We start from the raw sequence: 72,089 nt of genomic DNA, 5'->3' as shown, positions 1-72,089 counted from the left end.
ATTTGCACTCTCAACTATCTTTCTTAGTCTCTTATTATAATACCTGTAGGCCAAAATAGAGAGGCTCGATGCCTCCAAACAATAATGGATTATATCTAAAAATCATGAACTGAGAATAACATCTCCTTAATGCATAGTTCAATCCTATTGAAGCACAAAACAACTTTCTTCTTCACACTTCTTCTCTGCCTTCCAAAGATGTATACATTCAGTGCACATACACACTCTTATCCTCTACACCTCAACCATACTTGAATACAAAGATATTACAATTATTTATACATGACATCAACCTTGGAGAAATCATCAAGGTTGGCTCAACACTCATCACCTAATTACAAAAATATAATCACACTTAACACAAAATTACATGCAAACCAAACAATGTTGGTCAAGACATAGCATAGACCTAAATCTTTCACCTCGAACAAGTTACATCACCAAGAATTATGCCTCAAACATCCACAACACATTACAAGCATCCAGTTAGCCAAGAACATAAAGAACATCAATATACCAAAAAAAAAAAAACATCAATTACGAGCACAACGATTAATGTGGGCCATCAACACAAAGGAACACGATCCAGAAACATCCACAAGCATCATGAATTACCATACAAATATCCACACCAACATAAATTACTAGAATCATCAGCATCTTCATACTGAACCTCAGGAAAACTAACTACAATGACTATCAACCTGGAAAAATCACTTGCTAACCTCCAAACCATGAACCACTTGAATTGGGGACACACACCAACTAACCAAACATTCCTCCAAATTCATAGATCAAGATATTATAATGCAAAGAAATTGCAGATCAAAATATTGTCACTATGTCAACACTGAACAACTAAAAAAACAACCTCAACACAAATACCAATAACTCATTGAAATATTCATGTAGACCTTACGAAATTAAACTGAGGCAACTACAGACAACCCTCTAAAAACCCTTTAATCCGCAAACTCTAATCTTCACCATACAAATCAAACTCTCACTGAACTTCACTGCATCACTATCACAGATAGAAAACTATGTTGACATCAACGACAACACATCTCTCAAATATCACTCAAGAACATATTTGAAACATTCTTCCAAGAAGTGTGAGTTGGTCAATATGATTTTGCAGTGCCATTTGCCATTATTGTCAAAGGGGGAGAGAGTTATTGTGAGATTGTGGAGAGAGTTTTTATGAGATTGTGAAGTTGTTGTGAGATTATTATGATCAAGTGATGTGTTGGTGTTGTCAATAGTTGTGTTGGTGTTTTCATCAATCACAAAGAGGGATATTTTTGGAAGCATGATCTTGTATAGTTGTTGTTGATGTAAAACCTAGTTATTCAGATGGATGTTGTTCTAGATATGCTCTTGGTTATTGCAGAATTATGTTTTGTGTTATAGTTAATGTTTTGGTTTTAATTGTGTCATCTTTTATTTAGGATGGTCTGGAAAGCTTTTGGTGCCCTCTAGATATGTTGTTGGTTGTGATATAGTTTAGTGGATCATAATATTTGGGTCTAGATATGTGTTGAGATGTTTTTTAGGTCTCACCATGGCATGTGGATATCTATTGGTATTTGATTGAATATTGCATTGATGAACTAGTGTGTTGTCATTGATGTCAATTGTAATTGGTAATAATGTTATTTTGCAACTGGTAGGTGAGCTAGTGAAGGAAATCAGTATTACTTTAGAAGCAATGAGATCAACCAGTAACCCTACTTGTTGATGTGCCAAACCCTAACTGATGGAGCTTGGTGAATTGGTTGTATTAGTTTATGATCAAATGATGAATAGTAATGATTATGTCACGTATGCACGTTGTATGTGAAGAGTTTCAAATGGTTTTTGGCATGTAGAGATAACAGTTTTATCTTGGGAATGAGTGAGTACATTGCATGAAGAGGAAATCGTGTGATGAGTTACTGGAATCGATGAAGCAGTGATCAAGGAGTGGTCAAAGTTGTCTTGAACAATGTGCAATGATTTCTATGCAATCCAACAGTCATACTTGAACCGATTTGTTTGTAATCTCTATGAGATCTTAGGTTTGTGATGTGTTACCGACTTAGTTTTTCTTATAAGGTCGATGAGTTTTTTTGTTATAGTGATGGAAATTTTGGTTAAGTGTTAGTGTGATTGATTGTCGAACTAGAAGAAGTATCTACAGTATGTGTGAAGGCAGATAGGAGCATGAAAAGGATCTGATCAAGCAGAGTAGTGCTATTTCCCAAATCAGAAAACCCATGTTGTTCTCTAACAATTATAACAGTCAAATCCCTTAACCCGGTAAGCTTTAACAGGCTTAGTTCTATCTAAATCCTCTAACCAGGTGATCCATTAGCTTGGATTTCAAATCCTCTATCGAGGTTACTCCTAACTGGGAACATGTTATTACACAATATATTGCACCTAGTGGGACTATGTTTGATGATCAAAAGAAAGAGCAACAAGAAAATAATCAAGTATTGGAGGCCATTATTAGTTCTTTGTCTGATTCAGAGTATGTTGATGTCCATGGTCTGGAGACTGCTTATGATGTGTGGAAGAAACTTGAGGAAATCTATAGTGGTGATGAGCATGTGAAGATTGCCAAAGAAGAGAGTCTGAGAGGTAAATTTGATGACATACGGATGGCTGAAGGTGAGAATATTCAACAGTATGGTCAGAGGATCAAGGAGATAGTTGGTGAGATCAAGAGTGTTGGTGGTAAAGTGGAGGATGCCACAGTGGTCAATAAGGTGTTGAGAACCCTTCTACCGGCTACGCTATCTAAGTTGCAGCCATTCAAGAGCTAAAGTCTATTGATAAAACTAAGGTAACTCTTGACTCCATCATTGGTAAACTTAATGCATTTGAATTAAATGGCTATGATGGTAGTGCTCAGAAATTTGAATCTGCATTTAGAGTTTTAGTTTCTAACCCACCTATGAGGAAAAATAGAGATGTTAGTCATAGTTATGAGTCTAGATCCAGCCAATCTGATCGAGCTTGAAGCATTATTGGCCAAGCAGTTACCTAGAGGTACCGGTAAGTACAGAGGTAAATTACCTTTGAAGTGTTTTGCATGTAACAAGATTGGACATACTGTAGCTAACTGTCCTAATGGTGACAATGAGCATAAGCATGAGAAGTATAAGAAGTACAAAGGAAAAGCAAAAGAGATTGCCTCATTGCAGTTGATGGTGGTATCACTGATCAGGAATTTGAGGGAGATGTTAATGAAGACATTGCCTTTGTTGCCATTAAAAAGGAGACATCTAATTATAAGGCATTAGTTTCTTGCATGGATAGTTCTGATAATTGGATCATAGATAGTGGTTGTTCACACCACATGACCAGAGTAAATTTCTTACTTTGAAGGAATTTGATGGAGGAGTTGTGAGATTTGGAAATGACTCACCCTGCATGGTGAAAGGAAAGGGAAACATTTCTCTTAATGGAAAGAGCAGTGCAAATGATGTCTACTGGGTTGAAGGATTAAAGCACAATATTTTGAGTGTAGCTCAACTCAATGACAGAGGTTATCCATTGGAATTTAGGAATGGAATGTGCAAAATCTATGGGAGCAAAGGTGAGCTAATTGTAACCGGCAAGCAGACAAAAGGTAATCTATTTCACCTGAATCCTAAAGTCAACAACTATTTAATTGCTAAAGTAGATGATAGTTGGCTTTGGAATCAGAGATTTTATCATATAAATTTTGATAACATTGTCAAAGTCAGTAAGTCCAAGTCAGTAAGAGGTTTTCCTTGGTTGTAAAAACTGGTGAATGCTCTATGTAAGGAATGTCAGCTAGGGAAGATGACATCCTCAACTTTTAAGAGCAAATCTTTCTTAGTAGAACATTTATTAGATTTGGTTCATACAGATCTATGTGGACCAATAAGGACTAAAAGTATTCAAGGTGATAGATATTTTATGATCTTCATTGATGATTTCTCAAGAATGATGTGGGTCGCATTCTTGAAGGACAAAACAAAAGCCTTTAGTAAGTTCAAGGCATTTGGGGCCTTAGCTAAAAAGGAAAGTGGTAAGAAGATAAAGTGTCTGAGGACTGATCAAGGAGGTGAATTTACTTCAAAGGAATTCACTAGATATTGTGAAGACAATAGAATTAAGAGGCAACTTACTGCACCTAGGACACCATAGTAAAATGGTATTGCAGAGAGGAACAACTGGTTAGTTGTTGAAGCTGCTAGAACGATGCTAATACAAGGAGGAGTAGCAAAAACTTTATGGAGAGAAGCCGTCAACATAGCTATCTACACTATGAACCAGATGTTGGTAAAGAGAGGTAAGGATAAAACTCCTTATGAATACTGGTATGGTAGATCTCCTAATGTTAGTTATTTTAATATTTTTGGCAGTAAATATTTATCAAGAGAGGTGACTATGTTAGTGATTTTGATGCTAAAAGTGATGAAGGCATATTTCTTGGTTACTCCAGCAAGAGTAAGGTCTACAAATGTTACAACAACCAGACAATGATAATCATTGAAAGTGTTGATGTCCGAGTGGGTGAGTGTCCTGAAGTTTCAGGAGAAACCAGTGAGGAGAAAAAGGAAGATGAACCTTACACTCTGATTTTGGAACCAGAACCGGTGAAGCCAGAAGCTGGTGAAGTGAATGTTGTAATACCAGTTCAACCGGAACAAGTAGATTCTAAAGTAGAAGATGATGATAGTGAGGAAGAAGAACCTGAAGATAATGATCATGTTATTCCAAGGTATGTGAGACTCAATCATAATCCTAACCAGATTATTGGAGATAAAGATGCTGGAGTGTTAACCAAAAGAAGAATTAGAGATAATTCTTGCATGATCTCCACTATTGAGCCTAGAATTGCTAACGAAGCCTTTGGAGATGATCACTGGATCAAAGCTATGGAAGAGGAGCTTGACTAGATTGAGAAGAACAATACATAGACCCTAGTACCTAGACCGGTGAATAAAATGTGATAGGTACTAAATGGGTATTCAGGAATAAACTAAATGAAGATGGAGTAGTAGTCAGAAATAAAGCTGGATTGGTATGCAAAGGTTATGCACAGGAAGAAGGAGAAGACTATGGAAATACATTTGCACCAGTTGCTAGATTGGAAGTTGTTAGGACTCTACTTGCATTTGCAAAATATAGGGGATTCAAATTATATCAGATGGATGCGAAGTCAACATTTCTAAATGGAATACTGGAAGAGGAAGTATACATTGAACAGCGAGATGGTTATGCTTTGACTGATGCAAAGGATGTGGTGTGTAAACTACACAAGGCACTATATGGTTTGAAGTAAGCACCGAGACCATGGTATGAAAGACTAAATTCACACCTGATGAAGATAGGTTTTCAAGAACCAGTGAAGACAACAATATATATCTCAAGACTGAAGGAGATAAGATATTGGTTAGTGAAGTGTTTATGGATGATATCATATTTGGAGGCAATGATGACATGAGTGATGACTTTGCAAATGAGATGAAAATTGAATTGGAAATGTCTCTCATAGGAGAGATAAAATTCTTCATAGGTTTGCAAATTCAGAAGATGAAGAGTGGTATCTTTATCACACAGCCCAAATATGTGAAAGAGGTATTGAAGACATTTAGAATGAGTGAATGTAAACCAGTTGGGACACCAATGGTTACAAGTTGTAAACTGTCTAAGGAGGATGATGCCGCATCTGTTGATGAAAAGGAGTACAAATCAATGATAGGGAAACTACATTATATTGTTCACAGCAAATCGGATATTGCTCATGCAGTTGGTTTAGTTGTCAGATTTTAGAAGAACCCAAAGGAGACACACATGATTGCAACTAAAAGGATATTCAGATATTTGAAAGGTATTATTGATTATGGATTATGGTATCCATATGCAGGTAACTTTGATTTGAAGGTTTATATAGTTGCAGACTAGGCAAAAAATGTTGATGATAGGAAGATCACAACCTATGGTGCATTCTTTCTTCGAGGAAGACTTGTATCTTGGAGTAGCAAGAAGCAGAGTTGTATATCACAGTCCACTGATGAAGCTGAATATGTCGCATCATATATGAATTGTACCCAGGCAATCTGGATGAAACACATTCTGGAAGGATTCAAGTTGAAGATCACAGAACTGGTAAAGATTTTATGTGATAACACCAGTGCAATTAATATTTCAAAGAACCTGGTGTTGTATGCTAGAACCAAGCATATTGAGCTGAAATATCATTTCTTGAGGGAGAAAGTGCAGAGTAAAGATGTATTTTGGAGCATGTATCTACTAAGGAGCAGTTAGTAGATATCTTTACTAAACCTCTGCCTAAGACTACTTTTGAGTATCTTAGAGGTCAGCTAGGGGTTGTGCCCCTATATGAGGTCAGTTGAGAAAGATGTGGAATACATCAGTTCTGGAGAAAATTGAAGAATCTTAAGGCAGGATTGGTGTAGAGTGGAGTTACTCCATAGGGGGAGCATCAAGGTGTAGATTGTTGATGTAGAATAGTGAAGTATGACACTGCATGTTTTACTTTCACTTTGGCATTGTTGTCAAAGGGGGAGAAGAACTATATAATAATGGAGAAGAATTGTATGATTGATAGAGAGGTTGACAGTACCCAGTTAGCCAGTTACCAGCTGAAGACATGGATACTCAGTTGAAGGAGAGTACATGGTAAAATATAAACCATGATTCCTATACCTGTGTATGTGCATTACTCTCAATCATCACAATCAAGGGTATTGATATTTGTATTTCCATCAATGCCAAAGAGGGAGATTATTGATATTTCATTGAAGATTACATTGATAAAGTATTGTATTATCATTGATATCAATTGTAACCAGTAATAATGTTGTTATGATGTTGTTTTGCAACCGGTATTACTTTAGAAGCAGTGAGATCAACCAGTAACCTTGCCTGTTGATGTGTCTAACCCTAACTGATGGAGCTTAGTGAATCGGTTGTATTGGTTTATGATCAAAAGATGAAATTTAATGATTATACCATGTATGCATGTTTTATGTGAAGAGTTTCAAATGGTTTTATCTTGGGAATGAGCGAGTACATTGCATGAAGAGGAAACCACATGATGAGTTACTGGAATCGATGAAGCAGTGATCAAGGAGTGGTCGAGGTTGTCTTGAACAATGTGCAATGATTATTATGCAATCCAACAGTCATACTTGAACTGATTTGTTTGTAATCTCTATGAGATCTTAGGTTTGTGATGTGTTACTGCCCTATTGTTTTTCTTATAAGGTTGATGAGTTGTTGATTTTTAGTGTTGGCAATTTTGGTTAAGTGTTCGTGTGATTGATTGTCAAACCAGATGGAGTATCTACAGTATGTGTGAAGGCAGATAGGAGCATGAAAAGGATCTGATCAAGAAGAGTAGTGCTATTTACCAGATCAGCAAACCCATGTAGTTCTCTAACAATTACAACAGTCAAATCCCTTAACCGGGTAAGCTTTAACAAACTTAGTGCTATCTAAATCCTCTAACCAGGTGATCCATTAGCTTGGATTTCAAATCCTCTATCGAGGTTACTCCTAACAAGGCATTATAGTCAATCCCTTAACCAAGTGGTCCCTAACAGGATCTGTTCCTAACATGACTTTTTGTAAAGCTTTAACAAGCTTGGCTCCTAACACGGTGAACTTCAAAAGAGTTCAAAATACTTATGGGTATTCATCCACACCGTGGTTTTTTCCATTTGGTTTTCCACGTCAAAAATCATTGTGTCAAGTGGTGAATGGTTTTTGTGGCTATGTTGGCTATGGTTAATTTGCTTAACTATTAAATCCACTTAGATATGATAAGATGACCGATAGTAATCTGAAATGTGCTTGTACTATTGTTAGTAAAGTATTTTGATGTTTTGGATAAATGGTTTGGGATTTTGAGAGTTGTTATACTATTATTTTGATATGTCAGTCAAACTAGTAAACTGTCAATGCTATTGAGTTTGTAGTTCAGTGTTTGAACCAGTTAGTTAGGAGATTGGCTTGTGAGATTGTTTTAGAGGTTGGTGAAAGTTTAGTCAGTTTTCTATCTACTAATTCACCCCCCCCCCCCTCTCAATATTTGTTCGAATCCTTATTGATTCATCATACCATCAAGATCCACATTGAGTACTTTCAATCGAAAGAGGTTATGTGGTCGACTAATTGTTATTTCTACATATTATGTTTGGTAACCTCTTTGGAGAATACATTAGCATGTGTGGGTCATTGGCTCAATCATGGAAGGATGTATTGAAATATATTTTGGTTCCTTCTTTCTCCTTGAGTGAATTGATTTGAGTATTTTAGGTCTGGGTGGCTTATTTTGTATAATATTGCTTATTATGTTTTGGTTGATGCTTAATTAGGATTTCAATGTTGTATCTCATATATAAGATGTATGGATGGAGGAATTGTGTGTGATGAAAAGTGGATTTTGTGAGAAGTGTATGCGAATGATTTGAAAGAAGATTTTACTTTGTAGTTTTATGGAAGTCAATTTGAGAAGAGCTTTGAAAGTGATATATTCTGCAAGATAGTGTGTTGTGAGTGTGAATATTATCAAAGATGTTTTCCATGATGTTCTCCTTGATCTAATTTTTCAAGGACAATTTCATGTTTAGGAGAATCCTTCTCAATTTCAATTTAGCTATTTCATTGTTGTTGACTAGTAGTGATTCCTTAGAAAATAGTTTATGGGTGATCCCATGATACTAGGTTACACTTTTAGGCCAAACTTAACACTAAAATCAGCATTTTGCATTAGATCTTTACTTTCTAAAACCTATAGCAGCTAAACCATTAAGAATTTAAAAATGAGGTAAACTACTAATTTGTGAGATTTTTCATATAGATTCTAAATACATTTTTCATATAGATTTTAAATACATTTTTCAAAAAATAATTAGAAGTTAATTGTTCATATTGTTATGTAACTTTTAATAACTCAATATTTACAGTAATGAACATTTTTCAAAAGTAACATTTATTTGGTAATGCATAACATTTTTTATAGCAAGAAGGAAATTCTAATTTTTGAAATATAGAGTTGTCACGCCAATATCTAGTGAATGGATACTTTTTCATAATTTTTTGTTACATATATTTTTTTTAGTTAAATTTTGAAGATAAAGTAATTGTAATTTGGATAGAGGTGTATTCTACAATGTATAACTTTTTTTCTATTCATTTAAATTAACTTCTTCTTTTTCTGTTGAAATGGGGATATCAATACCTTGGGAAAAGATATTTTTTACATTTTTTTTTATTTTTTAAAATTTCCACATGTGTGAAACACAATCTTTAATGTTTGATGAAAAAACTACATTCATAAGAAATGAAACATAAATATATTAATGAAATTAAATATATTAAAAATTATGCTATTTGGAAAGCTTATAATAAGGACTAAATACTAAAAAAAAAACTTCTAAATGAATTCATTTGACCCCCCAAAAGCTAAGGTAAAAGTGTTCTTTTATCAACATTTTAATAGGTGTGAAGGAGACTCTATTGTAGGTGTGATTTAGAAGTAGAGAGGTTTTATCCAAGCAATTTGATCTAAGAGCCTTTGATCTAACTCTCCTCAATTAATTACTTCAATGGAACCTCTTAAAGCTTAAATCATTATATATTCTAAAAAATGTATGATTTCAACAAAAATCAGGATGCACCAAAAAGTGTAATGCAATATTGTGGGATCACCATTGTATCTTGTCCTAAAGAAGTGATCTTTAGTTTAGAAAGTCCTCTTTGTATCTTTCCTAAGGTTGTGTGCCTTAGCTCTGCAAGTTGTTTCAAGTGTTGGTGCTCCTTGGTAGTAAGCCTAAAACATTGTAAACATTGTTATTCATATTGTGAGTCAAATTCTCACTGTGGTTTTTCCCTGTTTGGGTTTTCCATGTAAATTTGGTGCTCATATGTTAATGGCTGATGCTTATGTGTTGGTGATTAATGTGTTATTTCTAAGTAGGTTAATGTTGTTTACTAATAAATTATTTTGAATTTCTAAACCGATTCCCCCCCCCCTCTCAATCCTATTGAGTGTTCAACAAATGGTGTCATTAACTTAAAGTACATATAAACTATAAAAACTCTATACAAGAATCAAAGCCCTTGGAAATATATTAATAGCATATTAACATCTTGATTTCATCAAGCCAACCTAAACAAGCCAATGAAAATGCTAATGCACCTCATTAGGTGAACCTTTTATTTTCATATTACAAAAACTTTTCCAAGAAAACTAGTCTAAGAGTGGCCAATTTTAGGGGCCATTTAATGATGACACGATGTAATAGAGCATGAACAATAATATTTTAGTAAGATTTTTATCTCGTGTTATATTTTATGCATGGGAAACCCTACATAATTTTTCCCTGAGTACTATTGGTAAGGGTTAGCATGCTCAAAATTTAATGTGGATGCCAAATAATTATTATCTCCCCATTGGCAAGAATTTAACTCTATTTATTAAAGCCAAATCCTTGCGCATTTTTATTGGCTATTTTTAGACAGTTAGTGATAAAAAGGGTTAAGTCTCTAGTTTTTGTGCTCTTTGTGACTTTGTTAATTGTGATTGTTCAGACCATGGGTGGGGATAGGGTGAGAAGTGAAACTAGAAATGATGTTGAATTCAAAAGGAATGTGATAGTGTGGCATATTTGTACTGAGGGAGGGATCGCACAATTTATTGAATGAATCAATGGGTATGATGAGAACTTGTTTGTTCGATTCATTAGGTTGTGGGATAATAGAAGAGTTAGGGTGAGGGGGTCTCATTTGAAATTAATGGAAAGGTCATAGTGAAAGCGAAGGGCCTCTCTGCCAAAGGGAAAAAATAGAAAAAATAGAGCAGGGTGGTAGATAAAAAAAAATTGTCCCAATTCTTCTAGGAAATTGAAGAGACTATGAAGCTTCATGGAAAACTCACTAGAACAAACCTGTTGGACCCATGGGATGAATTTTTCTTCATGATCATGAAATTATTCACATTAGAGGGTGGGTTTAAGGTTTATAGCTATTATCACCTACCCATACTTAACCATTTTCATAATCATGATTTTCTTTCCTTTCCATTTATTTGTTAAATTATCTTGAAAATTCAGTTAAAGATGTTGTTGAGATGGAAAAAAAATAAGGTCAAAAGTCCATCCCTCTCCATCAAGGACTTATCTTTCTCCTTTACAATTTCCATCTCGCCCTATACCCTCCTAATAAATTGGTGATCATGAAATCTCCTTGCTTTGATTCTCCCCCGACTGCTTCTATCATTCATTCCCCTAACTCTAGAAAGAAGAAGCACTCGCATATCCCAATTGCAACTAAAACCCCATCTTACCTTGGTTCCTTTGCTACCCCAACCCATGGCATGGTAGTTCAAGGCCTTTGTGTATTGAAACAATCTCCTACCACCTTCGTTGTGAACAAAAAAAGGAAACTAATGAAACCTTCAACATTGGTCCAAAAAAACAAGATAACAATATAGGAGGTTTTTAGTGTTGTAGAGGTGTATGTGTGTGAAGATGATAACAAAAGTGGGGGTTTTAAACATAAATGCTCTAGCGGGTTGGTTGTGCGCACGGTTGATAAAGAAGAAGGAGAGAAATTGGTGGATTATGATGAGGAATCAAAGGAAGAGAATATTGATGAAGATGGTGATGTTGTTGACGATGAGGATGATGTTGTGGGAGATATGGGGAAGAAAAAGAGTTTGACTAAGTCCACTAGTGATAGATCAACACATAGTGACAATAAAAATGGAACTAATGGACATGAATCAAGAGGCCATGCAGAGGAAGAAAACACTCACCAAGGGGGGAGTATGATCACTTGTGCTAATTGCAGGACTACCACAATAGATTTGGAGGCCCTAAAGAAGAAAGTGTTGGAGATAGAGAAGATGGTTAGTGTTTCTAGGTTCAACCTACGTGTGATGCACAACCCGACCACTTCTTTGTGCCTGATGCAAAAGAAAGTGATGGGAAAGGATGTTGAAAATGAAGGGAGCTATAAGGAGTTTTTAAAGTTACTTATTAGAGATTGGAGCAATGCGCTCAAGTATCCATTGCATGGATGGTTTTATTTTTTTAGGTTTTATGTTGCATTTTGCTAAGACTTTTTATTGTCATACTTATTTTGTAAAGACTTTTAAGCTATTTTTTGATATGTTGTAAGTGTGTTGTTAGTTGTTAATTCTCCCTTTGGGATATTAGTGTAACAGGCAAAAACCCTTGTTATGTTGCTTTTAATATCAAAAACATTTCCACTCACCAAACCATTTGAAGATACCAATCTTAAACCTACATTGTTTGAAGACAACAAATACTATAATTATCACCAAAAATAATGTTCATACATCAAATAAATATATGAAACTCAAAGACTACTTTAAGGACCTCATTAATCAAGGTGATGTTGAAATAAAAGGAAACACATTAGCTTGGCCTACCACACAAATGAGAATACTTAAAAATTCATTTCCAAAGCATGATCTATAATTCCATTCTACATCCAAAGTAGGTGTGAACCAAGACCATCACACCCCTAATATCCATTCTAACAAAATCCCCCATTCTCATGACTCAACTATTGATAATATTGACCATGTTAACATGCACATCATTTAGTAAGTTTCCCTTTGAAAGCATTGCAAGCAAGTATACTTTAAAACGAGTTAGTGGAGATTTCATTTTATATGTAAGTATTCAGCACTACGTGAATTTGTGGCACATATGATAGGTGCAAGGCACATTGATATATACTTAGTACATGACTCTTGATTTAGATTAATTTTCTAGCATTATTGTACTACAATTTCTTATAAAATGGTATTGCATTAACATGATTAATGATCAAGGATAATAATTGAAGATCTCCTAATTAAGACCATTAAGAATGCTTCTTAACCATTGAGTTCTTAATATGTTGCCACACATATCAAATATGTTGTATGATATTTGTTACACAAACCAAGGTTTGTAACAATTAATATTTTAATGTACATTATGCTTAGAATGTTTAAAAAATAAGAGCCATCTAGTCACACCTTGACCAATGTGATGTTGGTTCTCCCTAAATTTTATCTTTCACGCTTTGACCTCATATAATTTGATAGCCTTATAAACTAGGTTTGAATCCTACTAGGAATTGTTTGTCCTGTAGATGGTCTTGAAATTATAATGAGTATTTTTATAATTGTTATCTTGAAGCTTAAAACACCACCATTTTATAACATATATCAGATTGCCATAGTTTGTTGGATTGAAAGGTACAAAGATTGCATAAAAGATAATATGTAGAATTTGTCTACATAAATGTTTTTAACTAGACTATCTAATTTATCATTACATGACAAAAAAAAAGATCAAAAAACATTGATCTAATAAATTATACACAAAATTTTCAAAATATTTTCCTTTCAATACCATTCTATGTTTAACATTACCCCTCTTACTAATAATAACTAAATTACATTTTAAAATAATAAAAAATAAAGTTGTAAAATGCAAATTAACTCATGAAAATAAACAACTTAAAATAATAAATCAAACAATACAACATCTAATAATATTGAAAACTAACTCGTCCCAACTATGTAGATAAACTCATAAAATAGATTAATTATGAAGATAGGGGAAGGGGTAAAATTGTTGTCCTTGTTCCCATAATCATTTAGTGGAACATGCTAATTAAAAGCCCATTAAAAAATCATCCATTGGGCTAATAGTTGTGCACTTGTATACTAGTAGTTGAGAAAAAAGTTACTAATTAGAGGAATTGTGCAACTTTATTGGTACCCGTAACATATGATTACTAGACCATTTGTGCATAATAGCCTAGTGAAAGTGAATAATTAACAAGGCTATAAATAATATGTATTGGAAGTCACCTCAAAATGAACATTTAACAAGGTAATAGAGAATATGTATGGGGCGTCACCTAGTGAAAGTGAACAAATGAAATGTATTGGATTAGTTGTGCAATTTTTGTGGTTGCCAAAGTGGACAATCAACAAGGTAATAGAGAATATGTATTGGACATTGTAATGCCCCACCAGGAACCCCAAAGGAAAACCAACAACTAAGGGTGAAATAATTTTATTTTTATTTAAAGTATAAATCGCATTAAGTGCATTAATTACTACATTGCACAATAATAACACAAGCGAAAGACTAACACCAGAATTCCTAAAAGGTTACCAATGAAGAATTAAACTAAAAGTTAACTTCCACAATTACGATTAATCCAATTAACCATCATTACTCATAGAACATAATAAGCCATTTACAATGACAGATTACACCATTGAAAGATTGAAAGGATACAATATAATTTTCTCTGCAATAAAGCATTTACACAAATCATAAAGAAAGCTAATAAAAACATCCAAAACTTAGGATTACATTGATCTTCCAATACATGGCTCTCAATAAAACATATAAAGTTTACATCTTGATTAAATACAAGGTTACATAAATTCATTGATACAGTTGACCACATAGGTCTCCAAAGAACAATAATCTCCAACATGAGATAGACCATGAGTCACGAACCACGGGAACAACTAGGAAGCCAATCCTCGCAATAAAGTACAAACAATAACATTCGATGGGAAGTGGCACTACCACCCAACCATGTGATCCCAAACTGGAATCACCCCACCATGATAGGAGATAGCAAAGGACCCTGAAGCAAGCAAAAGCATGACATGATCGATAGAACAATACGACTCCATGACAGTAGAATATGACTCCATGATATTCTAGGTGACTCAACATCACAACACTCGAGTGAATCGACATCACAAACACTAGTGACCCTAAAGAGAGAGTGTCATTGCATAGCTTATGATGGTTACCCTAGGTAGGCCTCCATAGGTCCCGACCCCCATCTTGGGTTATCCTGGTAACCTTTTCTGAACCTCTGGCTCCATCTAAGTCTCATGCGGACCCTACCAACCCTTCATGAAGACAAGGTAATCGATTTTCCATTCCAGGACTTCCCACTACATCTTGAGCCTATACGAGCACTCAACCATGCACAGGGTACAATATCTTATATAATGTTATAAACTACCCACCCCCTAATCAATTATTAGGTTATCACATATTATCTGCCTTTCAAGGGGTTATCCTGCCATCCACTTCGGGCATGGCCCCCACTCGAAAGCCACTCTCTCAAAGGATACTAAACAAATATGGTCACTCCACGAGGACCCTATGGTGAAGCAGACAAGCATAACATCACTATCCAAATACAAGTGGCCAAATCAAAGACATACTAACTCTAGGTTAACCATAAGGAAAAACACTACATGGTTAAGACAATGAGGTCATCATACTTCTCTTGGTCAAAAGATACCAAATACGCCACAACAGGACAACTGAATCAAAGACGAGAAATAACCACAAATAATACTCTTTGCAAGGAAAGCTAATTTCACTAAGTCCGTACTCAAACAATCTTTGATAAAATCAGCATCATAACCACTTGCAATTTCATGGATTGAAAATTAAATGAAAACACCCTACATTTAATGCATCATTCAAAAACGTCATTCATTTCTATATAATTTTCAATTCAATATCCAACAAGTAATAAAGTCCATATTAATTATTTACCCAAATAAAAGTATGAATTATATTAAACATGTTATCTATTTCCAAAATTAAATCCAAATTTATCAATTTGAATTAATAATCCAAAGCCTTGATTTACAATAAAATAAATCTATATATATAAATATATATTTATATACATAAATATATATAGATATATATAAATAATTATTTACAAGGAAATTTAATAAATTTATAACAAAACTAACATATTAAAATTAACTTATAAACTAACATTAAAACTAACCTTTAAATTTCATTGCATTATAAAAAGTAGCGGCACATTTAAATGCACCACGAAGGGGATATAATCCCGGTGGTGGGCAAAGTCGTACCCGCAGGTAGTGCTGCTGCTGGTAGGCCGCAGTCACTACCTATCGGTAGTGTTGTTACCGACCAATAGCAAGGACTACCGCAGGTAGAAGTCACTATCGACCGGTAGTGCTGCTACCGAGTAGTAGCAGTCCTACCGATCGGTAGTGCTGCTACACGCATAGCAGTCACTACCGACCGGTAGTGCTACTACCCGTGGTAGCAAGCCACTACCATCCCACATGGTGGGATTATCCCACCATGTGGGCTAGGTTAAAATATTATTTTATTATTATTATTATTATTATTATTATTATTTCTTTCTGTTAACATTCAATTTAAAAACAAACCAACATTCACTGGTAAAAACCTAGTGCCCAGAAATTCAATTTTGCAATGATAAATTCTTTTATAAGGGAATTTTGCAAATTAATAAAACACAAAGGCCCAAATATAAGAAAATCTTGGGGAAAACAAAAGAGTTTAACAGAGATAAGAGGGATTTGATAAATTTCTTCACTTCTTCTCACACAGGAAGAATCCTTGCATTAAGAAAGAGGCAATTTTAAAAATTTTGCCAACATAAACCCAAAATCTTGGGCAAAACAAACTAGTAATCACACAGAAAATTAAATCTATTTCTTTATATACCAAAATAGAGGATATAAACCAAGAACTAGATTTTGCAAGGAACAAATAACAAACAACAAATTGAAAATTGAACCATTTCCTTCCAATATGCACACATTTGTTTTGAATTCAACAAAATACTCAATAATAGCTACTCTTTCTTTCAATCCAACATTCAACAAGAATCTTCAAAGAAATTTTCCAACTTTTTTAAACACACAGGAAGAAAACTCAAACATTCAAAAATTTATTGCAAAAACATGAAGAAGACTATCCAACCTTCAAAGCAATCCAGGAAGCAACTTGTGGAAGAGTTCCAATCTTGTCAACCAAATCCAAATCCAAGTCCCTCCTTCCAAATGAGTTTTCCAAATTTTGCATTCAAAAATCCATCTCCCTTCTTCCCGTGAACTTTCCAGGAATATATGGGAAAAATATAATTTCAACCTAAACTTTATAGGTTAAAAGTTTTCTCCACCAATCAGAATAAACTATTTTAAAAGTAAAAGCAATCAGATTTTTCTTTTCCATAAGCAATTCTTTTCAACAAAATAAAATCTAAAAGTCATAAAAATGTAAAAAGGAAAAAGCCTTTATATATTTAATTTTCTATTTTCCATGATACTTTATTTCAACACAAGAATTTAAAATTTAAATGGCAAGGCATTTACTAATTTCTTTTCCAATATAATAATATAACTTTAACACAATAAAATAAGCCAATTTAACCATTTAATTATAGCAACTTATTTATTTAATTAAATCAATAATCTCAAGACCATAATAATTAACTAATTATGCCAACACAAAGATAGCATCATTCACTCAATTAAACAACTATTCAAATAATCGGAAGCAGGCAAAATGAGGAATGATCAAACGACTACTCACAAACTACGAAAACCAAAGCACTATGACTTGCATACCGGTCAAACGGAAAAGATGACCAATTGACAACACTCACATGAGTGTAACTGTGGGTCAAGTTAGGGTCCAACCACTATCTCCTCGACTCCCATCGGACAAATAAGGTACGCTCAGATCTATGAAACCAGGTGGAGTCGATACCTTGTACCTACCTGGTACTTGTACCTGCAATGTCCTGCATCAACAAACCACACATGCATATAGACAAATATATAAATAGACACGGCACGCACACCGATGAAAGAGAATCATGACGTTCCCTGTCTCACCAAAGTGAGTGAAGGAAAATCATCCCCTCGCATCCCATACACTTGAAAACATGAAACATAAATAACACATCACACTTATGAAGTAAATGTGTTAGTCCATGTCAATATTCCATAAAAATATCATTAAACATAGTAATGAAGTATTGCATGAAAGCATACACTGCATATCTAGCAAAGCATGAAATAACATCGCATAAATTATGAATCAATATACAATAGTGTATCCATAGTCAATTGAAGTTAAACATAAGTCCAAAAGAGTCTGATCGAGGAGGGGTTACATCCTCCCCCGCAAAACTAGGCTTACTCTTGGAAGCCTAAAACAGATAAGAATAAATCTCTCTCATCTTCGTTGCATCCTCCCATGTAGTTGAGGTCTCATCATTTGGCTCTCATAGGACCCTTGCCTGGTCGATGGTACGACCCCTAAGGGTCAAATCCTGATGCTAAAGAATGTGCACAGGCTCCATGGAAAGTTGCCCATCCTCAACCTACAAACCATTCCAATCAAGAACATGAGTCACATCAGGATGATAAGGTCAAAGAACAGAAACATGAAAGACATCGTGGATGAATGATAAACTCGGTGGCAAGGCAAGACGCTAGGCAACAGGTCCTATCTTCTCAAGAATCTCAAAAGGACCAACAAAATGATGTGCCAACTTAGAACCCTTTCCATAATGGATCAGACTCTTTCGTAGATGCACTCTCAAGAACACACAGTCGCCAACTGAAAACTGACAATCTACTCTATGAGCATTGGCATACTTCTTCTTCCTATCCTGAGCAGCAATCAAATGCCCAAGAATCTACTCAACCTGCTGCTCCATCTCTTGAAGCAAATCCGGTCCTAAACTCACCCTATCCTCTAATCGATCCCAACTCAAAGGAGTATGAAAAGGTCGGCCATACAATTCTTGGAAGGGAGACATGCCTATAGAGCTATGATATCCATTGTTATAAGAAAACTCCACAAGGCAAAGATATTCCTCCCAATGCGACTGTCGATCCATAACATACATGCGAAGCATGTCCTCCAAGACCTGATTCACATGCTAAGTCTGATCATTGATCTCTGGGTGATAAGTTGAACTGAAGTTCAATTGGGTCCCCAAAGCATGCTGAAGTGAGGTCCACAATGCTGAAGTAAAGATAGGATCTCTATTAGAAATGATCCGCCTTGGAATCCCATGCAACCTCACCACATCTTCCAAGAAGACTCGTGCCACCATTGTTGTTGTATAAGAAGATCGAATAGGACCAAAATAAGTGACTTTGGTCAATCTATCAACAATGACCATGATGCCATCATGACGACGCGAAGAAATAGGCAACCCCACTATGAAATCCATGGAAATGATATCCCATTTCCAATCCGGTACCAAATTAGGTTGTTAATGCCCTGTAGGGTGATGATGCTCCACCTTCACCCACTAACATTCCAAACACTTCGACACAAAATCAGCAATGTCACATTTTATACCAGCCCAATGATATATTTGTCTAAGATCTGTGTACATCTTCTTGACAGCAGGGTGTGCCAAATAAGGTGCACGATGGGCCTCAGTCATGATCAAAATGTGAAGACCCTCCAAAGGAGGTACATAGATCCATCCAAGATGTTGAAGAAGGAAATCTGCCTCAAGATTATATCCAGAATGTCTATCCTCTAATGGCCTTCCAAAATCTATCACGGTTCTAACATCCTGATACCAGGTGTCCTGAGGAAGAATTCCAAGAATTCTCTCTCTCAAGTCCACTCCAAGGCACAATGTTGCAACCTCATACCACCTACGACTCAAAGAATTTGCCACTACATTCTCTTTCCCCGGAATATACCGAACCTCAAAATCATACTCGCAGAGGAATTCCATCCATCTTCGCTGTCGAGCATTCAATTTTGGTTGCGTGAAAATATACTGCAAACTGCGGTGATCACTATGCAGCTCAAACCGACGCCCCAATAGAAAATGTCACTATCTAACCAACGCATGCACTACAAATACCAACTCCAAGTCATGAACTGGATAGTTCAACTCGTGGTCCTTGAGTTTGCGAGACTCATCAGCAACCACACATCCATCTTGCATTAGCACTGCACCTATACCTTCTACAGAGGCATCTGTGCATACCATAAAATCTTTGGATGGATCGGGAACTGCCAAAATCAGAGCACTAACAAGGAGTTACTTCAAGGTATGAAATGCTAACTCACACTTCTCTGACCAAACAAACTTCTTCCCTTTCCTTTGAAGAGAAGTGATCAGGTGACCTATCCGAGAAAAACTCTGAACAAAGCGATGGTAATATCTGGCCAAACCCATAAAACTTTGAACCTCAGAAACATTGGTTGGAGCTGGCCAATCAACAATGGCTTGGATCTTAGAAGGATCCACGGATACACCTTCTCCTGAAACTATATGACCAAGATAGTTCACCTCTAACTGGAAGAAATCACACTTCACCAAGTTGGCATAAAGATTATTCTCCCTCAAGCACTGCAATACCTATCGCGAGTGGCCCTCATGCTCTTCCATAGATCTAGAATAAATCAATATGTCATCCAAGAACACAATGACAAAATGATAAAGGTAGATGCGAAAAACCCCATTCATGAGGCTCATGAAAACTGAAGGCACGTTCGTCAACCGAAATGGCACTACTGTGAACTCATAGTGACCATAATTGTTGGGAAAAATGGTGTCTCAACCTTGCATTTATGTGAGGTTACTATTTATAGTAAGTTTTCATTTGAGCACGAAATGGTGCGAAACTCTCCCTGAAGCTTCTGGTTGGCTAGATAAGCATTCCGATAAAGTTGCGTCACAAGGTCACAGCTAGTTTTGAAGATATTAAAGTTTTCATCTTGGAGGGGTGCAATAAAATATTTAAACTTAATTTTGGGGACTTTAGAGGCTCTAAAACTCCCTGAAAAGTGGCCGTAATTGGCGAAGCTGGTTATGAGGTGATAGAGAACTTCGCGAGCTTTCCGGCGCTTCAAACGGTTCGTCAATCGGACACCCGGTTCTCAAGTTATGGCCTCCGGAAGTTTGTACTCCTGAAATAGGAAAAATAATTTGTATCGGATACATAAATGAGCTGTAAAAGGGAGCGACACGTGTTGATGTGTGCTTTAACATGTCATAGAAGGGAGATAAGGTCGGCTACACCTTATTGGGTGGTTTTAGCCCATGTTTTTGTAATACCGTTTGACGGTTTCTTGTATTGTATCTCCTATGTATGAGGTGTGTGAGATAGAGGTTGTGTGTAAGAGTCTTATGGCTATTGAGTTGCCTCTGAATCTCTGATTAATGGTACTCCTACGAAGAGCTTGCTCTGCAACTATGTTGTAATCTGTTTTTGATTGCTGAATAAAATATTGAGCTGCTTTTGGAGGGTGGGGTTTTTCTCCCGAAAGGGTTTTCCCCACGTAAATCATTGTGTTGTGGTATGATTGCTATTATATCTATTTCTATTTTCTGTAACTGTTGTAATGATCTGAAAAAGTTTTGCATTACCCTCCTCTCAAGGTTAGTGTAGGAATTTGTTTCCGCTACTTAACTTCCTTACAATAATGAGTACGAAACATCATTCTATGAATGTCTGCATCATCAATGTGCAACTGATGGTACCCAAATTTCAGATCAATCTTAGAGAACACATTGGCTCCCTTTACCTGATAAAAAAGATCATCTATACGAGGAAATGGATATCGATTCCTGATGGTTACCTTATTCAGCTGTCAGTAATCAATGCATAACTGAAGAGAACCATCTTTCTTCTTAACGAAGATAAAAGGAGCACCCCAAGGAGAAACACTAGGACGAATGAACCCCTTGGCCAACAATTCCTCCATTTGCAACTTCAACTCACTCAACTCCTAAGTAGTCATCACATATGGTGCTCTCGAAATAGGTTATGCACCAGGAACCAAGTCAATGCATAAATCTATGTCTCGCTTTGAAGGCATACCGGAAATATCCAAAGGAAACACATCAACATACTCTCGAAGAATAGGGTGACCATAAAGAGTGATCTCTCGACTCTCTTCCTCATCTACATCATCAAGAGCAACTCCAAAAAGATGACACCCTCACATACACCGCTTAAGTTGCATAGCATAAATCATACATAAGGATATCGATCTCTGAATTCCAACGATCCCCACTTTCCTGCCATGGTCATCTAAACACTCTACTGTTTTCTAACAACAGTCTACACGAGAGCTGTGAGATGATAGCCAATCTATCCCCAACAAAACTCCATAAGACCCCAAAAGAATGACTTGAAGGTCAACTGAAGTAACAAAGGGTCCTAGGTCCAACTGACAACTGGGAATGAAGGCATCAACAGAGACACACACCGGTAGCCAACTCTACTTGCCACCTATCTGCTTGCTTAGCAAATGCGAGCCCGCACCACTCCACAAAGGATGAAGAAATGAAAGAATATGAAGCACCAGAGTCAAAAAGTATAGAGATAGGGATACCACACAACACACCTGCAGCCTCAATCACTGTACCCTGATGCTCAGCCTGGTGGTCATCAACCACTACAAATACTCTATGGGATCTACCTGCATGCCCCACTGTCATCTTTGATGCTGCTAGCCTCTGACTACCTGTCTGGTCAGAATCTTGAGGGTAGTAAGCAGCTATGTGGCCAAACTAGCCACAAGAGAAGAAAGCTCCCCTACCAGCTCCTCTACTCCTAAATGGCCAACTAGACTGCTGAAAGCTTCCCCTACTAGGGGCCTAAGATGCACCCTGAGAGGACTGCCCTGGGAAACTCTGCCTGCTCCTCTGCCAGTTCCTCCTCTTTCTATGTTGAGAGTTGCCACCCTGCTAGCCATGAAACCGTTTCAGTGTCAACGGCTGCTACTGCCCACCCTTAGCGGGTGCCTAAGAACCCCTAAAAGGTGCAGCAGTTTGGGACTGATTCCCTCGAACTCTAGGCCCACTAAAAGGTACACTCCCGATCTGCACTCCAAACTGACCGCCATGCGCACAGCCAAGATTCTACTCCACCAGCCTAACTTTTGCCATGGCTACCTCTACTAAAGCAGGCTCAAACACTCTCACTCCTCCATTGATGTAGTCATTTAGACCCCTCAAGAAGTGTTGAACTAGCATCACATCATCGTTTCCAATACCACCATACTATTTGAGCTCATAGAAATTGTTCTCAAACTAATCTACTGACATACCAAACTAGCGCAAAGCATAGAACTCATCTACCCAAGAGTACCTCCACTGGGGTGAGAGAATTCATGCCCTGAATCTCTCCAGAAAGATCTCCCATGATATGGTGTTGATGCTCACACTGATCCTCTCCTCCTCTAACCGCCACCAGATAGATGCAAAACTCTCGAGATGCATGATAGCGCATCTCACCTTGGTATTGCTACCATATGGATACATGGCGAAACAACGATCTAAACTGATAAGCTAGGTCTTTGCCTCTAGACCGGTACCCTTACCATCAAAGAAAGGAGGATGAGACCTCATCAAGTCCCTCATGTGTCCCAAGGTAGCTGAGTCCTAGTCTACTAGGACCTCTCTCCTTCAAGGAGATCTCTCTCTCTCTCTCCTCTAGAATTTGCTGATGCGACTCCTCTACCTGAGCATGGAGGAGCTGATTAACCTTAGGTCTGGGGCCTAGTCTAGCTAGAACCTCCTGAAACATCTGTCAAAACTCTTCCCTTTCGGGAACCTGCTCTCTTGCATGTTGTTCATCCTGATGATTAGACTGATCCTGATCCACACTCGCATGAGTGGGTGGTGGCAAAGGACTATGGAGGTCAGAACCTCGACCCCGTCCCCCACCTCTGCCTCTATTGTAGCCACCAACATGGCCACTACCCTTGGCTCTCCTAGCCATGACCTAACACTGCATAAGAGAAAAAGGTTCAGATCAATGGCAAGGATAAAACAAGGAAATCACAACCACTAAGACCTAATCAAAAGGTCTAGTTGAATGGGCTCACTACAAACCCAGAGTACCTAGTGTTGAAACATGGGCTCTGATATCAAATGTAATGCCCCGCTAGGAACCCCAAAGGAAAACCAACAACTAAGGATGAAATAATTTTTCTTTTTTTAAAAGTATAAATCATATTAAGTGCATTAATTACTACATTGCACAATAATAACACAAGCGGAAGACTAACACCATAATTCCTAAAGGGTTACCAATGAAGAATTAAACTAAAGGTTAAATTCCACAATTACGATTAATCCAATTAACCATCATTACTCATTGAACATAATAAGCCATTTACAATAACAAATTACACCATTGAAAGATTGAAAGGATACAATATAATTTTCTCTGCAATAAAGCATTTACACAAATCATAAAGAAAGTTGATAAGAACATCCAAAACCTAAGATTACATTGATCCTCTAATACATGGCTCTCAATAAAACATATAAAGTTTACATCTTGATTAAATACAAGGTTACATAAATTCATTGATAAAATTGACCACATAGGTCTCCAAAGAACAATAATCTCCAACATGAGATAGAGCATGAGTCACAAACCATGGGAACAAATGTGAAGACAATCCTCACAAAAAAGTATGAACAAGAACATTCGAAGGGAAGTGGCACTACCACCCGACCATGTGATCCCAAACTGGAATCACCCCACCGTGCTAGGAGATAGAAGAGGACCCTCAAGCAATCAAAAGCATGACATGGTCGACAGAACAATACGACTCCATGACAGTACAATATGACTCCATAATATTCTAGGTGACTCAACATCACAATACTCGAGTGACTCAACATCACAAACACTAGTGACCCTAAAGAGAGAGTGGCATCGCATAGCTTATGATGGTTACCCTAGGTAGGCCTCCGTAGGTCCTGGCCCCCATCATGGTTATCCTGGTAACCTTTCTCGAACCTCTGGCTCCATCTAAGTCTCATGCGGACCCTACCAACCCTTCGTGAAGACAAGGTGATCGGTTTTCCATTCCAAGCCTTTCCACTACATCTTGAGCCTATACGAGCACTCAACCATGCACGGGGTACAATATCTTATATAATGTTATAAACTACCTACCCCCTAATCAATTATTAGGTTATCACTTATTATCTGACTTTTGAGGGGTTATCTTGCCATCCACTTTGGGTGCGGCCCCCACTTGAAAGCCACTCTCTCAAACGACACTAAACAAACATGGTCACTCCACGAGGACCCTATGGCAAACCAGACAGCCATAACACCACTATCAAAATACAAGTGGCCAAATCAAATACATACTAACTCTAGGTTAACCATAAGAAAAAATACTGCATGGTTAAGACAACGAGGTCATCATACATCTCTTGGTCAAAAGATACCAAATATGCCACAAAAGGATGACTGAATCAAAGATGAGAAATAAACACAAATAATACTCTTTGCAAGGAAAGCTAATTTCACTAAGTCCGCACTCAGACAATCTTTGATAAAATCAGCATCATAACCACTTGCAATTTCATTGATTGAAAATTAAATGAAAACACCCTACATTTAATGCATCATTCAAAAACATCATTCATTTCTATATAATTTTCAATTCAATATTCCGACAAGTAATAAAGGCCATATTAATTATTTACCCAAATAAAAGTATGAATTATATTAAACATGTTATCTATAAAAAATGAAAACCTAAGGATTTTTTGAAGAGAGCGCTCTGCAACTAGGGCATGAAAACCAAGAGTGCCACTAGTTGCAGTACGCTAGCACGTGCGGGGGCTCCCTGGCCTTGCTGGGAAGCCCTCAACTCATTTATTGTCGCTCCTACATTAAATGGAGCCAAATAAAGATGGTTTCACCAACCCTAAATAGCCCATTCGTCCTACTACGAACGCTCAGGAACCAAAGAAGACCTTCAGCCAAGCGATGGAGGGCAAGAGGGTTTCATTTCCAGAAGATGCAAGGTTCAAAGCCGCTCTCCACCATGAAGATGAGGCCAATTTCGCACCAACACAAGGTGAGGTCCACTCCTCCAAACACATCACCATTAAACCTAATGACTCCATGCTTTCTACCATTTCTACGGAGATATCTAGACTTAGGGATTCAGCAATTTTTTTCGCTGCCTTTGATGTAAATAACTTACCATCTCGTCAATATATGAACAAATGGCTGCAAGATGTGTGGGTCAATAAGTTAGGGTTTCATTTTTCATTTTGTAGAATGATTCAGAAGGGCTTGTTTTTAATCTTCTTTGACAATAAAGAAAGCCAAAGCAAAATTGTAAATAAACAGTTTTGGTCAGTAGGAAATTCATCTTTTAGGGCGGTTCGTTGGGACCCCGAAGCTTGTAATGATGAGATTCTTGCCCTTTCCTACCCGAAATGGGTAAATGTTAAGAATATCCCTCCTTTAATGTGGTCCTGTGTGGATAAAATTGTGGAACCCTTGGGGAAAATTGTTAAAATCGATTCTTCTCCCTCGGTCCTCCCCTATCTCGATGCTAATATTCTCATTGCATTAAAACCAGGTTTGAGTTACCCTGCAGAAATTGTTATTTGGCTGTACAATAAAACCTACTACTATCCAATTGAATATATGGGTGGAATAGATGTCTGTCACTATTGTAAAGTTAGTGGCCATTTTAGGAATAAATGTCCCTTATTATCAGGAAATGCTTCGAGATCTAAAACTAGGGCATCTGGTCCCCCTCGTGGTTAATGAAGTCGCACCCTCCGAACCTGGCCCCTCACCTTCCCCTCCCACCTCTACCTCATCCCCCCCTCCTCCTCCCACCTCTCCTCCCTCCCCCTCGCCTCTTCCCAACACCCCTCACCCTGCCTCTTCTTCCCCCTCGATGACAAACTCCATCTTAGACTACAGCAATACCATTAAAGAAGCCCTAGCCGCTGCTTAGCCTCCCTCCTTCACCCCCCCAGATTCACTTGATTCTCCTGCACATCCCTCAAATCCAAGGACTCTTAATGCGCAACAACTAGTGTTGGAAAAATTGAAAAAATTAGCGGAAGCAAGGAAAGTACTTGAACTAAACCTCCTCAAGCAGAAATTGGAAATTGAAGCCTCCCGATGTCATCTACTTGACCTTGAGGACATTGTTAGGGGTACTCTAGATATGGAAGACACCATTAGTAAGGTCTTGACCCTAGGTCCTGAGTAACCCACTTGCAAAGAACCTAATGGTTTCAATAATAAGGAACCCCATACCTTGAAAGGGAATAGGGAAGGACCTTCTCTGGAGAAGGTACCATCAACCCCTCTAGAAGAATTTGGTAATTTAGAGGACTCTAGGGGAGACCCTGCTAGTGGTGTCCCCCTCACTATTAGCTCCCCTATCAATGCCCTAAAGGCAGAATTTGATACCCCTCAGGTAATGCATCCTAGTGCAGAGCCCTTCACTCCAGTGGAAACCAATTTTGAAGAAGGACTTTCAGTTCCCCAAGATGGATTTACCATGGTGAAACATAGGAAAGCGAGAAGAAAGAGGTCTCCTAAGAACAGCAAAGATAGTGCTAACAGGAAGGAATCTCTAGGTCCTGAACAAATTTCCGAAGAAAGGAAAAAGAGAGGTAGGCCTTCCTCTTCTATTGCATTTGATGCTAGCAATATAGCAAACAAAGAGGACTAGCCCAAGTGTTTTGAGGGTTTCAAAGCCCAAACTGACCCCCCCCCCAACCAAGTGACTCATGTTTAAAACCATTTCTTGGAATATCAAAGGCCTGGAGGCCCCTGACCAAAAATACATCATAAAGAGATTTCTTAGTGCTCATAAGAACATGGATTGCCTCCTTCTATAGGAACTAAAAGCAGTGGGCTTCACACTGCAAATTGGGCTCAAATGTATTTGGAAGGAGGCCACTCCCTTCTACACTAACCATACCAAAGGAAAAGGTGGCTCAGCCATACTCCTTAGCCCTAAATGGGCCAATAAAGTAGTTAATTGGGGTCAATCCCCCTATGCCAAAGCTATTTGGGTCTCAATTCAAATGGAGAACCAGAAGATTGGAATCTGCTCTATTTATGCCCTGAATGACTATAGAGAAAGAGGTGAATTATGGAACTGGCTAACAATGCTAGAGGATATCCCCTGGATTATTGGGGGAGACTTCAATATGGTATAATCTCCCAGTGATAAAAAGGGGGGCAATAAATTTGAATGGAAGGGAATGGAAAGGTTACAATGGGATAGAATGATCAATAAGCTACACCTCTTTGACCCTATTGCTGGGAGGAAAGACAATTTGAACACTATTTGGTACACCTGGTGCAATTATCAACAGTTGAATAAAAGGATATACTGTAGACTGGACAGGCTATACTTCAATAAATCCCACTTTATGATACACAAGGATCCTAATGGTGACTACTATTCTGTATCCCCATATACCCTCTCAGATCATCACCCGAAAATAATGGGAATAGACCTCTCCCCAAGGGCCCCTCCCCCCTCCTCAAGAGCCTCTTCTTTCATCCTAAACACTAGACTCCTAGACGATGAGGAGCTTTGCTCTGCCCTGGCCTTCATCAGACTGTTTAACAAGAGGGATAGGAGCCAACTCTATAACATAGATGCTTGGAATGCAAACATCAAAACTTGGACCACCCTTTGTCAAACAGTGGGTAAAAAAATAGCCAAGGATGCTAAGAGGGTTGAAAGACTACTACAGGAGGAATTATGTGATGCAGAAATGAAGCTTCAGAATTCCCTGAACGATGAAAATCTCACTTGCTCTCTGATGACAATAAAAGACCACCTCAGGGCTATTCAAAATCAAAAAATTAAAGGCCTTAAAACCAGATCCAAGCTTAACTAGCTGGACTCGGGGGACAAGGGCTCCAAATTATTTTTCCACATGCTCAAAGTTAAGGAAGCTAAGGAGAGTATCACTACCATATGGGACAACAACACTCACATCATAGACTCCCAGGGGATTCTACAATGCTTCTCCCTCTTTTATCAGAATCTTTTTTCCTTAGAAGAGGTAAATGGTGAGCATAGACATGCTAGAGAGCTGGTATATCAATTAACTCCTCCCAAGCTTGATGAGAAGGACTATAAGGTGCTGGAATGTCCCATCTCAAGGGAGGAAATAGCTATGGCCATCTCCTCTATGGGTAATGATAGATCCCCTGGACCTGATGGATTCCCAATGGAATTCTATAAGAAAAACTCTAAGTGGATTGTTGACGACCTCCATGCCCTATATTTGGAGGCCATTTCCAAAGGAACCCTTGGCAAAGAGATCAACCAAGGGCTTATCAAACTCATCCCCAAGGAAGGAGACAAGACCTTGGTCAAGAAATAGAGGCCCATCACTCTACTTAATGTTTCTTATAAAATCTTAGCTAAAGTAATAGCAAACAGGTTAATCAGTATATTGCCAAAGATTATCAGTCCTACTCAAACAGGATTTGTTAAAGGTAGGTTCATTCTGGAGAATCTGGTGACCTGTTGGGAGTCTCTAGAATGGGCCAAGCTCTCAGGGCAGAACGGAGCTATGTTACTAATAGATTTTGAGAAGGCATATGATTGGATAGAATGGGGATTCATTTTACAGATGCTACATAGTCTGGGCTTCCCAAATTCCTTCTGCAAGATTGTCTAGACCCTATTCAATGAAACTAATGTAGTAGTGGAAGTGAACGGACTAAAATCTGACAACATCTCACTTTCCAAATCAATTAGACAGGGGTGTCCTCTTGCCCCAGCCCTGTTTGTCCTGGCAGCGGATGCTATGCACTACATATTAAAGGACTATAGCTTATCCCCTATGGTAAAAGGAATTGCACTCCCTAATAAAGATGAGATCGAGAATATACAGTTTGCAAATGATATAGCTATTCTATTCTCCCTAGATGAGGATAACTTAACACATCTTCTTCACAATATTGAGATTTTCTGCAAAGCATCGGGTAGTAGAATTGCCCTCCACAAATCTACCCTGCTAGGTTGGACTGATGACTCTCCTAACTAGTTATCTAAGTTTGACCTAAGGTGGGGAGGCCCAAATACCATCATTAGATATCTAGGAATCCCCTTCTCTGTCTCTCCAAATTTGAAAGAAATGTGGCAATGGTTCAAAAACAAGGTAGACAAGAAACTCTCTAAATGGAACTGGAACTTCCTATCCTTAGCAGGTAGGTTCCAAGTTTGCCAGAAGCTTCTCTCTTGATATAACATATACTGCTCCTCAACCTAGTTATTCACCAACTATCAGTTCAATTACATTCAAAAGCAAATCAGGAATTTCCTCTGGTCAGATGGAAAAGGAAAAAAGAAGCAACATGTTGTTAAATGGGACTGGTGTACTAGATCTAAGTTTCAGGGAGGCATGGGCCTCAAGGACCTTAAACTTCAAGGAATTGCTTTGGCTACCAAATGGATTTGTAAATCCATTGAAGGCAATGAACACAATCTAGAAAATGGCACTCTGTCCTCCTAGGAAGCACTCAGCTCTAAACTCAACCTCCCCCTCTGCTAGGCTAGAACCTATTCCATCCTTAACTCTGCACTCGCTCCCATCCTTCCTGCTCCCCCCCCCTCCTCCCCACCTCCCTTAGCCTCCCTCTGTTGGATAGATGGATCCCCCCTATTGCTAACCAAAGCCAAAATGATATACTCTGCCCTTACTAATTCTCAAGACATCCTTGATCATCTTAACTACACCTGGAACCTATCATGGGACTCTAAACGATGACATTTTACCCTATCAAGATTCTGGTCCTTCCCGACTGAACCTAAAAATGAATTCTTTGCCTAGAGACTCTTTCTTCATAAACTGCCACTTAAAGAAAGCAACGGAGCCCCCCTTCTGTGTAAACTTTGTCATATCCCTGAATCTATTTATCACATTTTTTTTTATTGTCACTTTGCTAGAGAAGTATGGAATCTGTTTGGTATCTCACTTAATAGCAATTGTTTTACTATTGATGAGATGGTATTTGGTTATATTAGAGGTGGAAAAAAACATGCTAATCTATTCTAGTCTGCTCTCTCTTTGGAAATTTTGTGGATCATCTAGAAATTTAGGAATGATGATGTGTTTAATGGTAAGAGTAGGAACCTCACTGAGTCTCTTAGGAGACTCATCCGATATCTTGTTGCTATGCGAGTCATAGTTGTACTAAGATTGGAGGAAGATAAATTTGACAAGTGGTTAAAGAATGGATCTATCCTAGTTTTCATAAGAGAACTCTCACATGGATTCACTTGGGACTGCAGGGGAAGTAATAAGACTCACTTTGAGCAAGGGCTGATGAGGTTTATGCAAGAGATGGAGGCACGGCAACAGAGAGAAGACTTCATTGAGCTGGAGCTGGAAGGAATGCCCTCCCACCCCTACTGATTTCAGTTCACTGATGGGAATGTACTAGTTTGGAGCGATGGGGATCTAGGATGGACTACTTGGCTCCCCCCTGTGGGTGACAACAATGACCCTGGCTCCTCCTTTGTCTTCAATTAGTTGTTTTCCCCGAGATGCATTGTCATGACTGTCATTTTGTGTGCAATTTTGTAATTACAACTCCTATGTAAATCACTGTATATCATGGATCGAGCCTTTATCTGATATCGCTCTGGATCATATGGGTTAACTCTTTAGTCGGCTGAAAGGTTTATAGCCCAAACTCTCGATTTTTGTAACTCATGTTTATATGATGCTTAATACAAAAAACATGATCTCTATTTCCAAAATTAAATCCAAATTTATCAATTTGAATTAATAATCCAAAGCCTTGATTTACAATAAAATAAATCTATATATATAAATATATATTTATATACATAAATATATATAGATATATATAAATAATTATTTACAAGGAAATTTAATAAATTAATAACAAACCAACATTCCCTGCTCTCATTCATTGGTAAAAACCCAGTGCCTAGAAATTTAATTTTGCAATGATAAATTCTTTTATAAGGGAATTTTGCAAATTAATAAAACACAAAGGCCTAAATATAAGAAAATATTGAGAAAAAAAAAAGAGTTTAAGAGAGATAAGAGGGATTTGATAAATTTCTTCACTTCTTCTCACACAGGAAGAATCCTTGCATTAAGCAAGAGGCAATTTTAACAACTTTGCCAACATAAACCCCAAAGCTTGGGCAAAAGAAGCTAGTAATCACACAGAAAACTAAATCTATTTCTTTCTATACCAAATAGAGGACATAAACCAGGAACTAGATTTTGCAAGGAACAAATAACAAACAACAAATAGAAAATTGAACCATTTCCTTCCAATATGCACACATTTATTTTGAATTCAACAAAATACTCAATAACAACTACTCTTTATTTCAATCCAACATTCAACAAGAATCTTCAAAGAAATTTTACAATTTTTTCAAACACACATGAAGAAAACTCAAACATTCAAAATTTAATTGCAAAAACATGAAGAAGACTATCCAACCTTCAAAGCAATCCAGGAAGCAACTTGTGGAAGAGTTCCAATCTTGTTCCAATCTTGTCAACCAAATCCAAATCCACGTTCCTCCTTCCAAATGAGTTTTCCAAATTTTGCATTCAAAAATCTGCCTTCCTTCTTCCCGTGAACTTTCCAGGAATATATGGGAAAAATATAATTTCAACCTAAACTTTCTAGGTTAAAATTTTTCTCCACCAATCAAAATAAACTATTTTAAAAGTAAAAGCAATCAGATTTTCCTTTTCCATAAACAATTCTTTTCAACAAAATAAAATCTAAAAGTCATAAAAAGGTAAAAAGGAAAAAGCCTTTATTTATTTCATTTTCTATTTTCCATGATACTTTCTTTCAACACAAGCATTTAAAATTTAAATGGCAAGGCATTTACTAATTTCTTTTCCAATATAATGATATAACTTTAACAAAATAAAATAAGCCAATTTAACCATTTAATTCTGGCAAATCATTTATTTAATTAAATCAATTATCTCAAGAGCATAATAATTCACTAATTATGCCAACACAAAGATAGCATCATTCAGTCAATTAAATAACTATTCAAATAATCAGAAGCACGTAAAACGAGGAATGATCAAACGACGACTTAAAACTGAAGCACTATGACACATACCGGTCAAACAGAAATGACGACCGACTAACAACACTCACATGAGTGTAACTGCGGGTCAAGTTAGGGTCCAACCACTATCTCCTCCACTCCCATCAAACAAATAAGGTATGCTTAGACATGTGAAACTAGGTGGAGTCGATACCCCGTACCTACTCGGTACTTGTACCTGCAATGTCTTGCATCAATGAACCACACATGCATATAGATAAATATATAAATAAACACGGCACGCACACCGATGAAGGAGAATCGTGACATTCCCTATCTCACGGAAGTGAGTGAAGGAAAATCATCCCATCACATCTCATACACTTGCAAACATGAAACATAAATAACGCATTACACATATGAAGTAAATGTGTTAGTCCATGTCAGTAATCCATAAAAATCTCATTAAACATAGTAATGAAGTATTGCATGAAAGCATAAACTTCATATCCAACAAAGCATGAAATAAAATCGCATAAAGTTTGAATCAATATTCAATAGTGTATCCACTGAACAGTTAGTTGAAGTCAAACATAAGTCCAAAAGATTCTAATCAAGGAGGGGTACTACAGACATTCTTGGGTGAAAAATTTGTAAATTAGAAAGTTTTACAAAATTGTAGCTCTACCCATAGTGTGTGAGATCAAATCTCTCATCACATAGGGATGTTGCCTTCTTATTGCTTGCTACCAAATAACTCTTGATTAGGAAATAAAACTAAACTAATGACTTGGACTTTACTTTCATCAATTCCTCTTATTTCAAGATTAATGTACCCCTTATCTTCTTATTTCAGGTTTAGTTCTTCTTTCAAGACTTACAACTATGAACTGTAATAAACAATAAAAGTTGATACCATGAGATTAAACAAAGGAATAACCCCATGTAGCACCAGTGCAAATTATAAATAAAGAGTGTTGGCATGATTGGCATAACTGATGTAGATGAGGTGATGTAGTTAAAGACTAATGACTGAACCGGTAGAGGATAGAAGACTATTTGTGATGAAGAGATTGAGTTTTTGTGATTAGATGACTTGACTAGTTATCTGTGTTGTCATTAATGATGTTATCTCATTTTTGGTTTGTCATCTAAGTGATTTAGTCTATCCAAGACAGGGTTTACCAGCAATATACATAAGACTGTGAAATAGGACTTTAACCGATATATGCAGAGATGTTTTACTTGAAGTAGATGATTGATGATGATTAGTGATTTGTAGTTTGGAATGTAAGCTTTTATCATGGTAATGAGTATCTAACCAGAACCGCATCTTGTGATGACTATCGGAAGGTATGTTTCTAATTTTTGATGAAGTCTTGCTAGGGTTTAAGAAGGGTTTTAGAACTGGTAAAGAAAACATAAAATCGGTAATGTTTTTGGTATGGCAGTGATCGACATCAAGTTCACGGGTTGATGATAACACGGCACAAACCACGTGAAGTATTTGAAAGATTTTTTGGCATGTTTGGAGAGAAAATTTATTCGGAATGTGCAAAGTGCTAAGTGAAGTGAGCTAAGAGTTTGACTTTGTACCAGATCGACTTATGATAATTCAATGACTCATATTGATTTGTAATTGATTGTAATGATCTACGTGATGATCTATAATGAGTTGTAAATATATGTGATGATCTATGATGTAACTTAGGGTTTAGCGGTTGACCTAGTGGAAAGCATTATTTATGTTGGCTTAGTTGATGGTTATTATGTCGATGATCTTAGAGAAGAGTGTGAAGTCGTACCAAACAAGAGTGAGATCTGCTTGAGTGTTGCAGATAGTGAAGCATAACTGAATCTAATTTAGCAAGTTGAGAAGTGCAAGTAACAGATCACTTTTTCACTATTGTTCTCTAACAATTACAACAGATTAAATCCCTTAACCGGGTAGGTCCTGACAGGCCTTAATCTTGTAAATCCCCTAACAAGGTAGCTCTCAAAAAGAGTGGTAAATCCTCTCACGAGGTTGATCCTAACAGGTAATTAAGCTCCTAACTGGGCTGCACATCAAAATCCCTTAACCGAGTGACTCCTAACAGGGTTTGCTCCTAACAAGGCGTATTGTAAGCTCCTAACAGGGCGTACTTCAAAAGAGTAGAAAACTTTTTGGATACTAAGTCCCACCGTGGTTTTTCCCATTTGGGTTTCCATGTCAAAAATATGATGTTCATGTGTGGAATGATTTTCATGTGATGTTAATGATTATCTTTAGTTTATTCATTATTTTTTAATACACCGGTTATAGCAGTTTATCAGAGATTATCAGTGATTACTGGTACTGTTTAATGAATTGGTATATGTGGTAAATGAAGTTTGATTTGGGTTTTAAGTTTGAAATTGGTATTAATACTGATTCACCCCCCTCTCAGTATTAACCGGATCCGCATAGGATTAACAATTGGTATTAGAGCTTTGGTCCTTTGTGTTCAGAAAGCCTAACCGCTTGAGGGAAAGATTCTGAGGAAGTCAAGATGATGAAGAGAGAGGGTCCTAAGTTCAACATGGATAACTACAAGATTTGGAAAGATGGAATGAAGATCTACATCAAAGGTCTTGGTGCACAATATTGGAAGCAAGTTGAAACAAAATATGTTGCTCCTACTACTACTCCCTTGACACCGGATGAACTCAAAGAGAAGCAATATAACATGCAAGCTTTAGAAGCTATTGTTAGTACTTTATCTCATTCAGAATATATTGATGTTCAAGGATTGGAAACTGTAGGTGAGGTTTGGGAAAAGTTAGATATAATCTATGGAGGAGATGAGCATGTACAAAGAGCCAAAGAGGAAAGATTGAGAGGAAAGTTTGATGACATGAGAATGCTTGAAGGAGAAAATATTGCATAGTATGGTCAGAGAATCAAAGAAGTTCTTGGTGTCATAAAGAGTGTTGGAGGTAAAATGGATGATGACGCAATAGTAAGTAAAATGCTTAGAACTCTTCAACCTCAGTATGCTATAAGAGTATATGCAATCCAAGACCTTAGATATATTTCAAAAGATAAGGTATCTATTGATTCATTGATTGGTAAGCTTATAGATTTTGAGTTAAATAGTTTTGACAATAGTGTGACAAAATATATTGAATCTACCTTTAAAGCTTTTGTTACCGGTTCATCCACTAGAAAAGGAAAAGATATATGTCAAAATCATGAGTGCAGGTCAAGTCATGGAAGTTACCGGGGAAATGAAGACAATGAAGATCAAGTGATGAAACTTCAAGCACTATTAGAAAAAAGATTTCCAAGAGGCACCGATAAGTATAAAGGAAAGCTACCTTTGAAGTGTTTCTCTTATAGTAAAATTGGACATGTTGTTGCTAACTGCCCTAACACTGATAAGAAAGAGATAGATGTTAGATCTAAGGACACCACAATAGAATGGCATAGCAGAAAGGATGAACATAACAATAGTTGAAGCTACTAGAACCATGCTATTATAGGGCAATGTACCTAAAATGTTTTGGAGAGAAGTAGTCAGTATTGTTGTATACACTTTAAACTGGGTACTAGTAAAAAGAGGTAACAATAAAATAACCTATGAGCTATGGTACGGAAAAATTCCTTGTGTAAGTTATTTCAAAAAAATTGGGAGTCAATGTTTTATTAAGAAAGATATTCACACTGAGAAATTTGATGCAAAATCTGATGAGGGGATCTTTCTTGGTTACTCTACTAAGAGTAAGGCATATAAATGTTACAATAAGAAAACTAAGAAGATTATTGAAAGTGATAATGTAAAGGTAGATGATCTCTCTAGAAAGTCAAAAGGTACCAATAGATCTGAGCCTGAAAATGATGATGAGAAACTTGTGATTATTGAACTGGAAGCACAGAAATCTGAAGAACCGACAAATGGAGAATCAGGTGCTCAACCAGTAAGTGATGACACCGATGAAGAAAATGAAGAACAAGAAGAAGAAGATGCAAAACTTAATGTAAAGTTAGATGATCTCTCTAGAAAGTCAGAAGGTACCAACAGATCTGAGCCTGAAAATGATGATGAGAAACTTGTGATTATTGAATTGGAAGCACAGAAATCTAAAGAACCGACAAATGGAGAATTAGGTGCTCAATTGGTAAGTGATGACACCGATGAAGAAAATAAAGAACAAGAAGAAGAAGATGCAAAACTTGTACCAGTATTGCCTAGGTATGTTAGATTAAACCATTCACAAGAGAAAATAATTGGTGATAAGAATGTTGGTGTGCAAACAAGGAGGAAATAAGAGAAAACTCTTGTTTGATATCTATAATGGAACCTAAAACAATAAAGGAAGCACTAAAAGATAATGATTGGGTTAATGCAATGAATGAATAATCAAATTGAGAAGAATCAGACATGGTCACTTGTTCCTAGATCGGAGGATAAGAATATAACTGGAACAAAATGGGTCTTTAGGAATAAGTTGGATGAAGAAGGAAAGATTGTAAGAAACAAGGCGAGGTTAGTCTGCAAAGGGTATGCATAGGATGAAGGTGAGGATTATGGAGAGACCTTTGCACCAGTTGCTAGATTAGAAGGAGTGAGAATGCTGCTAGTATTCGCTACATATAAGGGATTCAAAGTTTATCAAATGGATGTCAAATCAACCTTTCTGAATGAGATTCTAGAAAAATAAGTCTACATTGAACAACCAGATGGATTTTCTCTATCTGATGATAAAGACATGGTATGTAAATTGCATAAAGCACTATATGGTCTAAAGTAGGCACCAAGAGTATGGTATGAGAGATTACATGCACATCTGATCAAAATTGGATTCCAGTGTACCAATGAGGACAACAACATTTATTTGAAGACAAATTGAAACAAGATGTTGATAGCAGAAGTGTTTGTAGATGACATAATTTTTGGTGGAAATAATGATATGTGTATGGATTTTGCTGATGTAATGAAAAAGGAATTTTAAATGTCTCTAATCGGTGAAATAAAGTTCTTTATTGGGTTATAGGCCCAATAATTGGATGGTGGTATCTTTATTTGTTAGAGAAAGTATGTCAAAGAGGTGTTGAAGATATTCGGTATGGAAGACTACAAACTGATAGGAACACCAATGGTGACAGGATGCAAGTTGTCCAAACAAGATGATTCTCCCACTGTTTATGAAATAGAGTACAAGTCTATGATTGGAAAGTTGCACTATGTTGTTCATAGTAGGCCAGACATTGCTCATGTTGTTGGATTAGTTGCCAGATTTCAGAAAGAGCCTAAGGAGACACATTTGGTGGCAATGGAGAGAATTTTTTAGTATCTCAAAGGTACAATTGACTCCATGGTTTGTGGTATCCCTATAAAGGAGATTTTAATTTGGATGTCTTTACTGATGCAGATTGGGTAGGTAATGTGGATGACCGAAAAAACATAACGGGTGAGCTTTTCTTCTTGGTGGAAGATTAGTGGCATGGACGAGCAAGAACCAAACATGTGCTTCTTAATCTACAACTGAAGTAGAGTATATTGCTGCATCCATGAATTGCACACAGGCAATATGGATGAGACATGTGCTAGAAGGATTCAAAATAGACATGTCTGAACTGGTGACTATCTATTGTGATAATACAAGTGCAATAAATATTTATAAGAATCTTGTACTTCATGCTAGAACTAAGCACATTGAATTGAAGTATCCTTTTCTAAGGGAAAGAGTTCGAGAAAAATAGATCAAGATGGAATATGTGATGAGTAAAGATCGGATAGCTGATATCTTTACCAAGCCCTTACCGAAGACTACCTTTGAGTTTCTTAGAGGTAAACTAGGGGTTAGACCCCTACACCAGAAGAACTAGAATGATGGAGATGCATCAATCCTATGGATCTAATGTTTATTCTTCATTAAGGATTGATGAGGTGCAATCTACTCTGTAGAGGGAGTGGCTCAGATATAATGTTTCTATTTGGTTAGTAGAGATGATCATGATAGAAACAATAATAAAGAAGAACGGTGATGCACATACACCTTTGGCATTGATGTCAAAGGGGGAGAAGAACAAGATCAAATTTGGGAGAAGAACGAGATCAGATTTGAGAAAAGAAAAGGATCAGAGAAGTTGAAGAAGTATTGGTTTAGGGGGAGAAGACAAAAGGAGGAGACTTGTAGATGACATGATACCCACAACTAGTAGTAGTGATGGTGTAACAATGATGGTGTTGCAATCTGATTGGTGTTGCCATAAATGCCAAAGGGGGAGATTGTTGGCATGATTGGCATAACTGATGTAGATGAGGTGATGCAACTAAAGACTAATGACTAAACCGATAGAGGATAGAAGACTATTTGCGATGAAGAGATTGAGATTTTGTGATTAAATGACTTGGTCAGCTATTTGTGTTGTCATTGATGGCAACTGATGATTAATGTTGTTAACTCATGTTTAGTTTGTCATCTAAGTGATTTAGTCTACCAGAGACTAGGTCTACTAGCGATATACAGAAGACTATGAAATAGTACTTTAACCGGTATATGCAGAGATGTTTTACTTGAAGCGAATGATTGATGATGATTGGTGATTTGCAATTTGGAATGTAAGCTTTAATCATGGTAATGAGTATCTAACTAGAACCACATCTTGTGATGACTATCGGAAGGCATGTTTCTAATTTCTGATGAATTCTTGCCAAGGTTTAAGAACGATTTTAGAATCAGTGAAGAAATAATAAAACTGGTAATGTTTCTGGTATGGTGATGATCAACATCAAGTTCACATGTGGATGATAACATGGCAAAAACTGTGTGAACTATTTGAAAGACGTTTTGGGGTGTTTGGAGAGCGGATTTCTTGGGAATGTACAAAGTGCTTAGCGGAGTGAGCTAAGGGTTTAACTTTGTACTAGATCGACTTGTCATGATGACTTATGATCATTCAATAGCTGATATTGATTTTTAATTGATTGTAATGATCCACATGATGGTTTGTAATGAGTTGTAAAGATATGTGATGATCTATGATGTAATTTAAGGTTTACTGGCTGACCTAGTGGACAGCATTATTTATGTTGGCTTAGTTGATGTTTATTGTATCGATGATCTTAGAGAAGAGTGTGAAGCCATACCAGAGAAGAGTGAGATCTGCTTGAGTATTATAGATAGTGAAGCATAACTGGGTCTGATTTAGCAAGCTAAGAAGTGCAAGTAACATATCACTTTTTCACTGTTGTTCTCTAACAATTACATCAGAGTAAATCCCTTAACTAGGTAGGTCCTGACATGCCTTAATCTCATAAATCCCCTAATAGGGTAGCTCTCGAAAAGAGTGGTAAATCCTCTCATGAGGCTAATCCTAACAGGTCATTAAGCTCCTAACCAGGCTGCACATCCAAATCCCTTAACCGGATGACTCCTAATAGGGTCTGCTCATAACAGGGCGTATTGTAAGCTCCCAACAGGGCATACTTCAAAAGAGTACAAATCTTTATGGGTACTAACTCCCACCGTGGTTTTTCCCATTTGGGCTTCTACATCAAAAATATGGTGTTCAAGTGTGGAATTATTTCCATGTGATGTTATTGATTATATTTAATTTATTCATTATTTTTAATACACCGGTTATAGCAGTTTATTAGAGATTTATCAGTGATTATTGGTATTGTTTAATGAATTGGCATATGTGGTAAATGAAGTTTGATTTTTTGGTTTCAAGTTTGAAATTGGTATTAATACTTATTCCCCCCCCCCTCTCAGTATTAACTGGATCCTCATAGGATTAACAAAGAGTTTGCACAAGCTCAAAGACTTTTACAACTCATTTATAGACTAAATGACTAAGTACAATATATAGCAATACAAAGACTCAAATGTGTATTCATGCTTTAAATTTGTAAAGAAAAATATAAGCTGCAGCTCAAAGACTTCAAATTCTCTTTAACTAAATTGCTAATTACTATATCTAAATCCAAAATTGCAGCTCAAAGACTATCAAAATCATATTTAAACTCACTTTAAATTCAATAGCCACAACACAAAAGCTCAAGTTAAACTCAAGTTATGTAAACACAATGACATAAGAACACTGCAATCACATAAGAAAATTCTTTAACTCAAAGATTGAATGCATAATTTCTCCTTTTATTAACTTGAAATTGATTTGCAAAATAAGCTCAAAGTCTCAATTTGCTCCACAAATTGGAAAAGGTTTGTTTCTATGCATAAAGATAAGTATTTACAATGAGCACTCTCATATATATAGGGGAGGGGCTATGAGAAAAAATAAGAAAAGTTTCAACTAACTATGACTAAGTCAAAAGTAGAATTCTATTTGACTTAGGACTTGTTCAATCCTATATGTAAAAATGTATATACAAAAAAACAACTAAAGTGTCAATTGCAAACTACAAAAATGCATCTACAAATAAAAGGCATAAAATTAACTAAGTGTCATCAAACACTTCTTGTTCATTTTGATCTTGTTTCAAAAACTCCTCAAACTTCTGCAAAGCAATCTTCATTTGGGATTCATCAGGACATTGGGAGTGACTAGTGATGACCTTAACCCAAGTGATAGAATCCCCCAAAATAATATTAAATTTTCTATGTTTCTTTAGGAGAGACCCCAAATTATCCAAAATTACTTGAACATCCACTAGTTTGTCAATTGAGGATATGGAAAAATCCTCTTTGTCAACCTCTACACTTACTAGCAAACTGAATTCTTTAATGATTATATCCACATGAAGAGTCTTTTGATTTTCATCTAGGAATGTGCATAGGAATTCTAATATCTTTTCAACAATTTATTTTCCCTTATCAATACATTCCTTTTGCACTTTTTGTATATCTTTGATAAGTTGTTCGAAGGTATTCATTTGATGTTCTAGTACCTCTCACTATTCAATGTACATATTCCGAGTAGGAAGCACTCCATTGTCAACCAGAACATCCAATTCAAAGTCTTCTAACTTCAATCAGGCATCAAAGACTTTTTCCTCTATTTCTAATTCTTGAGAGAGAAAATCCAATGCTTTATCCACTTCAGACTTCACACTTTCCAGATTGTTGATTAAAGTGACAACAAAGCTCAAAATATGTGTCTCTTGACTAAGCATTTGTCCATCCATTCACCAACTACCTTACCCCAAGAGGTGGCACGCTCAACTTGCTTTATGGCTTCCTCATCCACTGATGAATTCATTGGCTCAACTATTTCAAAATATTTGATTATCTTAATTGGCACATTGGTGAGTTGTTCCACTTGTGCCTTAAGCTTATCCTTTTTGAAGTAGTCACCAGTGAGGAGGGACCTCAAAGAGATCAATCAGGACTAGTCAACAAGAGTAAACACAACAGAAACACAAAGATATGATGGAGGAAATGCAGAACATACTATTTTATTGCATGTAATTTGATTATATCCAACTGATAACAACCGGGTTACAACATACCGGCTCACAGGCCTCGTAGAATAGTTCACAACTAGGACCTTGAATCTTATGATCTATCTTCTACACACAGTCTAGCTACTTGATTCTCTGATTGATTCTCCTTTGTTACATTCTAATGCATAATTACAAATATATTTCGATCTAAAGGATCCAGCCAACCCAAAAGGGATCAAAATTTGAAGAACAAGACCTAACATGCAAAATAAATAAGGTCGGCCTCCACTAAGAGATTCCTCCAAAAAATCCAAAGGATGAAACATAGATCGCAAGAAAAGGTCGGCCACATGCCAAGGAACATCGGAATCAATGCCCAAGGCTCCACAAACTTTGGAATGGGTTCTGGTAGATCACCAAAATAGGTCCAAGCAACCGGTAACAAAGGAACAACCAGTAAGAGGAAACTGTCATGGAAACCGGTAGTGATATCTTGCCGGAAAATGATCCAAACGCGATGTGGTTTGGAAGAAAGAAAGACGATCAAGTCTTCAAGTAGAATCCAACTCCATAGGATCTGGTGAGCCAAAACTAGCACACAGAGAAAGGAAAATTGAAACTACAAACAGAAAACAAACAGAAAGGAAAATGTTTTTGGTTGATGCAAGATTGCTATGAACCGGAGATGGTCCTGCATCAGCCATCCGGGGTTATTGAAAAAGTGAGCCTCTCATTTTGTCGGGGTCAGAGGGAAACCAAGGTGGTTTACCTCTGCCTGATAAATCCAAGATGAATCTTCAATTGGTATGTCCTTCCACTTCACAAGATATTCCTTATACACACTACTCTGGGTACTACGCCCAATCCTACTATCCAAAATCTCTTCAATCTAATCTGGTTCCTTCCAAGGCAACTGTTTCTCCAAGTTTGCAACACTGTCCTCACTGAATTTTGGTTCATGGTACTCATGAAGATCTGCAATGTTGAATATAGGTGAAATAATTAGACTATCCAATAACTCCACATCATATGCATTTCCAGAAATGAACTTCCTCAAAATCCTGCAAGGTCCAAACTTCTTCATTTGCAACTTATTATAAGTTCCAACTGGGAATATCTCTTTTCTCAGATATACCATCACTTCATCACCAGCTTCAAATTCCTTATGTCTCTTCTTCTCATCTGCCTTCTCCTTATACTTGTTGTTTATGTCTTCCAAATGTTGCTTAACCTGAATATACAATGCTGCCATATGATCTGCAAAGTCTTATGTTTCTGAACTTCTTTGGTCTTCACTGCTAATGTCTCTCAATTTTGATATGCATCTTGGTAACAATCTCAAAAGGTGTTCTTCCAATACTTCTATTCGCTGAATTGTTGTAGGCAAACTCTTCTTGTGCAAGGTTTAAATCCCAACTTCTAGTTTTATCTCCCACTAAAAATATCAACAAGTTTCCCAACTCCGATTAACAACTTCTGTATGTCCATCAGTTTGTGGATGAAAAGTAGAACTTAACTTCAAATTTCTCTTCATCTTCTTCCAAAGCGTTCTCAAAACATAGCCAACAAACTTAGTGTCTCTGTCTGAAACTATGCTCTTAGGTAATCCATGCAATCTCACCACTTCCTTGAAAAATAGGTCTGCTACATGCAATGCATCTGATGTCTTCTTACAAGGTATGTCATGAGCCATCTTCAACAATTTATCCACTACCACAAATATAGAATCATTCCCTCTCGGTATCTTAGGCAATCAAAGTACAAAATCCATGCTTATATCCTTCCAAGGTCTTACCGGTACTGTCAAAGGTTTATACAATCCCACATTCTGACTACTACTCTTTGCAACTTGACAAACTCTACAACTCTACACATATATCTTAAAATCCTTATGAATCTGGGGCTAAAATTATTGCTCACTCACCAATGCTACTGTTTTGTCAATGCCAAAATGTCCAACTAGTCCTCCACTGTGTTTCTCCTTTATCAGATTCTCCCTCATAGAACTCTTAGGTATGCACAATTGAACTCCTCTGAATAACATCTCATCTTGAATGAAATAATCCAACCATTTGCTTATGTCTACCATAACCAGTTCTCTACATGCTTTCCAAGGTTCTCCAAAATCCGGGTCATCATCATACAAGGTTTTCAAATCTTCAAATCCTAATACTGTCACTCTCACCTCTATCAGCAAATTCCTTCTCCTACTCAATGCATCAACAACTTTGTTATATTTCCCACTTCTATGCTTTAACACAAAGGTGTGACTCTACAGGAATTCTACCCATCTCATATGTCTCTAATTCAACTTACTCTGACTGTTCAAATACTACAAAGCTTGACGATCTGTATACAACACAAACTCTTTAGGCAACAAGTAATGTCTTCACTTCTTCAAGGCTTGAACTATGGCATAAAACTCATGATCATACACTGAATATCTTCTCTAGGCATCATTCAATTTCTCACTGAAATAAGTTATTGCTCTTCCTTCTTGACTCAAGACTGCTCCTATTGTTGTTCCACTTGCATCACAATCCACTTGAAATACTTTATCGAAATCCGATAAAGCTAACATAGGTTGCTTAGTCACTTTCTGCTTCAATAATTTAAAACTTTTGTTTGCTTCGGTGGTCCTTTTGAATTCCTTCTGATCTCCTCTCATGGTCTCAGTCATAGGGTTACAAACTGAACTGAAATTTCTAGTAAACTTTCGATAAAAACTAGCCAATCTATGAAATGATCTTACCTCTCCAATGCTTTTCAGTGTAGGCCACTCAACTATTGCTTTCACTTTCTCAGGGTCCATCTTCAAACCATCCTCAGATATCACAAATCCCAAATAGACTAATTCATCATTCATGAAAGTACACTTCTTGATAATGATCAACAACTTCTCTTCTCTCAACCTCTACAAAACTTGTCTTAACTGCAACAAATGCTCCTCTCTTGTCTTACTGAAAATCAGAATGTCATCCAAATACACAATAACAAACTTACTTAAGAACTTCTTCAATACCTCATTCATCAGCCTCATGAAAGTACTTGGTGCATTACTCAATCCAAAAGGCATCACCAACCATTCATACAGTCCTTCATTTGTCTTAAATGTTGTCTTCCACTCATCACCTTCTTTGATCCTGATCTAATGATATCCACTCTTCAAATCTATCTTTGTAAAGTATTTTTCTCCACTCAAAAAGTCCATTATGTCATCCATCCTAGGAAAAGGAAACTGGTATTTCACTGTGATCTTGTTTATTGCTCTTGAATCGGTACACATTCTCCACTCTCCATTCTTCTTAGGTGCTAATATGGTTGGTATTGCACAAGGGCTCAGACTCTCCCTGATCAAACCTTTCTTCAACAACTCTTGCACTTGTCTATTCATGTCTTCATTCTTTGTCGGTGTCAACCAGTGTGCAGCTTTGTTAGGCAAACTAGCTCTAGGAACCGAGTCCATGCAATGACTAATACTTCTCACAGGTGGCAATCCATCAGGTACATTATCTGAAATGATGTCCTCATATTTTGTCAGTAAGTCTCTTATCTCTTCCAGGTGTTCTCCTTTCAATTCCGGTCTCTCACTCTTCTTAGGAATTAAGGCAAAGCACACATTCTAATGTCTCAGTCCATCCATGAATTTTCTTCCATCTACTAAACAAATTATAGCATTCGTACAAACTTCATTCTTCAAAGGTTCCTCCAAAGGCAACAAGGTTTTCTTCATCCCATTGGCTACAATAGTGTATGCATTCTTCCTCCCATCATGTACTGCCTGTCTATCAAACTACTAAGGTTTACCCAACAAAAGATGATAAATATCCATAGGCATAATATCACACAAGACTTCATCATGATAGTTCCTAATTTTCAATTTCACCAAACATTGTTCACTTACTAACAACTTATATTCATCCTAAATCCATGCTATCTGATAAGGCTTAGAGTGTTTCAATTTCTCCAATTTCAACTTGTTCACCATTTCTTCTAAAACAAGATTATGTGAACTAACACTATCAATAACACCTTTACAACACTTACCGGATACCTTACATCTGGTCTTGAATAAATTCTTCCTCTGCAAGGGCTCTTCATCTCCTCCGGTATGACACAAAGCTCTCCTCATCATCAATAGTTCTCCATCTTTCGATTTATTGTCTGATCCGGTGGGGTTTTCTTCCACCATTGTTTCTCTTCCAGTAGTTTATGTCTTCTTACACTCGAATGCACGATGTCCTTCTCCTCCACACTTAAAGTAGGTTCCTCTGAATGTCCTCTTGTCTTGTCTTCCAAAGTTGTCATTCTGGTAACCGTCCGGTTCTCTCCTCTGGTAGAAATTTCTATCATCCTTCCGATATGAATTACCTTATTTTCTCACTTCCTTTTCCTTACTTTGATCTGTACTGGTTCCTCTTCATCTTCCTCCGGTAAACCTTCCACCTCTACCTCTTTGTCTTTGTTCATGTCTTTTGTTCAACTTCTCTTATGACTTTAGGGCATATTGGTAAGCCTCTTCAACACTCTCCAATTTGATCATACTCAATTCATCTTGTATAGACATCCGCAATCCATTCAAATATCTTGAAACTTGTTTAACTTCATCATCAACATGTTTGGATCTAATATTCAACTTATAAAATGCTTCGATGTACTCCTTCACACTAGATTCCTTCTGTCTCAAATTCTGTAACTTCAGGAACAAATCCACTTGATAATTCGTCGACACAAACTTTTCTTTCAACTTAGAAATCATCTGATCCCATGTCTTAATCTTCTCTTTACCTCTTGTTTATCTATCCACTTGTAAATGCTCCCACCAAAGAGATGCATGACCTTTCAACCGGGTACAGACATAGTTCACCTTCCTCTCTTCTGCAGTGTTTTCAAAATCAAAATACTTCTCCATCTCCGAGATCCAATCCATCAATTTATCTGAATCTAACTTCCCATCATATTCCGGCGAGGTTAAATGAGGTTTAGTAGTCACCCTACTCAAAACCCTCAAAAACCCTTACTCATCTGGATCAACCGCCGGTAGGTTTGCTTGTTTTGTCAGGGCTTCTTCTCCTTCATCTTCACTTACATCTTCAATATGTCGGCCTCTTCTCTGGGATGTCTCCATAGCTTCAAACCAAGCTTTTATTCCTCACAACATCTCCATCATAGTAGGGTCTGCATTCCCACGCACTCCACCATTCCTAGCTCCTCTTCGTGCCATCGTTCATGCTAGTCCTCTGCAGCTGCAGGTCGGATCCGCAATCTGCCACCCTACAACAAAATTTCAGGACACGCAACCTCTGGAATGAAACTTCGCTCTGATACCACTTGAAGCAGTCACCGATGAGGAGGGACCTCAAAGAGATCAATCTAGACTAGTCAGCAAGAGTAAACACAACGGAAACACAAAGATATGATGGAGGCAATGTCGAACAAACTATTTTATTGCATGAAATTTGATTACATCCAAATGGTAACAACTAGGTTACAACATACTGACTCATAGGCCTGGTAGAATAGGTCACAACCGGGACCTTGAATCTTATGATCTATCTTCTACGCACAGTCTAGCTACTTGATTCTCTAATTGATTATCCTTTGTTACATTATAATGCATAATTACAAATATATATATATCAATCCAAAGGATCTAGTTGGCCCAAAAGGGATCAAAACCCGAAGAACAAGACCTAACTTGCAAAATAAACAAGGTCGGCCTCCGCTAAGAGATTCCTCTGGAAAATCCAAAGAATGAAACATAGATTGTGAGAAAAGGTCGGCCACACGCCAAGGAACATCAGAATCGATGCCCAAGGCTCCGTAAGCTTCGGAATGGGTTCCGGTAGATCACCAAAATAGGTCCAAGCAACTAGTAACAAAGGAACAACTGGCAATAGGAAATTGTCATGGAAACTGATAGTGATATCTTGTCAAAAAATGATCCAAATGTGATGTGGTCTAGAAACAATAAAGATGATCAAGTCTTCAAATAGAATCCAACTCCACAGGATCTGGTGAGCCAAAATCGAGACACATAGAAAGGAAAATTGAAACTGCAAACAGAAAACAAACAGAAAGGAAAATGTTTTTGGTTGATGCAACATTGCTATGAACTGGGGATGCTCCTGCATCACATTTTTATTTTATCTTCATCATACCTTACCACAAGGGCATCAAAAGTTGTCTGAGCATCTTCCTTAGTACTCTCATGAGTTTGTTTTCTTAATTGAATTCTACTTATGGCATAATGCATGGGCTGAACCTTATCAATGCTCGTGTCAGGAGGAGGCACCATGATCTCAATATATTTATTTTTGGATTTGTCCACCTTAACCCTTGAAATGGTCTTATCCTTCTTTGTAGTCTTTGGTTTAACAAGAACTAGCTGGCTGAAGCCAAAGTCGTCTGGGGAGATGGCTTATTTATTTCTCTTAAGAGTATTAAAAAGTAGTAAAGGTGGAAAGGAAGAATCATCTTAGGCACTTCAAACTAATGTTTGAGAAGGAGTTTCTTGTTTGTATATAGTAGTGGTTACAATAGGTGGGGTGGAAGTCAAAATAGTAGATGGAATCTTTGTGGTTGACACATTTGGCATGGGTCTGGTTTCTAACATGAACTTGTTAAAATCATCAACATTGTAGTAGATACTTCAAACAAATCTGGGAAAGAAGAAAACACATTTTCAATATTATCATATGAAGTGTCTAGAGTAGACTCACAAGTGGTAGAGGAAGGAATATTCTAGAAAACCACATTAGGGGAAACTGAAGTATATGAAATAGTAGACCTAAAAGGCACAAACTCAGAAGTAGAAACATATTGAGGTGTAGTAGTTCAAACAAGATCTAATACTTGAGGGATGGAGCCCTGTGTCTTTTTAGGTTGAAGACCTCTACAAGTTTCTGGAAATCTTTCCTCATCATGCTCGTCTTCATGTTGCTCATCAAGTAGATCTTCTTCCTCTAGTTGTTCTTCATCAACAGGTTCATCTTCCGAGTCTCCTTCTTCTTCATTCTCTTTTTCTTGTTGAGAACCTTGAGCTGAGGAGTCACCTTGACCCTTACAGTAAACTTATATTTGGGAGTATTCTATGAAGTAGCAGAATCTTGCCTATTCTTTGTTCTGAGCTCTGATTTCTTTCCAACGGGTCCAATAGTATCATCCTTTGATCCCGTAGTGAAAGGTTTTAATTGGATCCCTTTTTGTGCCAGTCAGATGTTTGCATTTGCAAGGATGTTTTGAAACCTAACTCTTATTGAAGTCACTTCCTTTTGAGACCATTGGATGAGTGAAAGTGGTGTGTCAGCGATCTTCTTGCACTCATATATAGGATCCAAAATATTTCCATAATCTTTTAGGCCTTCAGGAATAACCACTAGATTAAGGTTCTCTATCTTCTCCTAGGTAAGGAAACAGTAATCAAGTCTTCTAATATCTTCTTGTGTCCTACAATCTATCCATATGCCCTCTATGTGATGCACATGAGTATAGCTCTTTTTCAATCTATTTTTCATTCCTCTGTAATCAAAGTCTTTTCTAGACTTAAAACACTTCATTGTAACTCTTCTCATTTCTTCATCCATTGCCTTAGCTTTATAGATTAAGTTAATAGAATACCTTCCAATGGTTAATTAGAATTTGAAGCTATATTTATGAGAGCCTAATTGACGTTCATTAACTATAAACATTTTTATTTCTTTTCTTTTCTTAAGGGATAAACGCTTTTAACCCAGAGCTACGAACCGGTGGGACATGAACCTTGATGGCAAGAACAACAACACAACAACTTAACCATCACAACATGCCACTAGTGGCAGCTACAATCATTTGTTGAGCCAACTCCACAAGAGCAATTTTATTAGATGGATGCCTCAGAAGCATGAAAGGTTGATCATCAAAACATCCCACCCAAAGGTAGGTAAAGATAGGAAATTTTAAGAACATACACCCATATTTATTAACAAAATTCCAAGCCTCATTAGATACTCTCTTCTTTTGTAGATCTTTATTGAACATGCATATGTAATAATAGAAGAAAGCATCATTAACTCTCTTGAAATGGTGCAAGCTATTCTTTAGAACTTGTTGGGAGTAATACTCATGAACTGGAACCTATCCTTTATCTCCCTCTATAGATAGCCTTGGAAAATGCCTCATAGAAGCTGCAACGTACACCAAGTATGAAGTCATATAAAACTTTAAAGTGGTTGGTACCTTGGTGAGCTAATCACATAATGCATCACTTATCTATTTACCCCAAATATATTTTCCTTATTTTGCCTAATGATATGGATATATTGATACATCCATTCATGATATGTATCAAACATTGGAAGATCTTTCACTCTACTAAGAAGAGTGATAAAAAAATTCACTTCTTCTATGAAATCACTCTAGTGTATGGTCTCGGGCCATCCATAGGGCTTCACTTAGATAACCTGGGTTATATAATGTGCATTCATGGCATACTAAAGAATCCCCCTATTTTCAAAAAATATTGCCCTAAACTCCTTGTTTATCACCCCCTCCCAATACAAAACCTAAATTAAAAACCCCCTATTTTCACCAAATATTGTATTTTTTCATAGCCCGAATTAAAACCCTCCCTATCTTCACTAGATAGACAATATATTGTTTTCGACTTTTTGGATACTAAACCCCCCAATATGACTGCACGTGATATAATATTACCTAGATAGTGAAGCCCCCATGGGGCCATCTAGCAATAGTGGGCCTTGGATTTTTTAGCCAATTATCATTTATATTCCTTTGACACTAGTTTGAGTGATTATCATAATAAGCTTGGATTGTCTACATATCTATGTTAGCATATCTGTCTATACTTGGATACTTGAAAATAGTGTTGAAGAAATCTTCATCTAACTTGATGACCTTCTTATCATCTGCATCCTTTACACTCCTACTCTTAAGATCAAAACTATTAGCCACTGCAATTACAAATTTTGGATTATGTATAGACATGGGAAAAGACAAAACCAAATGAATATTGTTGTTAATGGTGACTCCATTCTATAAACTGTGGAGGCTCTTTGACTTGTTTCAGAAACTCCTCAAGATCCACATGACATATTTTAGTGTCTTTGACATTATTTGTGTTTGATGACATTGAAGAAGGCGGAAAGAATGGATGAAGATCCTTCTTTTTGAACTTCATGGTCCTCTTACTAGGAAACAACTCTGTCATCTGTCAGGAAGCTGAAACTGCAACATTTTTGGAACAAATCTTCCAAAGTTAGATGAAAAATCACCATCATGTTCTGAAAAAGAAGCCCATGAAAAACACTTCTTCAATTTGAGCAGCTTGCTTGAAGAAGATATTTGTAGTCATTCGATTCAAAAACCCAAATTTCACCTTGAAGATAAAATAATGCAAATTGAACTTATAATATAGATATATACTAAATACAAATTGGGCTTAAGTATGAAATGGTGTAGTTCGAGGTTATGACTCTAAAATACACTATTTTTATAAATGACCAACTAGGTGTAGTTTGAGGTTATACTCCAAACTACACATGGGGAAATGATTTGGGTGTGCTTTGGGGTTATAACCATTTGAAAGTTCAAAGATATTTTGATGTAGTTCAGAGTACACATAAAGAGGAAAACCAATGGTGTAAGTTCAAAGTTGTAACTCCAAACTACACCCATATGATAGGACTTTGGTAAAATGTGTAGTTCGAAGTTACAACTCCGAACTTACACTACAAGGGTGTTGCAAAAACAAAATATGTAGTTTGGACTTACAAGTTCGAACTACATTGGGAGGAAACCATTATGCGTAGTTTGGACTTGTAAACCCGAACTACATGTTCGACCATGGGAAATGTGATAAGTTACAATATGTGTGTTGTTTGGAATCACTAGTCCGAACAACACCAAAACTATTGACATACAAAGAAGAAAACACAAATAAAAAATACGATTTAACACGAAAATCATCTAAACCCTTAATGATAACGATATTATAAACTGAAACAACACAAAGGGCATAGATTTTGCATTTCTAAAAATGTAAATGAAAGTGAAGGAAAGAAGGAAAATGACTCACTTGCAAGCAATGTGCTGAAAAATCCAATTTGCAGGAGTTTGCAATCGAACGGTTAGGGCACACTTTACCGGGAGAGCACAAGAAGGAAAGCATGAAAAGATAAAATGAAATGCAAAAGGAGTAAATAAAAAAGAAAAGGAAATTGATTCGAACACAAACACTTAGCAATAAATGCAATTCATGCCAAGACATAAATATGTGTATTTCAGGGTGACAAACCTGAAATGCATGAACATGTGTATTTCGGGTTTGTAACCCCGAAATGCACAGTCATAAGATAGGTGCAAAATCTTTATCTATAGAATATTTAGAAAATGGGAAGGATATTTAGGGAACATATTTCTTTGGTGGTAATTTACTATTTTCTGAGTGCCATAATATTCTTTCTAGTATCTCCAAAGCCATGGGACCTCATCACTTCCCATTTGTGGAAATCTCTTTAACTAAATGCTCATCACTTCCCATTCGTGGAATGTTGATTTTCCTTTCTAGCTAACAGGGCCTTGTTTATAGTTTTATATAGGAGAAGGGTACCCATAGATATTATAGCTAATTTTGCGTAAATCAAGCATTTAAATTTTGCATCGGATTTTGACGATCTTTTTGTTTTCTTCATATGCAACTTAAGATCTTATAGCTATTGTTTCGCCTTATCGGTAGTTACAGTGAACATGAGAGGATTCATTATACGCACAAGGGTCAAAAAGCGTTCATTTTGAGGTGGTGTTTGTTATCCCGGATGTTAGTTTTGGTGAAAACATGGGATAACCCCTACAAATTTTGTCCAATTTGTAGCCCATGTGCTCTAAGCACATTGATTGAGGTAAATTTCCATTTTCCTCATTCGCATTTTGGTCCTTGAGAAATCCTCACACTTTGAGTTTTAAGTTGTCATTCTAAAAGATTGATAAAGTGTCTTTTTAGGAGTTAGTTTTTATTTTTATGACACTTTATCAATCTTTTAGAATGACAACTTAAAACTCAAAGTGTGAGGATTTCTCAAGGACCAAAATGCGAATGAGGAAAATGGAAATTTACCTCAATCAATGTGCTTAGAGCACATGGGCTACAAATAGGAATTATGTTTCATTGTGGGTATTGTCTAGAAAGAGTTATTCAAATTTGAGGTCTGCAATCTGAGGGAAAAAATAGTGAAAAGCCTAGATTTGGGGGTTAGCCTTTAAACTGTCATAGATTGTTCTCTTGAAGAATTTGTATGAGATCCAAAATATTTTTTGTTTAAGAAAAGTAGAAGTGGGAGCCCCTGTTTTTGTGCTGCACTGGCCACGCTTGGGTGTTGAATGGGCTTTGGTACTGGGACTCCTAAGCTGTATAGATTGCACCTGAAGGATTTGTATGAGGCCCGCAAATAGATTGCACTTGAAGGATTTGTATGAGGCCTGCAAATCTTTAATATTAAAAGATTGATAAAGTGTCATAAAAATAAAAACTAACTCCTAAAAAGACACTTTATCAATCTTTTAGAATGACAACTTAAAACTCAAAGTGTGAGGATTTCTCAAGGACCAAAATGCGAATGAGGAAAATGGAAATTTACCTCAATCAATGTGCTTAGAGCACATGGGCTACAAATTGGACAAAATTTGTAGGGGTTATCCCATGTTTTCACCAAAACTAACATCCGGGATAACAAACACCACCTCAAAATGAACGCTTTTTGACCCTTGTGCGTATAATGAATCCTCTCATGTTCACTGTAACTACCCATAAGGCGAAACAATAGCTATAAGATCTTAAGTTGCATATGAAGAAAACAAAAAGATCGTCAAAATCCGATGCAAAATTTAAATGCTTGATTTACGCAAAATTAGCTATAATATCTATGGGTACCCTTCTCCTATATAAAACTATAAACAAGGCCCTGTTAGCTAGAAAGGAAAATCAACATTCCACGAATGGGAAGTGATGAGCATTTAGTTAAAGAGATTTCCACAAATGGGAAGTGATGAGGTCCCATGGCTTTGGAGATACTAGAAAGAATATTATGGCACTCAGAAAATAGTAAATTACCACCAAAGAAATATGTTCCCTAAATATCCTTCCCATTTTCTAAATATTCTATACTTTTAGAAGTAATAGAATTTAGAGATCCAGCATTAACCAAGCTCACCCTTTTCAAAGGGGTCTAGAAATTGTGTTACCTCCCATCCAACGGATCAAAATATTACGTGGAAAGCTAATTATCCGGATCAACTTAGTGAGAATAAGTCAAATATTGTGAAACGTGTGCATTTGAAAGGTGGAGGAAAAAGCAGAGATGGTGGGCGTCCAAAAATGCCAACTTCTTCCGGTCTAACGGTAAAAATGTGCAAAACGGGTTCACCTCACAGTTAATAATAATAACAATAAAAAATAATAATAATCACCCCCACACAACGGTCACTTGCAACGGTTAGATTGATGCCGTTGGATCTTTGATCCGATGGCTACTGTGCTAATTCCATTGCAGTGTGACTGCTATGTTCCCTACAACTGCTCCGGACTTGTAGTCTCATGCTCTTCTTTCTTCTTCTTCTTCTTCTTACTTGAAAGCATCCGAGGAGAGCACAATATCTGCTGAGATTATAGAATCCTAGATTGAACAGGAAAAAATCAGATGGCAGCTGTAAAACAGGTGATTCAGTATTGAGGGAGCACTAAGAAGAGGATGACGTGGGAAGTTGGTGGTGTTTGGGATATGGATAATTCTGAAAGATGTGGAAATGTTGTTGCAGGATTTTTGCTCATGAACAATACTCAAAGCAGGACAAGGTTCAATTCATTTGTGCCTAGGTTTGTGTTGAGAATGCGCGCCACCTCCACCACCTACCATGGAGGATTCTGCTTCTGTTTCTGCTCTCAGGTGCGCTTCCACAGCATGTGAATGCACTGCCCCCTGACAGGTAAAGTACACAATACACTATTCTCTCTCTTGCTCTGCTAAACTAGCTGATACCGAATTCTGATCTCCATTGGGTGGTGCTTTTAGTTTTAACTGCTCAACTGTGCCAATTGCTACAAATCCTGCTTTTCACTAATTGGCTAGAGCTCCCTAATTCTCATTGCTGGAGTAAGTTTGTAAATTGTTATTATATGGGTTGCTAGGAATTCTGTTTCATTGTGGGTATTGTCTAGAAAGAGTTATTCAAATTTGAGGTCTGCAATCTGAGGGAAAAAATAGTGAAAAGCCTAGATTTGGGGGTTAGCCTTTACACTGTCATAGATTGTTCTCTTGAAGAATTTGTATGAGATCCAAAATATTTTTTGTTTAAGAAAAGTAGAAGTGGGAGCCCCTGTTTTTGTGCTGCACTGGCCACGCTTGGGTGTTGAATGGGCTTTGGTACTGGGACTCCTAAGCTGTATAGATTGCACCTGAAGGATTTGTATGAGGCCCGCAAATAGATTGCACCTGAAGGATTTGTATGAGGCCTGCAAATCTTTAATATTAAAAGACTAAAAGGGAAGCAAGGGAGCCCTGTTGGATTTGAACTCCAAAACTTTAAGCTGAGAAAGGAGGAGGAAGAAAAGAAAGTAGATAAAATGTTGGCAGGATGCACTGCATTGTTATCCCCAAGACACAGACTGAGAGGAACTACTGCTGCTTCTGCTACTGCTTCATGTCAGTTTCAGGGGCAGCAGCGGTCAGCTCCTGGTCTCCATTCCCAGCAAATCCAGTCCTGCCACTTTCCGCTGCAAGAGAAATTCTTCCCTTCACAGCAAGTTGCAAGCCCCACATCCCAGCATAATATAAGCTCACAGAAGGGGGTTACTGAGCTCCCATGTAGTAGTTATTCCAGGAATGAAGAGAGGGCTGCTTCTAGTAGAGAAGGTCAGAGGAGCCAGGTGAGTGATGTGGTCATGCAAAGGGAGAAGCTATCCATGGAAGAAACAGCTCCTTATTCCCAAAGAAGGCATGCTTACAAAGGGTCCTCTGGTAAGATGGCTCAAGCAGCATGTTGGATGGAGAGGCCACAAGCCAGGGTCATGGAAAGACAAAAGGAAATTACAGGAACACTAATGGCTAAAAATGCAGAAACCTTGTGGGAGAGCAGCAAGCGCAGAGAGAATTTGAAGAGGTTTTCTGAGCACAACACAGCAGACGACTGCTGTGAAGATCGAGCAAAGAGGCTAAGAGGTAGTCCATCTGAAGACTTGAACGGAAAATTCTGTGTCAGTCAGTTGGGTACCCATTGGTTTGGCGAAAATTGTGACAAGATTGACAGTGTGAGTGAAACTAGAGGTTCTTCAGGCTTGCCTGCAACTTTATTTAACTCTCCAGAACAAAAGAGTAATAATACCTATGAGCCTCGTTCAGTTCTAGATCTTGTCATTAGTCCTGGACTGAAACCCAGATCATTTTCTCCTGTTTCCAGTCAGCCTTTGCAGCAATTGTTGACAGTTACAGCAGACTATAGTCAGGGATTTACCATAGCAGATTTGCAAGACATTGAGAAGTCCAACAGTGGACTGACCCATTTGCATCAGCCTGAAGCACTTCCAAGGACATCCATTCCATCTCCATTCCCATTTTCGAGCAATGCTTGGGTTGAATCTATCATTTCAGACTTTGCAGGCAAGGGTCAAGCAGATGCCACTAATGGTGATCCCAACAAGACCAATTCAAGTTCATGCTCAGTGCCTCCAAATACTCTCAAGAATGATGATGGAAACTCTTCTGGAAATGACAGTGGCCATGAAGGTGCTCCCCACAATGAATTTCCAAATATTATGCAAATTCTTTCAGGTGGCGGCGCAATTGGCACAGAACAAACACACATGGAACAAGGGTTGGAACTTGTAAATTTATTGATTGCTTGTGCAGAGGCAGTTTCTTCTAAGAGCTTGCATTTGGTTAGTCATTTTATCTCCCGATTGGGAGAGCTTGCTTCTCCGGAGAGCAGTCCCATGCATAGAGTTGCAGCTTATTTCACAGAAGGTCTCATTCTCCGCTCAACCAAGCTTTGGCCTCATGTCTTCCATCCCATTGCTGTGGATCTTGATTTAAGTGATGATGATCTGATGACGGGCTTCCAGCTTATCAATCATATTAGCCCAATTCCTAAATTTTTCCATTACACATCAAATGAGATAATTTTGAAAGCATTTGAGGACAAAGACAGAGTTCACATTATAGATTTTGATATAAAGCAGGGTCTCCAGTGGCCAGCCCTTTTTCAGAGCTTGGCATCAAGGCCTAAGCCTCCAACCCATGTGAGAATTACAGGAATTGGAGAGTCCAAGGAGGACCTCCAGGATACAGGGGACAGGCTTGCAGGCTTTGCAGAAGCCTTAAATCTTCCTTTCGAATTTCACGCAGTTGTTGATAAATTGGAAGATGTGAGACTTTGGATGTTACATGTTAAGGACAACGAGACAGTCGCGGTAAATTGCTTATTGCAGCTGCATAAAACATTATATGGTAATGGGTCTGCCTTAAGGGATTTGCTTGGACTTATTCAGAGTACAAAGCCGGCCGTTGTAGCAATGGTTGAGCAAGAGGCAAGTCATAATGATGCCACGTTCGAAGGACGTTTCTTGAACTCACTGCAGTATTACTCAGCTATATTTGATTCAATTGATGCCAATCTTCCTCCAGACAGTCCTGCTAGGTTCAAGGTGGAGCAGTTTTATGCAAGAGAGATAAGGAACATCATAGCTTGTGAAGGGCCAGAGAGGATTGAAAGGCATGAAAAATTTGTGGTTTGGAAGCACATGATGGAGGAAGGAGGATTCACGCAGGTTCCTCTCAGAGATAGGGAAGTTTTTCAAGCCAGAATGCTGTTGGAGATGTTCTCCTGCAAGAGTTACAGACTGAAGCAACAAGATGGAGGACTTACACTTAGTTGGTTGGAACAGCCCCTTTTCACAGCTTCAGCATGGGAACCTCGCGGAATTGATGGTGCCAGCACCTCATCTCCTACATGATGGGCTTAATTTTTTTTTTCCCCTTATGTTCTTGTATTCATTACTTAGAAATTCTTTGTAGACACATATTTTTTCATTCTTTTGAGGGGATCTCATTTGCAGCTACAGTTTTCTGTATGCTGCTTTTATTGGTCTATCTCTGCAGGATACATCTGGATTATTTATTGTCAGGAGCTTACATCCAAGCTCTAGTTCCTATCTTGCATTATGCAATGGTAGTTGCGTCAAGCAGATTGTCCTGCAAGAAGCAGAGGAGCTGTGGCCGAAGTTCATTTATAAACCTTCTGCCACAAGTTCTTTCGTAATGCCTTGACCGTCTTATTCTTTCATTCTTTTCCCTCCTGTCTCCAAATTTTTGTTTATATATTCATTCATTCTTTGTAGTGTTAGGATGATGAGCTGCAATGAAGATAAGTTCTAGGTTTATTCCTTAATAGTTAAAATGTCCTAGTCTCCTTTTGGAGAAAAAAGTAGTCCATACTCTTCGTGTTGGTAAAATTCATATGTATTTTTTGTATTAGCATTGCTAGCTCCTATATCATTCTTTTGCCCTGCGAGGCTCTTAAATGTAATAATGTAATACCATATAAATATGTCAATTCATTTTGTAGTTTTTGGAAATTGTTCTTTGACAGGAAGATTTTGGTCTGTTTCTTTCTTATATACTTTTGATATCTGATCAGAGGATGCTTAAACTAAGTGTGATATATTATTTACTGCTATAGATATGCTATGTTGTACTTAACTATTCTTATAGTATTCCACTAACGGTGGAGGCCATGGTTCAATGGATGTTTATGACTCTGCACAGTGCATACATACATGTGGTGCACTAACACCCAGAATTTGAATTTCTTGTGCTGACTACCAGAAGAAGAAAGTTTCATTGTGCCCGAAGTGCATGAATGTGGTACATAACCAGAAAACTTGCAGCTTGAGCCTAATCGTTGAAAGCACGTTACAACAACAATCAAATTGTGTAGATGCCATTTATGGTTACAAGGACAGTGGTTGTATGGGACAAAAATCTTTTGTATATAAATCTAGGTTAATTAAGCAATGTAAACAATATTATACAGTTAATTTAGATTTTATTGAGTTGGGAAATGACAAATTAATATATAAATCAGAGAAACATAGACTGATCAGTCTCATGGACGTCAGTAAAATCATTCATTCATTTATTCATAGATGCAGTTAGCTCTCAATTTGCTGTCAGAATATGGTAGCTAATCGATACACCAGTATCTTAACATTGATGTCTTCGTGATGTTCACTATCTTAATATATCTAAGAAGTAGATTTGATATAGTAGACAAAATAACTGTTTGCAACCTAGTTTGATGTAATTCTGAATATCTAAAATACTCTACACGAGTTACATTCTCCTTGATCAACTCCCTTTTGGACCAACATTATGGTCTCGGGTGAATGTGGGAAGAGACAATGTGTAGATTTTGATGGAGTGGTTTCTTTTTATTACTTTAAATTGAAAGTGTTCTAGAAAATTTTATATTTGTAGTAGTTTGATTTATGAATGTGTTAATTGCAAAAAGGAATATCTATAAATGCCAAGACAACAATAAGTCATGTAAAAGTGTGTTGACTCCTAAGGGCTAGTAGGTAAGGGTGAGTTGACAATTTTGAATTTGAATGGATTGAGATTAAACACTATAAGATTGACTCAAGATGGGGAAATGCAAAACTAGACTCATAATGATTCCAGAGTAGTGTAGTCATAATGATTCCAGAGTAGTGTAGACTCATAATATTATGAATGTGTGGAAATAGACACAAATAAGGTTGGGATAAGGTCAAATGTGTGAAAATAGAGATGGGGAATACCACTTTTTGATATATAATTATATTAATTCATTCAATTAAATGGGCCAAAACTAAATGAAAATTTGAATGAGCATGCAAATTTCACCATTATATTTTACCCCCACTTTGAGGTGCCTATGTCTGTAGCCTAAACATGTATTTGACTCATAATATTATGAATATGCGGAAATAGACACAAATAAGGCTGGGATAAGGTCAAATGTGTGAAAATAGAGATGGAGAATACCACTTTTTGATATATAATTATATTAATTCATTCAATTAAATGGGCCAAAACTAAATGAAAATTTGAATGAGCATGCAAATTTCACCATTATATTTTACCCCCACTTTGAGGTGCCTATGTATGTAGCCTAAACATGTATTTCAAAGTATTTAAACATTCTCAACCAATATGAAATGTAAATATTTAAAGAGATAAAAGGATATGGGATACATGTAAACTAATGAATCCATCAAGACTTTTTCATGTTCCATAGAAACTTGTAAAACAAACAAAATAATGAGTATTTTTTGTCATATAAGTGAAATGGGTATAAATAATTAGTTTGATTTACCAATCTTTGAATAGTGAGAAGTAGAGAGGGAGAATAGGGTTAGAAATTTTGCTTGTAAGAAAATTGATATTGTACTAGTCTACCTAGTAAAACAATAGTAATGTGGTGTGACATTTTAGGCATGAGCATGTAATGTGTTCGAGTTCCACCTCAATATGGTTATGAATATTTGTTTGGCATAATGCATTGTGTGAAATCTCAACATAGGAATGTTAGTAACATTTTATTCCCTTACAGTTGAATGTGTACCAAGTGTGCTACGAATTGGATGAGAGAGACAAATGCATAGAAAATAAACATAAGCATGTAAGCACATACATCGTTCAAAGTCGTGTAACAATATCATAGATTACATTTAGTGGAAAAGGAATAGGAGAATATTTAATGATAGGCATGAGAGCCAAATGAAATGGAGTTAATAATCAAGGCACAGAAGATTTCCCCCAATATGGGCAAACAAGTGTGATATAACTAATACATACATAAAAGGCATGCATCAATGCACATAAATTTGCCCTGAATACAAGAAAACAAAAAAGTAAATATGACCCTAAAGGTGAAATAAGAATAATGTGATTAAATATAACATAGAGTGCTTAGAAATGCAAAAGGTAATCTTCTTGTGGTGGTGGCAATTCTATTAGGCACTGAATCTAATATCATTATGTTGAAGCCACAACTACTTATCACGGTATTAAAATAGTACATTCTAAAGGTTTCAAAAAAGTGTATGTGGAAGAAAGATTCCTTGAATGTAATTTGATGCCTAAAAAGCACTCAAAAGCCTAACTAGACTATAGAACCCTTCACTGACAACTCTATTGGTTTGGCCAAAGACTTTGAAGAGGTGGAGTTTATCCATGTGCTACATGAGGTAATTAAGTGGTAGATGTCTTCGCTAATTTGGGAGTGACTATTGACAACATAATATGTTGGAAGGGCTATAATCACATCTCACCTTTAGCCAAAGATATGATTTCCAATTATTACATCTTGTAGTGTCATAAATTATGCCTCGTGCATTTATGACACTTACCATGGTGCTTGGTGCATTTATGACAAGGTTCGTGATCAAGATTTTATCATTTTGACATCATGGCCTCTAAAGACAAAGTGTCACCAATCTTCCTAAAGCTTTGATTAGAATTATATTTAGATGGACGACAACATGACGCATAGACATCTACACGACGTGCTAACATCCCAATAATTCTCGAATCCAAAATGACATATTCAGCATCAACCTTTTGACAACATGCGGTCCTTGGCTTGGGCATGTCCAAAATGGCCACTCATGCTCATTTCTGTTTTATAAGCTCATCCTCTTGCTCATGCTTCTTCTTGGCTTTTTGGTCTCCTGGTGCTATAAGAAAATATGTGAAATCTTTGGTGTACCTCTCATAATCTTAAACTCTCCATTGTGCTCTTGAAATTCTTACAACAACAAACTGATCTCGAGCTTTGTCACACACTTATCTCAAGAGAGGGTTTTGGCTAAAGCGCTTTGTCTTCTCTCTTATCTCATGCATTCTTAATGTTGCATTATCACATCTAGTAAATCTTTAAACGCATCTATCGTCTAGTTGCATTTAGTTTATTTATCTTTATATCTCATGCAAAAGGGTTTTTCCTCCATTAAGTGGGGTTCGTTTCTATTGCTCTATCATTTTATCATTGTATCTTATGTAATAGGGGTTTTCCTCCATTAAGCGAGGTTTGTTTCTATTACATTTGTATGCGGGAAAAGTGGTTCGATGAAACGAATATTACGACTTCAAGACTAATCCACACACCAATGGGACTCTTGGTGCAAGTTATGGAGCTGTATGGAATAACTCAACTTCCCAAGGGATGTTCCATTGTTCTCTATCTCACAAGACCCCTTAAGCCAATGCCTTTGCTCTCAGATCACTGAGCAAAGTGACTTAGGGACGACAATCATGAGAATGGGGGATGTTTGATCAATCTAACATGAATGCAATCCTAATGTGCATGATATTAACAAAAGATGAACTAAACTAGCATGTATATGATGATAAGATGAAAGGATTAGTAAAAGAACTATCCTAACATGATATACTAGCTTAATATGATTATTATGATAAAGAGAAATACTTCTAAAATGCTTATTAGATTATTTCTATTCAAAGAGGGATTAAGATGCTTGATAAAAATGAGTATAGATTAGATGCATAAAACTTGGATCCTAGAATGATAGAAGAATGACTCTATTTATAGGGAAATAGGGCAATGAAGGGTCAAGATTGGATAGTCCTATCAAGGGTCAGGATTGAAAGTTATCAATCCATGTTTACGATTCTCACCAATGAAATGGCGACAATTGTCAACATAAGACTGCTTCAGAGGAGATGCAAGAAGCATTAAATGCTTGAGAAGACCTAATGGTTACCTTAGAAGGTAAAGGTTAAGGTTAGGTTAAGATTACCCACTAGATAAAGCTTTTACCCAAAGGATAAACTCTTGTGCAAGGGTTAAAGGGATAACCAAGGTTAAGGCCATCAATGCTTGATGAGACCCTTGGGTTAGATGAGGGTTGAGTTAGGCAAAAAGTCTCCAACCATGTAAGAAGGTTGAGTTAACCATTAATGGTTTGGAAGACTTTGGAGGTTAAGTTGTTGAGGACATAAAGCCTTTAATGGTTATTGAAGACTTTAAGGGTTTGAGAAGTGACTTCCCTTTGCTTTGGGATGTGACAATATTTAGTAGATGGGTTAGGCTAATTTAGAAGAGGTTTTTAGAGAAGCAAGTGGATGGAGAGTAATTTTAATTAAAATGAATTGTTTTATTTCAACAAAATAGATGCAAGTGGGGGGATTTAAATAAATTAGATTTATTTATTTGAAGTGAATAATTTAATTAAATGTAAATTTAATTAAAAATAGTAGAAGGGGGTTTTAATTAAATAAAGTGATTTATTTAATTAAATGATATGAAAGGCCTAAGTGAATTTAATTAAATAAATTGCATAACTTATTTAATCAAATAGATGAATGTGAGTGATTTAATTAAATAGAGGAATGAGAATAAAATGAACATTAAATATTCATTTAGGAAAGTGGTCATTTTTATACGTCTACATTTTGTCCCTCTTTGAAGTGACGTGTGTGCACATGTTGATTCAAAGAAAATTGATGTGTCACCAAAATTTGATCGGTGTGATGTCGTCTGTCGAGATGTCGATGTTGTGCCCCAGATTTGATAAATGGAAATGATAATTCCCCCTCAGGAGATGAATCATAAAAATTAAAAATTTGGTTGATTTGATAACTGTTGTAGACTTGATCGCATTTTAAAATTTCGTCTGTGTTTAATATGCGCCAATTGATTCATCTCCTGATAATGATGTTTGCTAGGGTTACAAGCGAGCGCATGAGCAAAATACATACCCCACCAACTAACCCTAATTTTCTTTTACCCTATTAAAAGATAAAAAGTGATTTCATTTGTATCATTTGTGCCTTTTGACTTTTGGTGAGAGTGACATTTGGAGAGTGACAAAATGTTGGTTCCCTATGCTTCGCACCGATTTGAGTGCGTTCGTCGATACCGGAGGCTCCCCATGTATGGTCCACCTATAAGTCATCTAAATTTTGCCCCTTTTGCTTTTTGTTTTGTCGATTTTGGTCACTTTTTTTTTTTTGTGTCGGATTTTCACAGTTTAGCGCGTCGGGTTGTTTGCATAGCGCATATGATAAAAAAGTTAGCGCGTAGAGTTTTCCATCTAGGGTAGCGTCAAGATGTCGTCGGATAGCGCGTTGCAGGTTTAGGATAGCGCATAGGGTAGGATAGCGCATAGAGCTAACAGGGTAGCGCATACTGGGAACAGGGTAGCGCATGCGGGGAATAGGGTAGCGCGTAGGGTATACCTAGCGCATAGGGTAAAGTTGGTAGTGCCTAGCTGAGTTTAGCTAGCGCATAGGTGGCAGTCTAGCGCATGGGAAAGATTTCTTAGCGCGTGGCCAGAAAATGTAGCTAGAAAGGAGAGAAAAGGTGGTGCTGTCGGGAAAAATAGATGAAGGAAGATGAGTTGGGGTGGGTAGGTGCCTGCCAAGTTTTTTTTAGGATGGGTGCTTTAGCCAATTTTGTGCCTGTTGTGTTGATGTGTGATTCTTTGATAGAGTTTTGAAATTGTTTTTGCGGTTGAAGTTCCAAGCTGATTGATTGAATGATGATCCTAATTTTCTGTTGATTTGGATCTTTGATTTTTATCGTGAATGTGATGTCCGATATGAGTTCCGATCTATGATTTCCAATACGGTTCCTGATATGAGTTGTGTGATATGGATTTTTGAGTTGTTTCTTGATATGGATTTGATTTGAATTCTCAATATGGATTTGATATTCGATATGAAACTTGATTTGATATGGATTTGTTTCAAGTTGATATTGATGTTCTGATTTCGATATGGGTTTTGATTTTCGATATGGAACTTGATTTGATTTTCATTGTTTCAAGTTGATATGGAGTTGTGATTTCGATATGGGTTTGATTTTTCAATATGAAACTTGATTTGATATGGATTTGTTTCAAGTTGATATGGAATTTTTTATTTCGATATGGGTTTGATTTTCGATATGAAACTTGATTTGATATGGATTTGTTTCAAGTTAATATGGAATTTTGATTTCGATATGGATTTGATTGTCGATATGAAACTTGATTTGATATGGATTTGTTTCAAGTTGATATGGAATTTTGATTGGATATGGATTTGATTATCGATATGAAACTTGATTTGATATGGATTTGTTTCAAGTTGATATGGAATTTTGATTGGATATATCAGATAGATGTGGGAACTGATACTTGGAAATTTTTGCTTGTGATAGGAATGGCTTGGTGTTCTTCAGTTGCGAGAGCAATTTTCGAGGCCATGGTCTCTAATTCCGTGATTGACGTAGGCGGATAGAGATATTATTGAGAGATGTGGGTTGTCCTCTTTGTTGGACATGCCTCGGTATATCATTAACCGGGGTTTGTTGATAGCATTGGCAGAGAGGTGGCACAAAGACATAAACACCTTTCACTTGGCTACGGGCGAGATTACAGTCACTCCAGAGGACTATTATCGGATTCTACAGATTCTTGTGGTAGGGACTCTATTGCCTTATGAGCAGACCGAGGAGGATGGGATAGAGGCGCTTCGTCGGATTTTCCATGATGATCAGATTTGTGGATACGAGATCCCTTGGTAAGAGTTCATAGATTTCGATTATGCCCCACTACCATCGGTACTGGCAGGATTTGTAGGTGGCTTCTTGTGTCCTGACCGTAGGTCAAAGGGACTAGCAGTTGGATGGGGATTAGTTCTTGAGGATATGGTGACACAGGGTCACAGGTTTGCTTGGGGTTCTTGCATGTTGGCCCATCTATACAGAGATCTGCACCAGGTGGTGTATTTAGGATATAACAGTTTATCAATCGAGGTCACATTACTATAGGTGTGGGCTTGGGAGGACATTCCCGTAGCGAGGTCACTTGCAGACAGGGATAGGCTAGTTGGTCGGGCTTATGTATATGGATACATGGGGATAGTTGTCCAGCGTAAGCTGGGCAAGCTAGAGCATTGGAGGAGGGTGCTGGGTGATATTGATACGGTCATCTGGAGACCATATATTGAGTACGAGGTGTGGGTGGAGGACGGGATAGAGATGCCCTATGTATATATGTCACGATACTTGATAGGGCAGGCGCCTTTTATTACTGAGAGGTTCCTGCACATCCGAGTTCAGCAGCAGTATGGTCGACAATAGGGTATACCATAGGGAGCATGCTTATATGCTTGTTAGAGGTAGGATGTGCCAGAGTGGGGTTTGAATATTAATAGTGCAGCGGCAGTGGAGCAGTACATGCATTTGGCCAAACAAATATGGGGCTACAGGTTTGGAGTGGTAGATGCGAGGATGATGGAGGAGTTTGCAGCGCTCTTCATGGCCCATGCTGTAGCATGGATATCAGATCCAACGAAGATGATTCTTGCTTTTGATGATGATGAGGATGAGCAGCCCAAGAGGCTAGGGAGAAAGAGAGATGAGGGAGAGGAGCTGGAGGAGGGATATGGGGATGGTGGAGGAGATGACGGGGGAGATGGGAGGGGAGGTGGTAGAGGAAGACGAGGAGATAGAGGGAGGAGAGGAGGTGGAGATGGAGGGAGGATTGGAGGAGATGGAGGGAGGAGAGGAGGTGGAGTAGCTAGGCGAGCAGTTGGTGAGGGAGGGAGGGGAGATTTGGTGGTTGGAGTTGGTGGAGTTGGCCAGGCGGGTGAGGTTATAGCAGCTATGGGTGGGATGGATGAGTTTAGGCGACCGACTCAGAGGAGGAGATCAGGTTTATTACCACCATTGGCGCCTAGGACAAGGACAAAGATAGGGGGTACCATGACACAGGTACCCATCCAAATTCAGATACCCACCTACTAAGAGGATGCGCAGATTAGGTCCCTATAGTTGTCAGTGCAGTAGCTACAGGCATAGGTACTGGATCAGCAAGGTCAGATTACACAGATTACCGCAAAGCGGGATACAGAGAGAGAGCGTTGGGATTGAGCAGAGGAGCTTGTAGAGAGACTGCAGAGAGCAATAGCGGGTGCCCTGATGCGGGACACACTGAGGGAGATATGGTACACGACCATGGCGGTCGAGTACTATAGACGGTTGTATGAGGACCTAGTCCCCAAAGAGTAGAGGGCTCCTAGTTTTACAACTAGTCGATCAGCTTGGAGTCAGTCAGGGACAGAGAGTAGAGGTGTTACAGGGCCTTCTTAATGTGATCCACCTGGAGATCCAGGAGCTAGGACATCTGCTACAAGACCATCAGCTTCAGGAGATAGTCATACCTAAGAGACTTGTCTCTATTGTATTTTGATCATTGTGCTGTATTCGACAGACATGACATCTTTTGTATATTTTGACCATTTTTGAGATATATATATATATATATATATATATGACACCGATTTTCCGATCCACATGTGATGTGTTTGTATGGATGATGATTATGCATTGATGTGATGGTTCTATGATGATGATGCAATGCTTAGATAAATGCTTTTGATTTGATATTGATTGATATGATTGTATGATTCATGATGTAATGATATGATTTATGAGATGTATTTTGAAAATGAGATGTATGATTATGATATGTTGTGAGATGTATCTTGAAAATGATATGTTGTGAGATGTATCTTGAAAATGAGATTTATGATAATGATATGTTGTGAGATGTATCTTGAAAATGAGATGTATGATAATGATATGCTGTGAGATGTATCTTGAAAATGAGATGTATGATAATGATATGCTATGACTAAATGCAAATTTATATGATATGCAACTAATTGATCATCCTCATTCTGTCATTTGTCATTCCTGTATAGTCACATGTTTTTTCTTTCTTTGTGTTTGATCATCATTGAGCTGTTGATATGTTGAAAATCTATACAAGCATAATGGTATAATTGAACCATAATGACCTAAGAAAAATTTACATGGATTTTGATATTGCAAGATGGCAAAAGTGTCGAGGTATAATCGAACCAAGATGACCCAAGTGTTGCTTGTGTATAAATAGACAAGATTAAACCATTTGTATGTGCAAAGTGGAACCTTGTCTTCAGTGATATGCTACGAATCACTTCTCGAGACAAGTATTTGCACAGTACAAGTGATCGCCTAAAAGATAGAAAACTAAAAAAATATTGGAGTCTCCAACTACTTTCTCTAGCGGGATGCATCATCGAGAAAATTTAGGGGATCCAATAATTCAAAAAGAGTTCAAGTGCAAAAATAGTCAAAACTTCATGCAAGATGTAAACAAATTATACTTCAAAAAATCATCCATCATGTGTTTTGAAATTGTTAATTGGATCAGTTTTTTGTTTTCTTGGTTGCTGGAGTTTTGCTTGACATGATTTTCTTGGCATGTTGTGATTCTTATTTTCTGAAATGCTTGAAGTCAGAGGAATGTTGCCCCTAGTTATAGATATCGATCAATGTGGATATGTACAGTGATTACCAAGCCATGGTGGGATATGACGAACTGATATTCAAATGAGCAAGGACAGTGCCTACGCTAAGTATGTCCTAGATAATGTTGTTTTGATAAAGTGTTGGGCGATGGCCAGTGGTTTTTGAAAAAGATATGAGCAAAGATAGATAGAGGAGTTGTTCTTCTCACTAGTAGCGCTTGTTGTTTTTTGTATTTTTTTGTATTTTTCACTTTTTCCATGCATTAGACCACTCAAGTATAGTATTTCTTCAGATGGATGATGTTGTTTGGTTCATCGAGCACATCTCCTTCTAAGGTTGTTAGCTGATAGGCACTTGATCCATAGGTTGAGATAATAACATAGGGACCCAACCAGTTAGGTTCAAACTTCCCCTTCTTTTCTCGATCCTGTTGATTTCGGGGATTTTCTTTGAGTACGAGATCACCGACTTTAAAATACCGAGGGATGACTCTATGGTTGTAGCTTCGGCACATGCGCTGCTTGTATGCTTTGACATGATTATAGGCATGTTTTCATTTTTCATCTAAAGTTCTAGTTCTTGCAATTTGTTTACTTGATACTCTTCATCTAGAATGAGACCTTTCAAAGATACTCTAAGTGATGGAATTTCTACCTCAAGAGGTAAAATTGCTTTTGATCCATACACCAATGAATATGGTGTAGCTCATGTAGGTATCTGGATGCTAGTCCTATATGCCCTAAGTGCCGGATTGAGTTGCACATGCCAATCCTTTCCTGCATCATTTATTGTTTTCTTTAGGATTTTCAATATTGTTTTATTTGATGCCTCTGCTTGACCATTCCCCTATGGGTAGCAAGGTGTAGAGAAACGATGTTGGATTTTGAATCGTTCACATAGTTCTCACAACATCTTGGTTTTTGAAGGGACGTCCATTATCTGTGATGATAGAACTAAGAATGTTGTATCTGCAGATCAGATAATTAAGAATAAAAGAGGCAATTTGTTTCCCAGTTACTATGGTCATTGGGACTGCTTCAATCCATTTTATAAAATATTATGTTGTAGTGATAATGAAATTGTGTCCATTTGAAGATGAAGGGTGTATTTTGCCTACTAAGTCAAGTCCCCATTGACAGAAAGGCCAAGATGTTGTAAATGGCTGCAATTCCTGTGCTAGTGCATGAATAAGATTGCCATGGATTTGACACTTAGGACATTTATTTGCAAATTGATAAGAGTCTTTATTCATCGTCAGCTAGTAATATCCCATTCTTAGAAGTTTTTTAGCAAGAGTAGGACCACTTGAATGTGTGCCATAGATACCTTCGTGAAGCTCATGTAAAGCAGAGTCAGATTCATTACGATCAAGGCAACAAAGAAGAGTACCATTTAGACCTCGACGGTAAAGAGTATCAACAGTTAAGGTATAACGGGCGGCCTGCCGGATAAAGTTGCATTTTTTTATTTCGAGATAGGTCAATGGGTAGGGTATTGGTTTTAAGATACTCATAGATTGTTCCATATAAAGGAGAGTCTAAACTGGTTAAGGCATAGATAACATGGGATGTGGAATTGTCATAGGCTGGGGAAAATAGTTGCTCTACCAGAAACTCATAACGACTATGTTGCTCTGGAATTTGTAGCAGTGAAGCGATAGTAGCCATTGCATCAGCTGCTCTATTGTCCAACCTAGGTATTCTCTCAAAGGTGATGTGTATAAAATACTATTTGAAGTCATCCACCATTCTTTTGTATGGCAGCAGCTTATCATCTTTTGTCTGATAGTCATTGTTGATTTGATTTATGACTAGTTGGGAATCTCCATAGACTTTCAGTTCCATGATTCTCCATTCCATGACCATTTTGAATCCTATGACCAGTGTCTCATACTCGGCAATGTTATTTGTGCATGAAAACATGAGTCTATATGATATTGGTATGGTGTGTCCTTCAGGAGTAACAAATAAGATGCCGACACCTGAAACATGTTGAGTATAGGAACCATCAAAGAATAGGGTCCATTGCTTGGTGGTAATCGTAAGGAAATCCTTATCTTGAATTTTGACCTCCATTGGTTGCTTATTTGGTAGTGACACTTCAGCTAATTGATCTGCAATGACTTGTCCTTTGATAGCTCGACGCTCTGTGTAGTGGATATCAAATTCACTGAGAATCATGACCCATTTAGCTAGTCTGCCTGTGAGAACCACTTTGCTGAGTAAATACTTGAGAGGATAAATTTTTGCTACTAGTTTGATTGTGTGAGCCAGCATGTAATGTCAGAACTTTTGAGAAGCAAATACTACAGCTAAACAGGCCTTCTCAATGAATGTGTAATTGAGCTCATAGCCATTTAAGGTTCTGCTGATGTAATAGATAGCTTGTTCCTTTCCTTCTTGATCTTCTTGTGCCAATAGTGCCCCCAATGATATGTTCATTGTTGATATGTAGAGAATAAGCAACTTTCCTTCTATTGGTGGTACCAGAACTAGTGGGTTCATTAGATATTGCTTGATTTGATAGAACGATTATGCACATTTGGCTTCCCATCTGAATGGTAGACTTTTATTTGCTAGTTGGGCAATGAATCGCCTAATTGACTAGAGTCGTCCTTGTAGAGATCTGAGTTGGCTAATGTTCTTGTGAGGTGGCATCTCCATGATGGCCTGTACCTTTGCTGGATCTACTTCAATGCCTTTTGCTAACACAATGTAGCCTAATAATTTGCCTAATGTTACCCCGAAGACACACTTCTTAAGGTTGATCCTGACTTGGAATTTCTCCAATCTTTCAAATATTTTCTCTAATATGCCCAGATGTTCTGCCCGAGTAAATGACTTAGCCAGTAAATCATCCACATAGTCTTCCATGATGGTATGCATCATATCATGAAAGAATATCGTCATGGCTCATTGATAAGTTGCCCTAGCATTGTTTAAGCCAAAAGACATGACATTCCAACAATACGTTCCCCAAAGACAAGTGAATGTTCTTTTATCTTGATCCTCTGGAGCTATCTTGATTTATTATAGCCAGAAAAACCATCCATTAATGATAGCATTACATGGCCTACTGTGAGGTCTACAATTATGTCGATGCTAAGCAAATGAAAGTCATCCTTTGGATAGGCTTTGTTAACATCCCTAAAATCTATGCATATCCTAATGCTTCCGTCTAGTTTTGAAACTGGCATAATGTTTGAAATCCATTCAGCATAATCTATAGGTCAAATAAATCCGACGTCTAATAGTTTCTTTAGTTCAGCTTTGACCATTAGTGCTACATGCAGATTCATCTTTCTCAATTTTTGCTTGATTGGCTTAGCTCCCGGAGATATAGATAAATGATGCATGATTAAGTGTGGACCAATCCTGGGCATATCTACATAGTGTTGGCATTTTCATGATTATATTGTGATTGTCATTGATGGACACACACTTGATATAAGATCACTTTGTGAATGTCTGAATTATGCTCAACCGGTAATTGTTCCAAACTAGTATCATTATGTAGTCTTTAGACTATTGATGTTATGAAGAAAGTGTTTACCGATCTCAAGCGGTATAAGGACCCAAGTGGC

General features: G+C 37.3%; 2 protein-coding genes across 2 annotated transcripts; both read left to right on the top strand.

Annotated features, from left to right (window-relative positions):
- Positions 1 to 27,119: 27,119 nt before the first annotated feature.
- On the top strand, positions 27,120 to 54,697 carry LOC131069163 (uncharacterized). Its single transcript, XM_058004517.1, has 3 exons — positions 27,120 to 27,315; positions 36,547 to 36,952; positions 54,658 to 54,697. The coding sequence occupies exons 1-3, from the start codon at positions 27,120 to 27,122 to the stop codon at positions 54,695 to 54,697; spliced, it is 642 nt and encodes a 213-aa protein (XP_057860500.1).
- Positions 54,641 to 58,733, top strand: LOC131069175 (scarecrow-like protein 28). Its single transcript, XM_058004536.2, has 2 exons — positions 54,641 to 54,822; positions 54,923 to 58,733. The coding sequence occupies exon 2, from the start codon at positions 55,728 to 55,730 to the stop codon at positions 58,110 to 58,112; it is 2,385 nt and encodes a 794-aa protein (XP_057860519.2). The 5' UTR covers positions 54,641 to 54,822; positions 54,923 to 55,727; the 3' UTR covers positions 58,113 to 58,733.
- Positions 58,734 to 72,089: the final 13,356 nt, after the last annotated feature.

Source organism: Cryptomeria japonica, chromosome 5, assembly GCF_030272615.1.
Source record: "Cryptomeria japonica chromosome 5, Sugi_1.0, whole genome shotgun sequence".
In the NCBI taxonomy this organism is placed as follows: Eukaryota; Viridiplantae; Streptophyta; class Pinopsida; order Cupressales; family Cupressaceae; genus Cryptomeria; species Cryptomeria japonica.
Note: the sequence above shows the minus strand (reverse complement) of the source record. Positions and strands in the feature narration are given on the sequence as shown.

What these genes read in the sequence shown, in the direction of transcription:
- LOC131069163 (XM_058004517.1), top strand. Translation starts at nt 27,120, where the DNA reads ATGCATCCTAGTGCAGAGCCCTTCACTCCAGTGGAAACCAATTTTGAA. An exon ending in CGAAGAAAGGAAAAAGAGAG is followed by an intron (nt 27,316 to 36,546) that starts GTAGGCCTTCCT and finishes ATGTAAAGGTAG; the next exon opens with ATGATCTCTCTAGAAAGTCA. An exon ending in CTTGTACCAGTATTGCCTAG is followed by an intron (nt 36,953 to 54,657) that starts GTATGTTAGATT and finishes ATTCCATTGCAG; the next exon opens with TGTGACTGCTATGTTCCCTA.
- LOC131069175 (XM_058004536.2), top strand. Translation starts at nt 55,728, where the DNA reads ATGTTGGCAGGATGCACTGCATTGTTATCCCCAAGACACAGACTGAGA.